Source organism: Pistacia vera, unplaced genomic scaffold, assembly GCF_008641045.1.
Source record: "Pistacia vera cultivar Batoury unplaced genomic scaffold, PisVer_v2 Contig720, whole genome shotgun sequence".
NCBI classification, from domain to species: Eukaryota; Viridiplantae; Streptophyta; class Magnoliopsida; order Sapindales; family Anacardiaceae; genus Pistacia; species Pistacia vera.
In genome coordinates, this window is record NW_022196580.1 from 124,221 (window position 1) to 196,309 (window position 72,089).

The following is a 72,089-nucleotide window of genomic DNA, read 5'->3' on the forward strand; positions in this document are numbered from 1 at the left end:
AAAAAAAGGTATATTTATAACCTTACCACTAGTTGAGTGGGATCAAAAGCTTGCACTTCAACATAGCTACTACAGGGCAGTCACTAAAAAGCAACTAAATTAAGATGTAATTTTAGAAAAGAAAAAGCAGCCATAGTTAAGATAAATATCAGAGTGCTAATACTTCGAGACTCATCTTTTAAGCCGCAAGTTCAATAACAAAAACCTATTTAGTGGAGTCTTTGGTAAAACCTAATCTAGAAACATTGTACAGAATCATCTGGCTCCAAATTACCTTCTATCCAGAATTTTAACAACATGTAAACCCTATCAGGTCATGATTTGGAAATTGAATGCTGATGACTTGTTTCCTCTCCTAGGTGTTTTAATTCCTCATAGACACCTAGTCCACTGAAAAATCATGAACCAGTTTGACAAAATAACCCAGTCTTATGCAAGCATAAGTTACAAGGACTGGACTCACCTTTAATCCTTCTAAAGGAACAATACAGCTATTTACGATTGAACCCTCAGAAAACTGGAAGGAAATACTTTATATTGCACAATTACCATATCAATCTAAGCATCTGTTCACAATTTGGTGAAATAAAACTCCAACATTACTATGCATGCAATGTTGAGCCAAAGCAGAGAAATAATGTATGTATTCATCAAAGTCACAACGCACAAGCCTGGATGCAAAAATACATTAGGGAAAAAAGCTTTCAATGAAAAAAAAAAAGCTTTTCCATAACATTAATTAGGTCTGCTGAAAAGTAAATGTGACCATTGACACTTTCTGTACTAGCATCAGGGGCTCCAAAAAATGGTTTCTTCAACCTTGCAAACCATGTAATTTTACAGTCAAGAAGTCCATATTGACAGTTAAACATTGAATAAAAGCGGTAAAATAACATTACTACACTCAATTTCAATACTAGTTTCAGCATTCCTTGTGACATCACAAAAATCCTACGCTTTCAACAAGTGAAAAGCCACAAGTTACACTGCCAAAAATTGCCTTAAAAAATAACGAATTCAATACTAATTAATATACTAATTAAACCACACATGAGATCTAACAATAGATATTATATTGGAAGGTGGCACAAATTTTAGGCAAAGAGAACAGGTCCTTCTTTGTATGGTTGCTCAGTAATGGTCCGATATTAGTGGTTGGCGAGGAGGCATTTTGGAACGTAAGGACATACAACTATACATAGAGACTTTTATCAGGATAGGTTGAATATATCATTGCGGAATGCTGGTGTAGAACATAGCTTGAGGAAAAGGTAGAAAGAAAATTATCACCCAAGAAAAGATAATTCTCGTAGCAAAAGCTAACATATAATTTTTTACAGAAACTGCTGCAATGGGAGACAAGTTTACTTCAGCTAAGAAAGTTTCAGGTGAAAAAAAATAAATAAAATAAAGAATAATGCATGGCAAGAAATACTTTACAGCTGTTTCCAAGATCATCAAAGGCTTCCGAAAACAGGAGGATCATCAAACCTGAAACATTCGCAGCTTCCTTTTTGCCAAGACTCTCAAAAACAAATTGAAAGCAATATCATACAAATGGCATCACCTATTGCTTTTAGCAATGACGAGTTGAAGGAAATTGTCATAAGGCTCAAGACAATATAAAAATCAAATGACAACAAGTTCAAACAGAGGCAATAACAACAGCTGTGCAACAAGTGTTGAAGGTGTACCGAAAGTCTGCACTTCCCCATGGCTCAACCACAGTTAAGTTACCAGGTTCTCCCAGTTGTACTCCACAAACATATCTCATGCTTACCACATCCACATATAGTCAAGCATCAATCAGCAAACCAAATTAACACAATAAAAAAGAGTAGAAGAATTTAAACGATTAAGAGATAAAAATCCAGTATGCAATATCAATATTGCTAGTATAGCACGTACAAAAAAACTACCAATTCCCCGTATTCCAAAATCCAATAAAAATCACATTAATAAGGAAACATGGAAAAAAAGAAAAGAAACAACAACCAAAAAAAAGAAAACAAAAACTGTTTCAAGAAGTCTTATTAATATCACGGTGGCTTTAATGGTGTTGAAAGCGACAAGATAAGAGGAATTGCGTGAACAACAAAACATCAGTTAATACATAAACAAGGCAGATGCATCAAGGAATAGGAACAGTACATGGTAATGTTAAGAATATCACATGACATAAATAAGGAAAACTAAATTGTTATACTGCACACATGATGGATTATTTTACCTGCCAGGTCCTTAGATTTTTCACACATGCCTCAGCAGAAGATCATGGACTGAATTTGACTCCTGAATCCAGATTTATGCATGCCTATAGACTAGGCTCACCTCAATCCTTCTAAAGAACAATGGAACAGCATACATGTAGTTGTACCCTCACAAAGATTAGGCTCACCTTCAATCCTCTAAGAAAGATGGAACAGCCTGCATGAGTTGTACCCCACAAACTGGCAGGACAAAAAAATATTTGAGTACCTGTTACAGTAAAAAAATCACCACATTCGTAATCAAATCAGTAACCAATGGAAGTGCAATAATTAATTTAAATCACAATGTTAATACTTGGAACATTTAGGTGATAAATTGAAATGGGGAAATCACGACTTAGTCATGTCATACACACATGAATAAACACAACCATTATGACCATTTAGGATTTGAACCAGTGGTTACCCACGACACAGGCAATTCCAATGTAACATGCTGAAAGTTGGTATAATCAAGCAATCAGAAAACAAAACCACAAACGGGTCACAAACTTTGATGAGCTAGTCAAATTGTGCAAAATAACTGTAGAAAAAGCAAAATATCAGTAAAATAGTAATAATAATAAAACACCAACCACCCAAATAAAACAACAAAAGACAAAATGAGAACCGAACCTGATAAGCGAAGATCATGAGGTGAAGAGCAGAACAAGCAGAGAATCTATTTAAAGATGATTAAAAACGATATTTAACTTCAATCACAAAGTAATTAAATTATCAAGTGCATAAATTGCCTGTTCCTAAATCAAATTAAAGGCACAGAGACAACAACAAACACAGCAGACTTACCCTAAACGATCAGTGTTTAATCAATGAGTCCGGATAATTTTTCTTTGTAGCCACTGAACAGAGTGGCAGAGTCCCTTAGAGTAAAATTTCACAATATCTAGTTCATCCAACAACAAAGATAATAAAAAACAACAAAAAAAATCAAAGATATAGTCTAACAAAATGAAAGAATAAAAAGTAGAAATACAGTGATAACAAATAAAAAGTAAACAGTAAAGAAAAGAAGGAACAGTAACACCATCATGGTACAAACTGATTGATAAAAGGAACTTCTCTCTAAGGCATCTCCACCTGTTAAGTGTTAACTCATTCCGCTATTTATGAACTTCGCCACTTTAGTATCCCATAAATGTTGAAGGTGGCTGAGATCATCAAGAACTTCAACTTATACACAGACGGTAAGAAAACATTGATTAGTGAAATCAATTTCGATTTCGAATTCCCAAGAAATTAAAAAAAATTACAAGAGAGACGACAGCAATGCAGTTGAAAGAGACGAGAGAGACTACAGCAATGCAGTTGAAAGAGATGAGAGAGACTACAGCCTGCGAACCGATGGAGGCTCCATCAATTATTTGTTAAGATGATTTCGTGGAAATGATTGTTACCGTTTTGATTTTGAACAAAAATACAGTAATCCTTTGAATTTGATTTTACAAAGACCCATAAAATGTATAAATCACGTGTTTAGGTTAAAATACAATTAAGAACACTACTAACGGTTACTTTTTTAAATTGAAATTGAAAAATAGCAATAGCTGGTATACGAATACAAATGGAATTTGGTATAAAAATAAGAACTAAGAATAGCAATAGAAACAGGAATAAGTATAGGAAGGAACTGGAATAAGAGTAAAAATGGAAACTAGAACAGAAATAACAAAGGGAAGAGAAATAGATATCGGAATAAAAATAAGTATTGGAAAACGGATAGAGACTAAAATAGAATAAAAATAGGAATAGGAATAGGAATAAAATAAGAACAATAATAAAAATAGAAACTGATATACAATTACAAATCAGAATAGAAATAGAAATAACAATAAAAAATAGAATATGAATAAAATCTGGAAGGAAAGTAGAATAGGAAAAAAAGGGGGTATAGGAATAGGACTAGTGATGTCAATAAAAATGAGAATATAAATCAGGATAAGAGTAGGAATTGGAATAAAAATGAGAATCGAAAAAAGAATTAAAATAGGAATATAAAATAAAATTGGAATTGGAATTAGAATTAGAATCTGAATAATAAATAGAACAAGAACAATAATAGAAATAGAAATTTAAGTTAAATTAAATTTAAGAATTCAAAATTAAAATTGAGATTTCAATAATGAATTTGAAATCCGCATTATCAGTCTTCCTAAAAATTATTAAAACCAACATTATAAATTCTAAATACACCTTTATTATATTTAACATTTTGTTTTAATTTTTTGAAATATTCTCAAATATAGTTATCTTTACTAATCTTAATTCTAAAAATGTTTAAATGATACAGTAAAACCTCTCTATAGTTATAATGATAAAACTAACTAATTTTATTACTATAATGATGTTATAATTTAATAGAGGTACAGTTACAAAAATTTCTTATTTTATAATTCATATTTTAGTAATACAATATTAGGATTTTAATTCATGTTTTCATAGTATTAGGATTTCAATTCAATGATTCAATTGTTTACTTTTGAAACATATAGAACATCGTGTTTTGGAATCAGTAAAGACAAGTGTACTTGATGTAATTGTAATGCAGTTCATGTATGGGCAATTGATGTGAAACCACAAATAATTTCTAACTCTTTTAAGAATTCTAAAATTAGGACTCTGATATCGATGAATTGTAAGTTACAAATGAAATAGATGAAGAGAATCAAAGAGTCATTGTAGAATTGAGTGATCAAATTTGATAACTTCACTACACTAATTGAATAGATATTAATGTTTTCCTCAATTATCTAAATGAGCAACAAGTTATGCATGCTTTAACTGAAAAATAAATCATTGCTACGATTAGATAAGAAAATAATGAAAATAATCATGAGAATGATTGTATGAAAATACAAAAAATTTCATGTCAAGAAACACTAAACATATTTGAGAAGCTAGAAATATTTTGACTTTAACAAGAAGATGTTATGCTAGTGAACAATGTACCCGCAAGTTAAAAGGTGTGATAATAACTATAAAGTATAAATAATTATTCCAAAAAAACTTTAGATAAATATTTAAGTTTATCTTAAATCTTGAATGTAACATAGTATATATATTTTTGCAGTATACAAATAATTATTACTATGTGGAGACAACTTTTCGTAAGACACGATTTATAAAAATTATAACTTAGCACAATATGGAGTTTATTTTTATTTATAACTATCCCAAATTGGAAATAAAATTTTTTATGACTATATAAAATTTACTCCTATATAGAGTATCACTATATAGAGGTTTTACTGAATATTTAACTATAAAATCATTTAACTTAACTTAATTGTTATAATGAAAATAACAAGGACAAAAATAGCCGGAATTCGCTAGACTATCAAGTCAAGCACTATCTAGCATGGTCTAGCATGTTTTAATTAAACTATTAAACTGTGTAGTTAAATGATAGACTCAAGTTAAACTAGTGAGTCTAGCATATTTTAGCATTATATATAATAAAACATTATATGATTCAAACATTCCCAAAAGGGTATATAATGACAAAATTCTCCTAAGGTTTCAGAATTAATAGGAATAATTTTTTCGTTAAATTTTAGGTGTTAAAATAAATAGTAGGAGGATAATTTGGCAATATTTAATAACTCATAACAGTATAAATTTTAACATTCATTAACAGTTTATTAGCGGTATGAAATTTTTGTTATTTATTAAATTCAAGAGATTTTTCTCATTGTATCATATGATTAGAACTTTTAAATTGTTGAATAAAAAAAATCGAGAAAAATACCCTTTACTTGTAGATATGTTTCTCATATCTAATTTTGTTCAAATTAAATATAAAAATCGAACAAACAAAAAAAAAAAAAAGATCGTTAACAATTGTTCTCTTTTTTTTTTTCAAATTTAAAAATATATACAATAAATTGTTTACGTATTTTAATTTTTTTAATTAAAAAGATAAAAAATACGAGTTCAAAGAGTAATGATTTATCCTTGAGGTATATAATGACAGAATTCTCCAAAGTTTCAAAATAACAGGAATGTTTTTTTGTTTTAAATTTAGGTGTAAAATCAATAGTGAGGATATTTGGTAATATTTACTTATTCACAATAGTATAAATTTTTAACGTTCATTATAAGTTTATTGTGGTTAGGATTTCGTTATTTATAAATTCAAGAGATTTTTGTTATTGTATTATATCTTAGGGTTAATGTTGTGTTAAAAAAAAGACTTAAAACTATTAATTGTTTAAATAAAAAATAAAAATTGAGGAAAAAAAGACCATTAACTTTTAATAAATTGTTTCTTGTATCTTAATTTTGTTCAATTAAATATAAAAACCCGAACAAAAACAAAAGACCGTTAACTTGTAATTTTTCTCTTATTTTTTTCGAATTTAAAAATAATACAATAAATTTTTATAGTATTTTAATTTTTAAAAAATTAAAAGATAAAATGAAAAACTGAGTTCAAAGAGTAATGAATTTATCTTTGGGTATATATAATGACAAAATTCTCCAAAGGTTTCAAAAATAACAGAAATAATTTTTTTATTAAATTTTAGGGTTAAAATAAATAGTAAAAAAATAATTTGTGTAATATTTATTAACTCACAACAGATAAATTTAATGTTCATTAACAATTTATTAATGGTGAATTTCTTTTTTTTTAAATTCAAAAATTATGTTATTATATTATCCTTAGGTATTAATGTCGTTTAAAATAAAAGACTTGAACTTGTAAGTTGTTTAAATTAAAAAAAAAAAAAAAAAAAAGAAGACTGTTAACTTATAAATTGTTATTATTATTTTTTTTTTTTTTTTCATATATACAATAAATGACCCTGACTTATGATACATGCAACTGGAGTATGGCTACAGTCACCCTCCCTTCCTTCCACCAAATTTGAATCGACATTCACATTTCAATTTCAAAACCTAACGGTCTCTCTTGTTAATATCTCCGAATCTACATTTATAGCGAAGATCGAGACGATGGAGGATACTTATAGTACATGAAAACTTTACGGCTGTCAATGAACGTTACATCTCTTAATCTCTCTCTCTCTCTCTCTCTCTCTCTCTCTCTCTCTCTCTCTCTTCATTCACGCTTTTTTTTTTTTAATTGAACTTAATGAAACAGAGGTGAGGATCAGACCGCAAGGTCACGGTTGAATAGCAATGTTGATCACCACATTAACTCCATAGAAAACGACCTCGTTTCTAGTCATTTGTGTTTTTTTTTTTTTTTTTTTTTTGGTGCTTTATGATATAATTGGAACTGATTTTATCTTTAGTTCGAATTGAATGAATGGAAGGATTTAGGTGTGTTAGTGATGGAAACAACCTTGTTTTTTCGGCCAGTGCTGTTTTTAGATGTGTTCTTTTGTTCGAAATTAATGATTGTTTGAAATGAATGTGAATTTGTTTGTAGTTATTTTATTGAGACTGAACTGCATCAGATTAATTGAAATTAGCATCATAAAGGATTTTTTTAAAGACGATTTCATTTTTGGCCAATTCTAGCTTACAGAAATGATTATTGCAGATAAGGAATGTAGTTTGTTTGTATTTTTCTAAATATTTCTTGAAAATTGAATTTATTAGGTTAATTAAAATTTTGGTGCTTATACCTTGTATTAATTAATAGAAAATGACCTTGTTTCTGGTCATTCTTCTATCTAAGTTTTGTGTTTTTGTTGAATAAATTGATTATTACAGAAATGAATTTTAATTTGTTTAGTTGTTTTTTCTAAATTGAAGAATCCTCTTAGATTTTAAAAGTTCATGGAAACTGAGATTAGGAGAGGATCCTAATTTTAATCGGAAACTGAAATTGTTTTGCTTAATTGAATTTTGTGCTTACATGTATATTAGTATTGAAATCGGTTTAACTGATCAAGATGGTATTGATTGTCTGAGAAGTACTAAAATGTGTTTCTTATAATGAATGTTTCTACAAAAGCACTTACTAATGCTTCTTGGAAAGTACTCCAAGTATTTATTTTGCTTTATAATTCAAGAGTGGTTTATTCATTGCATCAAATACTGTGAGATTCATATGAAAGTTCTTCTTATATTTGAATTTGTATATAGGTGTGTCTAGATGGCCCTTTGTAGAAAAAAATTGTTTGAGTAAAAGCACATGAAACTGCTCTCATATAAAGTTTTATTTTTCATCCAAAATTGTTTTTTTTTTCAGAAACACTTAAAAAGTTCTTCAATTAGTACACTTTGTGTGTGGTGGAGTGTGAGTGTGTTGTGTATTTTTTTTAATTAAATAATTTGATTTTAAAAAGACTTTATCCTTTCAATCAAATCCTGTAAATTTCTCTAGCTGCACCATGTTACTTCGAATGCATCCTTAGGTTGTTTAGTTCCGTTGCCTTAACGAAATTAAAGAGTCTAGTACAGGTATTTTTGGGGCTCTAGTTGTTATCTACCTTGACATCAATCTTGTTCAATGGTCATTACCTGAAAATTAGTGATTTGAAAACCTTTTACCTATTTTTTGCTTTGGAAAACAGTGGATGAATTTCAGAGTGCTATTGTAGATTAACAAAGTTCTTTTGCTAATTAGGTGCGCTATTGAAAGCACTCTAAAACTTATCTGGATAATAATCATTTTCTTTGTGCATGTTCATGTGGATTACCTTGAGTTTGATATCTCCATTAATTAGTCCTTTAAAGTTTTTGTGTATACTGCAAATTTAGGACAATTTTTTCAATGTTATTAGAAAATTGATTTGCTTTCAGAGGCCTTTTACCTCTAAAATCACAAGTACAATTTTTCGGATGATTTTGATACATTTGTAGTTTCAATTCATTTATTGAGTTGTGGAAGCAATTGTATTTATGATTTAGTCTTTATAGTAGCTGTTTTTATGGCTGAACTGTTTCCCACTATTTTTGCAGCAAAGTCTGACACAAGTTACTGAGAGAAGAAGCTGAGAAATGAACAAGGGAAAAGGTCAGATATGTGCACAATATTGGCAAAACAGAGAAAATTTGCTTCTCTGGAGTCTGATTCGTCCCACCCTTAACCAGGTGAGATCTATTTTTGTGTCTTTGTGCGGGAGCTGGAATGACCCTCTAGTTGGAAGCCTACAATATCCCTGTTATGGGCCATTTTCTTTTTCCTTTTTTTCACCCTTGAGTAGCTTACTTGCATGGACGAGAACACCTGCACAGTAAACCTGATTGATGGAACTACTGTGATCGGATGGTGCACTTTCTTTTGTTTATTGCCATACTTGCTTGGTAAACGTTTGGGCTAGAAGTTTTACACAATTGAAGAGCTAGACTACTGATAGAAACTCCCGCACAACTATCTTTCATGTTGTAACTATAAAATAATTTATGGACCTGGAATAGATCTTATGTTCTGATAATATTTTTGTTGCTACCCTAACTTGCCATAATCCTATAATATCTATTGTGGGGAATTCCTGTTTCGTATGTATTCTTCGTTACTATGGGAAATGGTGTTTGAGAATATGTTTCTTCAATCTCAGGGTGTATATTCTTATTCATCATTGTTTCTTTAAATGCGCAGACAATGGAGCTTATACAACAAGAAGAGTTACTCATCTAAAAAAATTAGCAGAGAAGAGGTAATATTTAAGAATATATTGCATTGATTAAGTTCACTGAATGCTATGGACAGTTTTGCCATAATTTCTTAAACCACACAGAGCTACTATCCTCAAGTTGCGAGGATATCAAATTAAATTAAGCAACAACGGGTTATATTTCATGAGCCTCTTCATCTGAATCCACTGTTCTGTTTTCAAAATTTTAAGTTGCAGATGATGTTCTTTTCATTTTTATGTAGGACTGGTTCGAATTCACAGGACTAGAGAAATGACTGAGCTAAATCATTATTCATTTCTAAATCTTGTTAACTTCATTGATTTACCTCTTTTTTAATTTCTCTTCAAGATAATGTATGTTCTCCAATAAAAAATAGAAGAATGAAGGTATTGCTATGTATTATATTACTTATTATTAATGTCGTTTAAAAATAAAAAAGACTGAACTTGTAAGTTGTTTAATTTAAAAAAAAAAAAAAGAAGACTGTTAACTTATAAATTGTTATTATTTGTTTTTTTTTTTTTTCATATATACAATAAATGACCACTGACTTATATACATCAACTGGAGTATGGCTACAGTCACCCTCCCTTCCTTCCAACAATTTGAATCGACATTCACATTTCAATTTCAAAAACCTAACGGTCTCTCTTTTTAATATCTCCGAATCTACAATTAATAGCGGAAGATCGAGACGAGGGAGGATACTTATAGTACATGAAAACTTTACGCTGTCAAATGAACGGTTCACATCTCTTAATCTCTCTCTCTCTCTCTCTCTCATCTCCTCCCTCTCTCTCATTCACGCTTTTTTTTTTTTAATTGAACAATGAAACAGAGGTGGGATCAGACCGCGAAGGTCACGGTTGATACAAGTGTTGATCACCACAATTAACTCATAGAACGACCTCGTTTCTAGTCAATTTGTGTTTTTTTTTTTTTTTTTTTTTTTTGGTGCTTTTATGATATAATTGGAACTGAATTTATCTGTTAGTTCGAAATTGAATGAAATGGAAGGAATTTAGGTGTGTTGTGATGGAACAACCTTGTTTCTGGCCAGTGCTGTTTTTAGATGTGGTTCTTTGTTCGAAAATTAATGATTGTTTGAAATGAATGTGAATTTGTTTGGTAGTTATTTTATGAAGACTGAACTGCATCAGATTATTGAAATTAGCATCATAAGGATTTTTAAAGACGAATTCATTTTTTGGCCAATTCTATCTTACATGAAATGATTATTGCGATAAGGAATGGAGTTTGTTTGTATTTTTCTAAATATTTACTGAAAATTGAATTTATTAGGTTAATTAAAATTTTGGTGCGTATACCAGTGTATTAATTATAGAAAATGACCTTGTTTCTGGTCAATTCTTCTATACTAGGTTTTGTGTTTTTTGTTGAAAATAATTGATTATTACAGAAATGAATTTAATTTGTTTAGTTGTTTTTCTAAAATGAAGAATCCTCTCAGATTTTAAAAGTTCATGGAAACTGAGATTGGAGAGGATCCTAATTTGTAATCGGAAACTGAAATTTGTTTTGCTTATTGAAAATTTTGGTGCTTACATGTATATGTATTGAAATCGGTTTAACTGATCAAGAATGGTAGATTGATTGTCTGAAAGTACTAAAATGTGTTTCTTAAATGAATGTTTCTACTAAAGCACTTATCTAATGCTTCTTTGGAAAGTACTCCTATTTATTTGCTTTATAAATTCAAAAGAGTGGTTTATTCATTGCATCAAATACTGTGAGATTCTATGAAAAGTTCTTCTGATTATTGAAATTGTATATAGGTGTGTCTAGGATGGCCTTTGTAGAAAAAAAATATTGTTTGAGTAAAAGCACATGAAACTGCTCTCAATATAAGTTTTATTTTTTCATCCAAATGTGTTTTTTTTTCAGAAACACTTAAAAAGTTCTTCAATTAGTACACTTTGTGTGAGTGTGAGTGTGAGTGTGTGTGTTTTTTTTAATTAAATAAATTTGATTTTAAAAAGACTTTTATCCTTTCAATCAAATCCTGTAAATTTCTCTAGCTGCACCTAGTTACTTCGGAATGCATCCTTAGGTTGTTTGTTACGTTGCCTTAACAGAAAAAAAAGAGTCTAGTACAGGTATTTTTGGGGCTCTAGTTGTTATCTACCTTGACATCAATCTTGTTCAATGGTCATTAACTGAAAATTAAGTGATTTGAAAACCTTTTACCTTATGTTTGCTTTGGAAAACAGTGGATGAATTTCAGAGTGCTATTGTAGATAACAAAAGTTCTTTTGCTAATAGGTGCAGCTTTGAAAGCACTCTAAAACTTATCTGGAATAATAATCATTTCTTTGTGCATGTTCATGGGATTACCTTGAGTTTGATATCTCCATTAATTAGTCCTTTAAAGTTTTTGTGTATACTGCAAATTTAGGAACTTTTTCAATGTTATTAGAAAATTGAATTTGCTTTCAGAGGCCTTTTACCTCTAAAATCCACATGATACAATTTTTCGGATGATTTTGATACATTATGTAGGTTCAATTCATTTATTGAGTTGTGGAAGCATTGTATTATGATTTGTTCTTTAGTACTGTTTTTATTGGCTGAACTGTTCCCACTATTTTTGCAGCAAAGTCTGACACAAAGTTACTGAGAGAAAGCTGAGAAGATGAACAAGGGAAAAGGGTCAGATATGTGCACACATATGGCAAAACAGAGAAAATTTGCTTCTCTGGAGTCTGATTCGTCCACCCTTAACCAGGTGAGATCTATTTTGTGTCTTTGTGCGGGAGCTGGAATGACCCTCTAGTTGGAAGCCTACATATCCCTGTTATGGACATTTTCTTTTTCCTTTTTTTCACCCTTGAGTAGCTTACTTGCATGGACGAGAACACCTGCACAGTAAACCTGAATTGATAGGAACTACTGTGATCGGATGGTGCACTTTCTTTTGTTTTATTGCCATACTTGCTTGGAAAACGTTTGGGCTAGAAGTTTTACACAATTGAAGAGCTAGACATACTGATAAAAACTACCGCACAACTATCTTTCATGTTGTATACTATAAATAATTTATGGACTGGAATAGATCTTATTTTCTGATAATATTTTTGTTGCTACCCTAACTTGCCATAATCCTATAATATCTGATTGTGGGGAATTCCTGTTTCTGTATGTATTCTTCGTTACTATGGAAATGGTTTGTGAAGAATATGTTCTTCAATCTCAGGGTGATATTTCTGATTCTCATTGTTCTTTAAATGCGCAGACAATGGAGCTTATACAACAAAAGAGTTAGCTCATCTAAAAAATTAGCAGAGAAGAGTAATATTTAGAATTATTGCATTGATTAAGTTCACTGAATGCTATGGACAGTTATTGCCATAATTCTTAAACCACAACAGAGCTTACTATACTCAAGTTGCAGGATATCAAATTGAAATTAAAGCAACAACGGTTATATTTCATGAGCCTCTTCATCTGAATCCACTGTTCTGTTTTCAAAATTTTAAGTTGCAGATGATGTCTCTTTCATATTTTATGTAGGACTGTTCGAATTCGACAGACTAGAGAAATGACTGAGCATAAACAGTATTTCATTTGCTAAATCTTTTGTTAACTTCATTGATTTACCTCTTTTTAATTTCTCTTCAAGATAATGTATGTGCTCCAAATAGAGAAATAGAAGGAATGAAGATAGTACTCTCCATGTTTATGATAAATTGATTGTGCATCTAGTCTTTAGGATCCAATGTGTTCTCACTGACTAGCTGAAGGTAACAAAGGTCTTCAGTTTTCCTTCTTGGATATCTTTCTGTATTGCTCTAAGAGCTTCTTGTTCAGATTATACCACTTCCTTGATAATTGGAATTGCTTGAGTGGTGATGATGGGTGTGGGAATAATGTCTCACAGTTGAAGATGTGGTAGTAGACACATCCTTAAAGATACATCTCTCTTAATGCATGCCTCTTTCCTGGCCAAGAAGGAAGGGGAAAAAAAAAAAAAAAAAAAAACAGAGAAGTGAGCCTATATTATAATATGCATGATCAATTTGTTGTAATTTAGAAATGCCTTCTGTTTATGTAGTCTCTTGTATGGTTAAAGGTTGGCACAACATCCACCTAATTTGTATTTCTAGTGTACTAAAGATATTTAGATCTTGCTATTGTCTTCAACCTTGATGTATTTTTGTTGCAATACAATTTTAATTTAACTGCAAATTCATAATCATGTAATTGTAATAGGGTTTTATGGTTTCTTCTGTATTGCTATCATCTATTCTTTTCACTATAGCATATAGATAACACTTTTAAGATTATCAAGTTTGTGCAATTCTAATGATTAGAAATCACAGGTCAAAGGTAAAAGTGACGAGCAAATGGCTGAAACTGAAGGTCCTTGATTTTAAGGAACAAGCTGGCTTTAGCCATGAACTGGTGATTTGGGATTTGATACAATTTTCCCAAGCAAATGTTAAGTTGTTGTTGACTTTTAGTTTTTATTCACTACATAGGCACACGCTTTATGCAGATGCATTTTCCCCTTTCCTAATTGTTGTCTACCTTGAAACTTACTATGTTAAAACAAGTCCAATGATAAACACTTTGACTAGAATATTTGTATATCAATATACCAAAATTTCCCTAATCCAGATGGTGAATGTTAATATTACAATTGTTTGCTGGTTGCTTTACAGTGAGCAAATATTTTGGAAAGACCTTTGCATTACTTATGTGTCAATTTCAATCAGCAGGCTTAAATCTCGTCAGAAACTTGGGTAGTTATCTTGCTTTTCGTTATTTTTGCAGTTCATCAAACATCCCTTAATGAAAGATCTGAATTACCAGTGGTAGGGACAGCTAGGAGGTTTGTTCATATTTAGGGGCAAGACTTTTCTCCTCCATGAGCCGTAGGGGAATCTGTTGAGGACCATTTACTGAAAATGTAGGCTTTTAAGAACATGTTTATTTAACACTTCCAAGTTTGGGCCTCGCCTAAGAACTTTGTAACTGTTCAACAAAATGCAGGTGTGCATTATAGAGAGGGAAGGCTCATATGATTTCTAAGCTCAAAATCTTATATATATACTGAGTTGTGACATACATGAGAAGGAAAATAGGGAAGATCCTGTCTGTTTCGAATTTTATCACAAGCTAACTCAACATTGCAAGATGTCTCATGATGAGTGGTGGTCTATTAAAACTGATAACTCTGACCTGAACTGTAGTCATTGGTGCATAAATTTTATTATCAGAAACAATATTATTCTTTTCATCTTATTTACTTGTCCTGGAGGGAAATGCGGCATTGATAACAATAACTTCATGGACAATAAGGTAAATACTTCTATTGATATCATTTGATATACGGTGTTGCAATTTTAATTAATTTTGGGATAACAGAGCAGTGAAGCTAGGGAGACCTTGAGGCCAATTTGGTTTCTGCTAAAGACAAGCTTGACGAAATTGCACAGAAGACATTAAAACTTGTTCAGGAGAACAAAAAGGTTATTTGCAAGGTTTTAACCGAATGTATGTCTTTTCCTATTTGTAGATGGAAGATGCCTCAATTTCAGTAATTTTTTTTTTTTTTTTTGTGAAAGCCTCGAGATGTCCTCACACCCAAAGGTATGAGACTAATTCCCAATCGGGGCTCAGGGAACTTAATCTTTTAGTTATATGTGTAGAAAGAGTTTATTGCTTCGATTTAATTCAATTTGCTAAATTTTTGTCTCCAGTCTTGGCTAATGCCAAAAGTTACATTTTTTACTTCTGTTATCATTGTAAAGTCTATCATCAAGTGAAAAGCTGTTTTCTTGTTTGTCTGACTGTAGATCAGAGTATGAATTCCAAGTGTAGCATGTAAAACATTGATGTCATTGAGTAATTCAATTTAAAATTTGTGACGCTAATGTAGTCACTTGATTATCTTGGATTGAATCTATTTATAAGTTTAGGTACCTAAAACTAATTGTCTTGAGAGTGGATGAAGATGTTTCTTGAATTAATGTTTTGACTGATTTGCATTTCAGTTTACCTTCCTTATTGGGAAAATTTCTTTTGAAGCTTAAAGGTTTTTTGCTTTTCCCAGTGGTGTAAGACTTACATGTGACTGTGTCAATACATCTGGTTCCTAGTCAAATGGATCTAATTCTTCACAGGAAACTACTTGTATGCTGTTGTTTTTAATTTATCAATCCCTTATATTCTTCGCTATTTTTGGATGTTTTTTAGATGAACGATTCCTTTGAGCAAGTGAAGTGCAGGGCAAACAAATTGAAGATTAGTTCTACAACCAGTATCATGTAAATGTTTTCATGTGATTGGCCTTAGGCTTGTGCACAGATTATTACTATGGAATGAAATCAACTATTGGCCAAATATAATGTTTTTTTTGCGGAGAGATCAGGTTGCCAATAGAAATATTGTTCAACATCCATATCTTTTGGATAGTAGTTGAGTGGTGAGTGTGTGCTTTTAGTTTTCTATTTCATATACTCGTATGTAGAAACTAATTATTGGTTTCTTATTTAAATATCGGTAACTATAGCCAGAGATGTTGGCAATGGATATAAAGACCTTGGAAGAGGAACACGCAGATCTTCTTCACATAGGCTGGAGAATCTGAGTTTTGGGAATGCCTAAAGGACCAAATTGAGCAAGTCAAGGTAAATACAGTTGTAGTTTTTCTTTATCATACTGAAACTAAAGTATTTTAGGATTTACTTGATCAAAACCTGAAATGGCCTTTGGTTTTTGACCAAAGCAAGGTTTAAAAAGAAAAGGTCCTCAGTTGGTGGCTAAAATGAAACTCTTAATACAGTGGGGTTTTGTTGCTCATGGTTGTCAAACTCAATTACGTTGGAAAGTTTTTACCTTCCATTTGTTAAAAGTAATTCCGAATTCTAGTAAACGTGTGATCACTTTTTCTATATCAACATCTATCAAACTATCATATTCTAATTGATGCTTCTGCTTGCTATAGGGACTTTCCTATGTGCTGAAATGTATTGTGGAGAGGAATATAAGTGGAAGTGAATCTTTAATTTGAAAAATATATACTGAAACTTAGACAACTCAAAAGGCTGAAGAAAACATTCGGAGTTGGAGGAAATCAAATGCGAAAAAAAACTAGAATTGATCCTTAGAACTTACAATGCGAAGGGATATTGTAAATGACTTTAGTTGTTAGCTCGATCTAGTTCATTGTTTGAGTAGTATATTTGCAGAAACAGTACTGCTTCATCAATTGTTGTTAATATTGAAGAATACTTCATGATGATGCTTTTAATATGATGAAATGGTAAGTTTTGCCAACCATCTGCAAATAAAACTATACCTTTTGTATCATATGGTTAGTCTAGCATTTTACAATTATGACATCTTGCTTATAGAGTATTTCCGAAATGTTTATTTCAGATTGTTTTTAAGATATAAGGAAATTATGCCATGTACCAAATTTACATTCAACATTATTCTATATTTGTATTTTGTTGTACTTGTACAATTGAATATCTCACAAGTTGAGATGTATATTCTTGTATGTATAGTACTTATATCCGTGCTTTTGCATTAGCGATGAGAATATAAACACTTGAAGGAAAATATAGTAAAGATCATAATCACTTGATCTCAAGAACCTTCAGAGCTGCAAAGATATCGTGGGCTTCATAACTCCCCTCCACTGGCAATGTTTGGGCTGTCTTGTGGAATTGAATCTTCTGTTTTAGAACTCTCTTCACCATGAAGAAGTTTCTCACTGCTACAGTCCATGGTGCCTCTGTCTACTTAGAGCCTTTTGGAGGCCAGGCAGTGTTTCATAGTCCGTGTCTCCTCTATCTCACACAAACACTACTGTTTTTGAAAGATCAATTTCCCCCCTGATTGATAACCTGCACGGAACATGGTAGCAACACAAACGTACTGGAGATTTCAATTTTCACTTTACTACACTGATTGATCTTGGTCTTATTTGATGATTCTGTACAATATTATGATATGCGTGAAGAAGTCGAACCTTAGAGTTTGTTTCTTGATGCAAATAGTGGTACCACGTTTACCCTTGATGCTGCATGTGTGTAGACAAGGTTGCATCGGATCCTCTCATCTGCAGCCTTTGGCGAAGGTCATCTACTCTTCGAGTTCTGCATTGTATGTTAAATTCGTCCTTAGTTTTGTTACCAAAAAATGCATCTGTCAAGGTATTACCTGCAATTTATATCAGTATTTTTGACCATTGTCATAAAAATCTTACATTGGCTCCTAGTTTTTTGCTGCAAGACTAGGATGTGGAATCGCACGCCCACGTTCTCTACAATGCCATCAACCTGAGCTCCATTTTCTGTCCTTGCAACCTATCACCATTGATCTCTCATTCTCACCAGGCCATTGTATTCTACATGGGCTTCGTAGTCCAAATCAGCCACCGTATCTCTCCCCAGGTAATATAGTTCACTTCCACTGTTGCTATTATTGCATCAAAATCTTCTATATTTACTAGGCAGCTTTTGATTGCTTCCTGTCTCCCGTAAACTTGAACCGGTTACCAATATTAAGAATCGTACAATAATACAACCAAGTGCTCTGATACCATGTTAAGAATCTGAATCTGCTTTGATATTATGCTGAAAATCGAAGGAGTAAAACATAAAATAAGGAATAACAATAACAACATAAAATAGGCACACGAATTTTACGTGGTTCGGTAACTCGCCTACATCCACGAATGAGAGGGTTTTTACTATAATAATATGAATACGATACAAGTGTTTCATCACACTATCAACCTAGTACTTTTACTTAGGCAACATCCCATTCCTATGTGTTAATAACCCTTTGATATTTACTCGAAGCACGTAGTACCCTTAGTCAAAATCCATTGTATCTTCACATTCTCTCTTTCTTTACTTACCTCTCTCTAACCTGAATTGGTTCTAACTCACTATTTATAGGTAAAATAACATTTTTATTCTATTATGATTCATATTTCTATTCCTAATAGAACTCTTCTAATTTAATTATTCTCCTATTTTAACTTAAATAAAGTCCTAAACTAATTTTTCTTTTCTAGTAAAACTCAAAGTAAAAGGAAAACAAATATTCTTCTACAATCCTAAACTAGAAATTTGCCTAAAACTTAATTCCTTTTCTTCTTGCTTGCCTTTCTTCTTACTTGCCTTTCCTTCTGTTGCCTTTTCTTCATCAATTACCAAAAGTGTTCATATTCAACACTCCTCCTTGAACCTTTTTGGTAATTCATCTTCTCAGCTTGTTCTTTATTCTCTTCTATTTCTTCTACAACTTTAGCCTTCCACCTTAGTTGGGTTTCTTCTTCTTCTTCAGCCTACCATCCTTTGCTGGCTTCTTCTCTCCAACCCGTGTTAGAGTCTCTCATTTTCTCCTCAGGTTCATCTTCTCAAGAACCTCCTTCCTGCCCGATTGAGAATTTTGGAGTTGACCACCCTGCCTACCTTCTTCTTTCGGGCGCTCGGCTGACACTCTCTCCCACCAAAGTCATGACACCTTTTCGTCATGGTCATCCAGCCGACCTCTCCCTGAGGCACTTGGCATGAGTCGGGTCGAGGATAGTTTGGCTCTGATAGGCCCTAATTTCATCTCCACCTTTGGTTGGAGTCTCGATGGCTTTCTCTCGTCAATCCTGTCATCGACATTCTCGCACCATCATCTGCAATTTTTGCTTCATCTTCCTTAGGCCCCTTCTCCCGTAGTCCCTTAAGAAAATAAGCTCGATACCATGTTAAATTGGAGGAGTAAACATAAAAATAAGGAACAACATAACAACATAAAATAGGCATCGATATTTTACGTGGTTCGGCATACTCGCACATCCACGGATGAGAGGGTTTTCACTATAATAATATGAATACGATACAATGTTTCATCACACCATCAATCTCGTACCTTTACTTAGGCGGATATCCTGTTCCTATGTGTGTTAATACCCTGATATTTACTCGATCAACGTAGTACATTACATCAAATCCCTTATATCCTCACATTTTCTCTTCTTTACTTTCCTCTCTCATAACCTTGAATTGGTTCTAACTCACTTATTTATAGGTAAAATAGACATTCTTATTCACTAGGATTCATATTCCTTTCCTAATAGAACTCTTCTAATTTAAATTATCTCCTATTTTAACTTAAATAAAGTCTTAAACCAATTCTTCTTTTCAGTAAAACTCAAAGTAAAAGGAAAACAATATTCTTCAATTACAAATTCCTAAACTAAAAATTTCTAAAACTTAAATTCCTTTTCTTCTTGTTTGCCTTTTCTTCTACTTGTCTTTCCTTCTTGATTGCCTTTTCTTCATCAATTACCAAAAAGTGTTCATATTCCAACAACCAATATGAGCCTATTTTGGCCAAGCCTATTCTTAATCCTCTGCTTTCATCACATTCTGGATTGTTTTTTGTAACTTCTTTGTGATTTTACCGTTGCTGTCATAGCAATCGATAGCTGTTACAAATACATTTGCCTTCTACAGGAGTGTGAGTGCATTGGCTGCCATTTAAGGAAGCCTCCTGGGTGCGGGCTTCAATGAGTTTTTTCTGTCATGTTGCTACTCAAGCTCCCCTTAAGCTTGAAGTCTCCTTCTATGGAGAACTTTACAGAAAGCTCTTTCCACTTCTATGGAGAACTTTAAAGAAAGATCTTCCACATCCTTTAGAGTCACTCATTGGTTCTTCAGGAACTTTCATGATCTCAAGACGTGTGGTGGGGTGACGGTTCCTGCACTGTTCTACGTGTGAGAGGTAGTTACGACAATGCTCTGTCCATGAAAAGTGGTGGATATTCTTGAGTCCATTTTTTAGACAATTAGACCACATGTTTTTTGTCAGCACTAGCTTTAGGAGGACATCTGCTATGGCTTTCTGATCATGCGGGTCAATTAGGAGACCATTGTTAAGCACCAGGTAAAACAGAGTCCTCTGTTACTATCAGTCTGAGTCATAAGGTGATACTATCATTAATTCATTAGGTGGCCAAAATTTCCTATCAAAGCTATTTCTGTCCTAACTTCATAGTTTGGAGTGTTATACAATGAGGTATTTTTTTAATTCTGCATAATTTTCGTCCAGGCATGCATTTCTTCTACCACAACTTTTTATGAAGGTTGAGAAATTTGGAACCTTCACAATGTCCATAGGTCCCCCGTTCTCTGTGGCAACAATAGGAAGACCATAGGTAGCTACCTGCAAGATACAAGTGGAATATATCAAGATTTTTTTTTTGATATATTTAGGCTTAAATGTTTATAATGCTTCAGAATTTTTTCTCATCTATCAAGTGTTCATTTTATAAGATTCAGAGTGCTACTAAGAATTGAAGGATTCAGTCAATACAACATTTTAGAATGGAACACAGAAATCCTCAATGAGTGTGAGACCGAACAGTTCCACAAGAGTTGGATTGATGAAATCTTCCTTCAAGAGACAAAGTCGTCATAGAAGTACTGTTAGCAAATTTATCGTTGCAAGGAAGAGGAAAGAGTTAAAGTATGTCAACTTCTAGACATTAATCTAAGCTAATATGTTATGAAAATATGGAGTTGCATAGATTGATCCAGCAATACAAGCATAACAAGCCTAAAGTACGCCGTTGATGAGTGTTATATATTTGATCATCATTTCTTAAGTACCAAAGGTAGTCGTTGGTGTCCACTGCTATTAGACATCTCTTCAATGTCATCTCTGTTTCCTAGTATTAGTGTCGGCAATATTAATCCCTCAGTAAATTAGCTTGAAGTTTACCAATTCTGTCAAAGCCCTATTTATACGATAAGTCATTGAAGTGAAACACAATTTTTACCATGTTGGTTGGCCAAGGCTCTTGCAAGTTCAACGACATAGGAAAAATGTATCCAAGAATTACACTAGAAATGTAGTGTGACCTTGTACCAGCTTAGTCAGGTTACCGTGCTAGTACAATCTAAATGTTCAAAATTTTAAAAATATAAATACAAATTATGAAAATTAAAGAGATTAATGGTATTACGGTATTACCCAAAAATAATAAATAAAGAAAATATGAAATTGTGAATAAATACCTAACCACCAGTATTAGAATCTCTTCTAAGCTTCATATTTTCTTCTCATACCAACCCAAGCATACTACAAACAAAAAAATTAAACATAATATAAATTTCTTAATAGTAATTCTCACCATAAGAAACTCTTTATTAATTCTCTCTATTTTAGGTTGTTGTACAACATAGAGGTAATGTTACTCTCATATGAAACTTTAGATTATGATTGACAGGCATTCAATATGGCCCAGATGAAAAGTAATGTTACTCGAACATATCCCCTTCTCCCAAATTAATGTTATATAAATATTGCTCATTTCTCTTTTAAGTTCAGCACCTTAGAAACATTGAGCTTAGATGAGAAATGTGAACATATCTTATCAAGGCAATGTAGAGGTTCTTTTCCCAAAGTAATGTTATATAAATATTGCTCATTTCTCTTTCGCGCTCGAGACGTCTCTTTGGTAGCCTTTGTGTATCCTCCCAAGCAATCTACAAACATAAATATAATTTGTATGTATATATGATAATCCACTGTTCGATGTCGATAATAAAATGACAGATTTGCAACATTGAAAGATAAACTAATAATGTAGTGATATAATTTTGCAATGTGATTTATTGCCATATGCAAATTATGAATCGACATAGTTAGCATAGTATGTAACTTATTTATTTTGGGTTCAATTTATCAATCTGAATATCAATATTGGCTGATTGTGATCAAGATTCAAGAGTGAACCTTGTATCTATGGGCTGGTAAGTGGGTAAAGAAGTACTTGTTTATTTGAGCCCATTATTGAATGTGTACTCAGGAATCTTATGTATGGACTTAGTGTACTGGGCTAAAAATTGGTCTAGGTTTTGAGAAAATTTGTTAAAATTGGGCATTCCTCATAATCTATAATATAATATAAAATAATTTCGCTGGAATTTTAATATATATATTTTTTATACCTAAAAGTAAGGGTTTAAAGAAGTTGTTACTCCAATATTGTTTAATAGAACAAATATCATAACTAAATGGGTTTATAACAAAAATCCCCCCAGGTATAATCAAATAGAAAAATCTCCTTTAGTTGTAATAATAACAAAAATCCATTTGGTTAAGTTTTTTGAGTTGAATGAATGGCAGAGTAGTAATTTCATAAATATTAATCAACTCCTCATGCTGTAAATCCCTCGCGAAATCCACTAACTAAAACCCATTTAATTATTAAAGTAATTTCATAATAACTCCTTTAAAAAAGGTTACTAGCTATTGTTATGATTTAAGGTACCCTTTTCAACCAAATTCAAAACGATATTGGATGTCAATTAATTAAAAAAAAAAAAAAAAAAAAAAGATCGATAAATGTTGATGCTTGATTTTGACACAAACTAAACGCACGTGTGAAATGCTAAGCTGGCTCAGAAGACACACGTGAATGGGGGTACAGAAATGAGTAAAAGATGGAGAAACGATGTTTTAAAGTGGTTCAGATGCTTAAACAAACGTTTCCTACATCTACTGATATTGTATTAATATGAGGGGTCAGGTTGCGTTCAACAAGCTGACTTACAAGTGATTACAAGAGAGAGAGAAAGAAGAGTATATGTGATATTTCAGAGAGAATTTAGCTAATTCGGAGTAAAAATAAGTCAATCCCACAAACGGGAGAGGAGCTCTCTATTTATAGTGGGATGAATTGGGGTAATGATTATTGAATTTGGGAATGGGTCAGGTTGCCGTGCAGATCCTTCCTTGTGTCCCGTTGTGCACCTGCTCGAGTGATTCATGTTACGTGTTTAGGGATTAGAGACGTGGAGCACCTCTAGCCTCTCGTTGTCTTGGCATGCACCCATTGAACTAGCAGGAGCATGCTGCTCACATCAGCACACGACGTGGTTGCATCTGAATGATTGCAGGACCTACCTAAACTCTTACCACTTGCGCTAACAAGGCGTTGCATTAGCCCTACTTTTCCAGGCATAATAGAAGTCCTCTAGTTTTTAAGATTTGAGAAAACTACATAATTATGCCTCGATTTGATGCGTTTGAAGAGATGCTGGTTGATTCGACCTGGTTGCGAAAGGGGGCGAGAGAACGTTTCTTTGTGGGCGCCTGGGATGATTTTTACCTTTTGGGTCAGTGACCTATCTTTAGGTACCCAGTGCCATAATAATGTTCCCGGCTTGGACTGAATTTCATGACCTGATCACACTTAAACTTTTGTTGAGGGTGAAGAGTCACGTCACTCCGTGACTGATGCTTATCAAGGTCGAAACGTCATGTCGCCTCACGATTGTCATGAGATGAACTTGACTGACCACGCCGCTTCGCGATTGATGGGATGAGCTTGAAACATCACGTCACTTCGCGACTGACATAAGGTGAAGAGTGTTTTATGTAACGACTTCCTCAAATGTTATCCATTGCATTTTTTTTCAGCTGGTGCAATGATGGAACACCTTTTGTTCTGACAGACGTGTCTTTTGCGCAGTAAGTGCCAACCATGCACATTAAATGCGAGCTATGTTGAAACGACATTCCCTATCAAAGCATTAAATGCGAACGTGGATGCATTAAATGTGGTGGAGGGAAACAAGTCGTTGCTTGAGTGCTTCAATGGAAGGGAATGACGATCTGGTTTCTCGAGGCGTGACGGTTACTCTTCCTCGTTGATTCTCGACACATGGTCGCGATCAACGATCAGATGTGTTTTTCCTCCCAAACATCGTTTGACTTCGTGAAACCAAAGCGCCACTTCCCTCACTATAAAACCCCAAGCTCTCTTCAGGCAAAGTCCCAATATTTTCATTTTCAGAAAGAGTGAGAAGCTTTTGTGAGCCTTGGTACTTTGCCTTCCAGATTGGTGTTCGCTTGACATTTAGAGCAGAAGGATTAGTCTTCATATCTCAAGAGGTAAAGATGGTTCCTTCCTACCACTTTTGTTATTTTTTGTTCTCAGTGGTTGTATGCGATAACAGTCTACCAAGAAATGATCGGAGACGAAATACTCTCCTTTGGGTCAGAGCCATAGTGGCTCTTAAATATTCTTTTAGGGTTTTACTAGGGTTCAAGGGAGGAAATATTTAGTTTTTCCTCCACGTCATCGTACAAAACAGTGTACGAAGACTGAGTGATTCTCTGCATGTTGCTTTTCTTTTTAGACCGTAGAAGAATGGATTCCCCTACGACCAGAGCTGAGGAAGGGGCCAGCTCGCCCCCACAGGATGCCCCTATGGGTCCCCCTCAAGAGATTCTATCAGTAATTACTACCGAGGAGCTTCAAAGGGTGGTCGACCAATACGCTCTCAACGTGGAGGTCTTCCGAGATAGGACACATACAGCTTGGAGTCCGCCACAAGGGATGGTTGCGATCTCTGAGAACATCTTCAAGAGTGGCGGGTTGATCCCTTTCCACCCTTTTGTCAGGTCGTTCCTTGATCATTTCGAGATCGTACCATTATAGCTCACGCGAATGCGTACATGATGGCCGCGGCCATGTACATCGCGTGTGGCAAAAAATGGATTGGGCAAGCTAACCGCGCTAGAGCTCGGTTGCTCGTACATTCTAAAAAAAGAGCAAGGACAAGGATTCCTACTACCTTTCCAGGCAAACTACCATTGAAGCGGGAATACATAGTTACCCAAGCAACATAGGGGCATATGAGACGAAGTTCTTTTTCTTTCGTCATGATGGCATTTGTCATTTTTAGGAGCCGAGTAGGTTCTGTCTTTCCTTTGAGTTTGTGAGATTAATTTATGTTCTTTGCTAACGAGCTCTTTGTTTCTTTGCAGTTAACAAAACGACCAGGTTAAAGCTCCTCAAGGATCTAGACAGGATCACTACCCTCGGCTTTCTGTCGGAAGAGTGTCACGATGCGAGATTGCTCGTGACAATCGCAAATTTACGGAAGTACGGTTTCTTCAACTCTAAAGCGACCTTAGAGACCACATCGAGTGAACTTTGTAACCTTAGCTTATTTTTAGATTCTGCATGCAGCGAACTGTTTGACTAATGATGTTCGCATACAACGACCATGCCTCCAAAGGTACCCAGATCACCGCGACCGAGGCAATTTTGCTTCCCCTAGTTAGGTGCCACTAGACCAGCAGGAGTGGCTCCCAGTGGTCCCCTTGCCAAAGGGGTGCTGGCAGGTGCTCCTATCTGGCCTGCAGGCGCTCCTAACCTACGGTTGCTTGCCTGACCCAGAGGCCCAAGAGGAGGAGGCAACATCGCACCGAGGAGTCGGAGTCTGAAATGGAAGGCTTGGGTGTTCAGCCCGAGAGGGTGCAGCCCTACCACTCGTTCTGCTCTGGAGGGCCAACTAGGGGAGTGATCGGTGTCTCCATTGCTCTGGGGGTCCACATATAAGATAAGAGACAGCTGCAGTCCCCAAGAGGAGGTTGGGTAAAGAGCCTGTGGGGGAGACTCTACCTGCTGAGGGTACTGGCATACTCGTGCTAGACTTGATGGGCTAACTCCTAGACCATTTGCAGCCGGTAGTTCTAACTCTGTTGGAATGCGGCTTACGGAGGTGTTCGAGCAGTTCATGGCCTCTAACCCCATGGACCTGATGTCCACGTCTTTCCAACACCTGAGCCAGGTAAACGAGATGTCTTATGAAATATAAATATAAATGTATTCACATTATTTTTCCTACAAGGGTTTTTATTAACTCTCTACTCTTTAATTTTTTTTTTTTTTTTATATTAGTCTTGGTTCTTGGTTCCAGTTCCTAATTATAGGAATTGGAATCGGAACTGTATAGTAACGGTTCCAAAAATTTGGAATCGAACGTGCCCGTTGACAGTTGGTTCTGGGTAGGAACCATAACCAAACCTCGAGTACGCGCTGATTCTAGTTCCAATCGGTTCTTTTGAACACCCCTACTCTTTGTTGTGGATCTGTTGGTAACATTTCAGGGGTTCTTAAATATTGTTGAAGCTCGTTACTCTGTGACTGCATGGAGGACAATATATTCGTGTTGGTGCTTCTGAAGAGGAGGTTGTGCTTCGGGTTCAGGTCCTCTTCGGCTTATTAAATGCACTCCAGGAGTAGAAGTCTTCATTTGTTTCTTCTGATGCAACTTCCTTGGGTATTTCGCATCTTTGCGGGTTCCCACCTATTTTCATATTAGAAATATACCTCTGCAAGACAATCTCTTACCTCTCCTAGTTGATTGGCATATGCTTCGTTTTGTAAATTTTCAGTTAATGTGTCTAAACTATTTTCTAAACTTGCTACTTTAATTCTAGGATCAAATATAACACTTAAACAATAAAGAAAAGTAATGGGTTTCCAATATTTAAAAAAAAAAAAATTTCCATTACCTTTATTGGTTCCCTTAAAATTTCATTGTTTTTGTTTTTCTAGATAATTCTGAAATTTTTATAATTGTATGTATTACTAATGGACTAGTAGGATAATACACACTAGAAAGTTGTAAAGTGGATTGGTAAAAAATTTTAAGAAAAGAGTGAAATATTTTAGCTATATGCCAATAATTTTCTACCAAATAATGATGACCTCTATTATTTGCTACAAAATAACTAATTAAATTTGCATAAGGTAAACATGAACAAGCATTAAATAAGTACTATTCTATCCAATAGGCACATCTAATGCAAAAGTTCTAGGAGACATATTTGATTTTGTACAAACATCTAGAAATTCAGCATTTCTTTTATTACTATTAGTAATCCAAGCTAAAGAATCCCTAATTCTATCAATATTATCTCTAATTGTTTTCATACCACTTTTCACAATTAAATTAATAATGTGTCATGCATAACATTGGTGAAAAAACTTCAAATTGTTATGAAAAGGATAATTAATTTTAAAAAAAAAATCTATAGCTGTACTATTAGCACTTGCATTATCTAAAGTTAAACTTATCACTTTATTAATAACATCATAATCTTCTAAAACTTCAACAATTTTATTATAAATTTGTTGACCACTATGACCCACATCTATTAATCTAAATCTTAATAAATATTTATTTAATTTACATTCGTTATCAAAATAATGACTAGTCACACAAATATAATCTTGTTTAGCTCTACCACTCCAAATATCGGCAGTTAGAGCCACACTAACATGACAACTATGTATTTTATTTTTTAATTCTAATTTCATTTTCCCAAATAATTTTATTAAATCATTTCTAGTTGCAGGTTTATAATAACTTTTAAATCCTAGAAAAAATGAATTTTTAATAAATTTTTTAAAATATTTATCTTTAGCCATATTAATAGGTTGATCAGTTGCAGCAATATATGAAGCTAATTGTTCCATATATACATAAAAATTATAACACCAACTAATACCCATATTAGTTATTTGAGTTTGATTGGTTTCTCTATTTCCATGTTGAGCAATATGTTTATTAGCATGCATTTTTAAGGTACTAGTACCATTACTTGAATCAGCTTTATAAATATTTCCGCAATACTTACATTTTACTTTCTTTACTTGAACTCCATTTTCTGTCTTGTAAAACTTATCGAAATACACCCAAATGTTTGATGTGTGTCTGTTGTTGGTTTCGACAGTAGTTGATGAACCTGCTTCTGCTTGAGATGAAGTTAGACGATTACGACGATTATGAGGACGACGATTATGAGGACGACTTCTAGAACCATCGGGAGCTGTAGCAGCATGGGGAGGAATCGGGGGCATATTTTGAGGTGTATCGGATTCTGAGACTGAGAAAGCGAGACTATTTGAATCTGCTGCATTTATGTTAGTAAATTCAGGGGGACTAGGGTAGTAGTTTCCTTCATCATCAAAATTGATGGGAGAGAAATATCTATCCATTGTAGTTAAAAAAAAAAAAAATTGATATAGAAGAAATGAAAAATTAAAGAAGGAGAATTGGAATATGGAAATATGAATTGAAAATTGCAAAAGCTAATAAAATTAAAATGAGAGCAAATTGACAACAAAGAGAATAATTGAGAGATTTCAATAGAGATTAGAGATTAGAGAAAATGAGAGAATGAGAGAATTTGGGATGTGAGAAAATATGAGAGTTTATGACCAATTTATAGAAAAAAATGGGAAAAGAAAATGATGAAAAAGACCCCTCCAATTGTTATAAAGCGACTATATTTCAAGGGTAAAAGGGGCATTTGGAAAAAAAAAAAAAAATTTGTTTTTTTTTTTTTAGCCAACCCACGGGTCAACCCGGCGGTTTCTGTCCAAAAAAACAAAACAGCAACCTGCCAGGTCGCCGGGTTGCCATATATCAACCCAACCCATCCGGGGGTTGCATGTGGGTTGGGACGGCCTGGGTTAGGGTTGACCCGCCTAACCCGGCCCATTGGTTCCACCTCTACTCCTTTCAGTCCATGTGGCTAGCAATAAGAATGGAACTAGAGGAAGGCAGCATTCATCTGAGTTAAAAGCCTTGAACTGTGTTAAGCAGAAGTGCTGTGAGAAATCAGTGAAGTGCTGTGAGAAGAAACTGGATGTTTAGCTTAAGGGGAAATGTTAAGCAGAAGTGCTGTGAGAAATCAGTGAAGTGCTGTGAGAAGAAACTGGATGTTTAGCTTAAGGGGAAATGTTAAGCAGAAGTGCTGTGAGAAATCAGTGAAAAACAGAGGAGTTTAAAGAAGCCGGGGTCTTGTTTGTAATGATTGCCCTATCTCAGAATTCTGTTTCATCAGTAGTGCTCAACATATACCAGTTGCTTTTCCTCACACTGTGCAAGACCAAACGTGGTATGTGGACTGGTGCCACAAACCACATGACAACTGATGTAACAATCTGATCATTAAAGACAACTATCAAGGTGGCTCAAATGTGCAGGTTGGAAATGGCCAGACAGTACCTGTCTCACACACAGGTGAGTCTTTTCTAACTTTTGGTTTGCTTCTAGATTGTTGCATTTAGAAATATGCTGTGGTACCTCATATAGCAAAGAATTTACTAAGTATTTCACAGATTACAAAGGATAATGGTGTAATAGTTGAATTTCATGTTGATCGTTGTCTTATTAAGGATAAGACACCAGAGATGTACTCCTTCAAGGTGTCTAAAGGATGGCTTATATCAACTGGAACTCTCTTCCTGCTGTGTTTCATCTTCTGGTGTATCTGCTTCAACTGTTCCTGTAATTGGCTGCCTCTACTACTCTCAATAATAGGTGTAGTCATAATAATAATACTACTGATGTACTATATAGAGTGCAATCTGATGTAATTGTAATTCTGATGTAGCTGATAAGTCAATAATGGTGTGGCATGCAGATTGGGACATCCCCAAGAAAGAACTTAGATGTATTAATAAATTGCATGTACCTGGATTGTCTACCTATAATAAAAGTTTTTGTGAAGCTGCCAATTTGGCAAATTGGCTCAGACTTCTTTTCCTTTGTCAAATTCTAAGACTTCAGGCCACTTGAATGTGTTATTCATATTTATGGGGCCCTCACCAGTATGCTCTACAGAAGGTTTCAAATATTATATGTTGTTTGTGGATTATATACCCTGTGAAACCTTAAGTCTGAAGCTCTTAAGGTGTTTACTAGTTTCTGTTTGTTGAAAAACAATTAGAGAGTAACTGAAGAATCTTCAAACTGATGGTGGGGAGGTTGGTCTTTTACTTTTATCTGGAAACTCATGGCATAGGTTTTAGACACCCCCCCTATTTACATCAACAAAATGGGAAGGTGGAAAGAAGGCACAGAACAATTCTAACTTTGTTAGACACTGCAGGAATGCTTTATGTTTTTGGTGGCAATCCTTTAGCACAGAGTGTTCATTGTTAACAAACTGCCCCTTGTTGCTCTTGAAAATGTCTCACCATATCAGAAACTATTTGGTAAAGACAACCAATATACTGTCTTAGGGTCTTCGGCTGTTGTTGCTACCCATACATACGACCCTATCAAAACATAAGTTTTCTTATCAACTGAGCAATGTGTGTTATGGGTATAGTCCAACTCATAAGGGGTTTAAATGCTTGTCTTCCAAGGAAAGATATATTGTTAAGCAAGCCAAGTTCAATGAAAAATGTTTCTTTTAAACATGATTAAGTGTATGCAACTGAAAATTGGATCTTACAGGGGTATTACAAACACCAGTTCTGAAGGGTTTTGTTCATCTCCTGGAACCTTGCTCTTGTTTAAATTCAAATTATGTTTTTGTCCATAATAACAAAGTGCTTCTACTGCAGAAGTAAATACAACTTCACTGATTGATGCTACTAATTCTAGTTGCTACTGAAAAACCAGGTGGAGATTCATTATGTGGAAAGGGTCTCGGACATGACTTAACAAAAGTTATAAACTTACCTGCTACAACAGCATCAAAGGTTCAGTAGACTGTTACTGATACATCCAGTTTCAGAACTGATTTTCTAATTTTTTTGGTGATCTTCTTTAAATACAGCAGGTTTACACTGCTTGATCAACCTTCAGCTCCCGGAATACACTTGGAGGTTGTCTTACCCATCTCTCAGAAAATGCAGCACAATGTTCTCTCCAGCACACACCAATGCTACTACAAACTGTCATCCAATGCTCACAGTCAAAAACCAGGAATAACCAGATTATAAGTCAAGTTTTTTGGCACAACCTCCATCCTGTCTGAACCAAAAAGTGTGTCTGAAGCCTTAAGCATTTCAGAATGGAAACAAGCTATGAATGAAGAATTTGAAGCATTAAAAAGGAAAAAACACATGGGAGTTAGTTCCTCCCACCTCCGATATGAATAGTAGGTTGCAAGTGGGTTTCAAGACCAAATTAAAAGAGATGGCCCCTTCAGAAATACAAAGCTCGTTGGTGCGAAAAGATTTCAAAAAACACCAGGAGTTGATTACTTTGACACATTTTTCTCGTGATCAACCTACCATCAGGATTATGTTCTCCTTGGCAGTCCACCACAGTTGGCAGATACAGCAAATCGATTAAAATGCGTTCTGAATGAGACTGTCGAGAATGTTTCATGATGCAACCTGAGGGTTTTGGTGATAGACTCATCCAAAAAATGTGTCAAACTCAACAAAGCTTGTTGGATTAAAACAAGCACCTCGGGCTAGTGATAAGTTAAATCTCCCTTTTAACTGGGGTTTTCAGTGTTCCACTTCAGATACAAGTCTATTCTTTTCAAGAAGATACTCTAGGTAATTACTTACTTGTGTATGTTGACAATATTTAATTACTGAAATGATTCAGAGTGATTTGATCAGATTGTTACTGATTTGAATGGCTGTTTTGCATAAAAACTTTAGGAGAGATAAGCTATTTTTTGGGTTTGAAGTGTGTAGAATGAGACAGGTACTCTTACCAAACCAAATCACAAGAATTACTGAGCAAAGCTGTTTAGTGAGTGTAAGCCATGTAATACCCCAATGGCTACAGGTACGAAATTGGGAAAAGAGGATAGTCCCCTCTTTGATCAACCTACCTGTATAGAAGTTTAGTGGGGGCCTTCATACTTAACACTCTCAGACACCTAACTTGGCTTTTGCAGTCAACAGGTTAAGTCAGTTTCTTTAGTACCCCACAACAATCAATGGACTGCATGCAAGAGAGTGCTCCGGTATATTAAAGGGACTGTTCAGCATGGACTATTTTTCCAGAAAAATGAAAAATTTTGCTAGAAGGGTATGTGATGCAGATTGGGCCAGCGATGTAAGTGAAGAAGATCCACCTGGCTACAATATTTTTCTTGGAGGGAATCTAGTTAATGGGGTTCTAGGAGCAAAAGTGGTTTCTCTTTCTTCAACAGAGGCTGAATATAGAGCTTAAGTCAAGCTTCCACAGAATTAGTCTGACAACATCTGTTTCAAGAGCTTGGAATCAGATAAATGTGCCCTATACTGTGGTGTGATAATATAGGTGCGGGTGCATTGTCATCAAATCCAGTTTTTCACGCCAGGATAAACACATCGAGATCGATGTTCACTATGTAAGAGAGTTGGCCATGGATAAGAAGTTAGCTGTACAATATGTTGCATCAGAATATCAACTTGCTGATATTCTTTAAAGCTCTCCCTCACAAAGATTCTCATGCTAAAAGATAAAGAATGTTGTGCTTTACTGCCAAATCCAGAACATCAATATACAACAACTGATAATAATTTTTGTTAATACAGATTCTTTTTGTTGCTAAACTGACTGATAATTCATTTGAAGATTCTTGCTTTGATGATAAAGAAGTGTAGCTAGACAGATGTGATGATGTAGTTTGATAGACAATGTTTTTGGTTTGATATGGGTTATGAATGGTGTTATGATATGGTTGAGCTTTGAGTTTTTCGTGATGGCTTGAAGCAGCAGTGGTAGAAAGAGTGGTTCTGTCTAGACTAGTGTTATGATATGGTTTGATAGGAAATGTTTTAGTTTAAGGGGAATGTCTGGGATCTTCTTTTGTCTACTAACTGACTGATAATTCAGTTTGAGATTTCTTGCTTTTGTCTGCTAACATGACTGATAATTCAGTTTGAAGATTTCTGCTTTGATGAATAAGAAGTGGTCTGCCTAGACTAGGTTATGATGTAGTTGTAGACAAATGTTTTTGGTTTGATATGGGGTTATGATTGGTGTTATGATATGGTGAGCTTGAGTTTCTGGTGGTGATGGCTTGAAGCAGCAGTGGTTAAGAAGTGGTCTGTCTAGACTGGTGTAGATATGGTTTGATAGGAAAATGTTTTTAGTTTAGGGGAATGTCTAGCCAAGCACTGAGAATAGAATGAATTTTTAGTTTAAGGGGAAATATTAAGCAGAAGCACTGAGGGAATTAGTGGGAACAAGCGCTGAGAAGATTAGTGGGAACAAGCGCTGAGAAGAATTAGTGGGAACTAGAGCAGTTCTTTAAGAAACAAAACCCTAGCTACCTCACTTGGAAGAAGATTGACCAATTCTTGGTAAGCTGGCTTTACTCCTCAATCTCTGAATCCATGTTTAGGCATGTAGCAAAATGCACTACTTCATATGAAATATGGAATGTTTTAGAGCTGCATTTCCAGTCGGTATCCAAAGCTAGGACCTTACATCTGAGAAACCTACTACAGATTACTAAGAAAGAAGGTTGTAATGTGAGTGAATATGTGTTGAAAATGAAAGAATTAGGAGATGAATTGATAGCAAGTGGAGTGAATATCACAGATGAAGAACTTTTGCTGTATATATTAGATGGCTTATGGCCAGAGTATGATACTGTTGTGGCAAATCTGACAGCTTGTAGTAGTCAAACGACATTACAAGAAGCCCAATTCTTACTTCACAAACATGAGATTAGGTTGGAGAGATAGCAAAGTTCTTTGTCAAATTTTCATGAACACATGGCTTCAGCTCTTTTGGCTTCCAAACAGTCTCAGATAGAGTCCTCTTTAGGTTCTTAGAATGTTTCTGGTACTAGTAATGGGAATTTTCGTGCTCATAATTTCATTACTCCTCAGTTTCAATCAATGCCCAATTTTCAACCTTCAGATCAGAATTTCATTCACCAACAGATGCCTAGTAACAACCATTCTAGAGGAAACAGTTTAAACAGTGCAGTTCACTGGGATTTTAATCCCTCACATTTCTTTCAATACTCATAGACTGGATATGGTTTTAACCCTGGGAACTAGTCTCACATGTTTCATGCTGGAATGATGAGAAGTAGAGGCCGAGGAAGAGGATATTTTAGGCCTAAACTAATCTATCAAGTATGTGGTAAGGGAGGACACACAGCACTGTAGTGCTATCATAGATTTGATCATGAATATCTAGGTTTCTCAGTCCCTGGATCAGTATCTGGATCAGTATCTGGATCTACTAGTTTCAATGGTTTCTCAGTACTTGGATCTACTGGTTTTAATGGTTTCTCAGTACCTGGATCTACTGGTTTTAATGGAACTACTGGTTTTAATGGTTCACAAAGTTCTACTCCAGTTCACTCTACTGAGTCAGCACAAGCTCTTCTTACTACAGTCATGCCAGGGTAATTCATTCCCAGGACTGCTGCTGGAAATCCTAATCCTGGAAATTTTATTTCATCCATAACCAATGCTCCTACTGCACAGACTAATACACCACAGAACTACCTTGGTTATCCTTTACAACATTCTGTTCCTCAAATTTAGAGAAGATGATGTCGCATAGTTAAGATTATTAACACGTAAAATGGGTTAAAATGAAAAGATTAAAACATATGTGGGTCGAATATAAATAATGAAAGTTTTTAAAATTTGAAATTTAAAACACACCCCACCTATTCACCTTGCTTAATCGAAATTCATTAGGGCAAAAGCGATTTCTTGAACCAAAGGGAGACACTGCGATTTTTTCCGATCGAATCTGCAAATTTGCACCCTAAAATCAATTTCTTGAACCCTAAACGAATACAGTCGCGATTTTCGGCGATATAGTCGCGATTTTCGATCGATTTCTTGAACCCTAAAATCGATTTCTTGAACCCTGTTAAGCAGAGGTGCTTTGAGAAATAGTGAAAACAGAGGAGTTTAAAGAAGCCAGGGTCTTGTTTGTAATGATTGTATAAGCTGCATGTACTAAGTGAATTTCGATCTAAAAGCACTGCTTTCATTGGCTATATAATGCTAATGTACTGTAACAAATTAGTTATAAAAATTCTAATCATTCTTCTTCGTTCTCCAATAGCTTCCCTGCACTTTTCTTCTGCATTTTTGTTTCTAGTTTTTTTTTACCTCTTCAAATCTTCATGGTTTCAGAGCCCTAGACCAACGTCCAAGGGAAAAAATTCATCCTGATCTTGAATATTCTTGACATTTTAAACATGGAGGCTCATAGCTCTAGTTCAAATCTCACTCCTTCAGGAGTTCCACCCACCCTACCTGTCGTCTCTGTAAAACTGCTAGAGAAGAACTATTCGTTCTGGAGATCACAGATCTCCGGCCCTGACATCTCATGGTCTCGAAGGCTTTGTTACTGTTGAAAAGAGTGTCCAGATGATCTTTTTAGAGAAATCTACTGACTCAGGAACCATACGTTCGCTTGAACCCTCAATTTGAGAGTGTCCGACAGTGAGGGAAGGAGTAAAGCCGGCAAAGCCAAGAAACTTATGCGTCCAAGAGGGGGTGCTAGCGGAGCAATCATCGGTGGTCAGCATAGCAAAGGGGTTGACTTTGAGGAGAGAAAAAAAGGTCCATAAATAATGAAAGAGGTTGTGGGTAGTGGTGGCACTGGTGGTGGTTGCGGTGGTGGAGGAAGGAAATGGTGGATAAGGCAATGGAGTTGGTGTCAAGAAGTTCGTTACGGTAAAATTCGTCTAGTGAAACAAGGTCTGGTTTGTTCAGAGATTCTACACAAGATTGGTAATTTAAATTTAATTTCCCAATTGAGTGATAAGAGTTGAAAGACTGTCGCAGAAGCAAGGTTCTGAAAACCGGATCGGACCATCCGGTCGGACTGGTTCGACCGGTGACCGACGGCATTTCTGGTCCGGAATACTTCAAAAATCGTTAATTGCATTTAAACCGGATTGGACCGCGGTTGGACCGTTGGAATAGTGCCGAATCGCGGTCCAATCGCAATTGAATCCCACCGGATTCCGGCACCGATCGAGGGAGAAATCACCGCCATTAGAGTTGATGGCATCTCCACTACAAAACCCTGCCATTTCAGTGGCTGTCGTCTGGCCATCGTTGCTTGCCGTCCAACTGAACTTCACGCGACCATCAGATTTCTTTTGTTGATTCCGACGATTTCCAGCGCCGATGGAACTCCCTGGCACCACCATCAGAGTAGCCGGCACCTACACATCAAAAGCCCCAAGATTCCAGCTTTGATTGGCCGTCGATAGTTGCGGCCGCCACCACTCACCAGAATCTTCGCGTGACAGGGGTGTTTTAGATAGATTTCAAACCTTAAGGGATTATTATAGGGGTATCTTTGATGAATTTCAAACCTTTAGGGACTAACAGTAATTTTACAAATTACGGTCCAACCGACCAATCCAACCGGTCAAACCGGAAACTGAACCCTTGAACAGGTCATTGTCCGGTCCGGTTTTCAGAACATTGCACAGAAGTATTGAAGTCTAAAAACAAAATAAAATGTAAATCAAGCAATGAATGAAGCACTGAGAACAAATCTAAAACAGAAAATGTGCAACTTACATGTACAATTGCTAAAAGCACGAGAAAATTTAGCTGCCTAGCCATCCCAAGTTTCGATTTAAGAAAATGGTCTTGAAAATGTTTTTTTTTTTTTTTTTTTAATTTAGAGGAGATGATGGCGCATAGTTAAGATTAATTAAACACGTAAATGGGTGTAAATGAAAAGATTAAAACATATGTGGGTCGAAATAAATAATGAAAGTTTTTAAAATTTGAAATTTATCAAAACAAGCCCCACATTCACCTTGCTTAATCGAAATTCATAGGGCAAAAGCGATTTCTTGAACCAAAGGGAGACACTGCGATTTTTTCGATCGATCTGCAAATTTGCACCCTAAAATCAATTTTTGAACCCTAACAGAATACAGTCGCGATTTTCGGCGTATAGTCGCGATTTTCGATCGATTCTTGAACCTAAAATCGATTTCTTGAACCCTGTTAAGCAGAGGTGCTGTGAGAAATAGTGAAAAACAGAGGAGTTTAAAGAAGCCAGGGTCTTGTTTGTAATGAGTGATAAGAGGCATACTAATGTGCAATTTCAGATCTAAAAGCACTGTCGTTTCAGTGGCTATATAATGCTAATGTACTGTAACAGAAATTAGTTAATAAAAATCTAATCAGTCTTTCTCGTTCTCCAATAGCTTCCTCTGCATTTTCGCATTTTTGTTCTTAGTTCTTTTTACCTCTTCAAATCTTTCATGGTATCAGAGCCCTAGACCAACGTCCAAGGGAAAAAATTCATCCTTGATCTTGAATAATCTTGACAATTTTAACGGAGGCTCATAGCTCTAGTTCAAATCTCATCCTTCAGGAGTTCCACCACCTACTCGTCTCTGTAAAACTGCTAGAGAAGAACTATTCGTTTGAGATCACAGATTATGCCGGCCCTGACATCTCATGTCTCGAAGGCTTTGTTACTGGTGAAAAAGAGTGTCACTGATGATCTTGTTAGAGAAATCTACTGTCAGGACAGAGAGAAGAAACAAAACCCTAGCTACCTCACTTGGAAGAAGATTGACCAATTCTTGGTAAGCTGGCTTTACTCCTCAATCTCTGAATCCATGCTTAGGCATGTAGCAAAATGCACTACTCATATGAAATATGGAATGTTTTAGAGCTTCATTTCCAGTCGGTATCCAAAGCTAGGACCTTACATCTGAGAAACTATAGATTACTAAGAAAGAAGGTTGTAATGTGAGTGAATATGTGTTGAAAATGAAAGAATTAGGAGATGAATTGATAGAAGTTGGTGAATATCACAGATGAAGAAATTTTGCTGTATATATTAGACGACTTAGGGCCAGAGATGATGCTGTTGTGGCAAACTCAACTTGTAGTAGTCAAACGACATTACAAGAAGCCCAATTCTTACTTCACAAACATGAGATTAGGTTGGAGAGACAAGCAAAGTTCTTTGTCAAATTTTCATGAACACATGGCTTCAGCTCTTTTGGCTTCCAAACAGTCTCAGATAGAGTCCTCTTTAGGTTCTCAGAATGTTTCTGTGCTAGTATGGGAATTTTCTGCTCATAATTTCATACTCCTCAGTTCAATCAATGCCCAATTTTCAACCTTCAGATTAGAATTTCATTCACCAACAAATGCCTAGTAACAACCATTCTAGAGGAACAGTTTTAATGCAATTCACTCGATTTTAATCCTCACATTCCTCCCAATACTCACAACTGGATATGGTTTTAACCCTGAAACCAGTCTCACATGTTTCTGCTGGAATGATGAGAAGTAGAGGCCGAGGAAGAGGATATTTAGGCCTAAAACTAATCTGTCAAGTTGTGGTAAGGGAGGACACACAGCATGCAGTGCTATCATAGATTTGATCATGAATATCTGGGTTTCTCAGTACTGGATCTACTGGTTTTAATGGAACTACTGGTTTTAATGGTTCACAAAGTTCTACTCCATTCACTCTACTGAGGCAGCACAAGCTTCTTCTACAGTCATGCCAGGACATTCATTCCAGGACTGCTGCTGGAAATCCTAATCCTGGAAATTTTTTCACCATAACCAATGCTCTACGCACAGACTAATACACCACAGAACTACCTTGGTTATCCTTTACAACATTTGTTCCTCAGCTATCTCAGATTCTGTTTCATCAGTAGTGCTCAACATATACCAGTTGCTTCTCCTCACACTGTGCAAGACCAAACGTGGTATGTGGATCTGGTGCCACAAACCACATGCAACTGATGTCACACATCTGATCATTAAAGACAACTATCAAGGTGGCTCAAATGTGCAGGTTGGAAATGGCCACAACTCTCACACACAGGTGAGTCTTTTCTAATTTGGCTCTGCTTCTAGATTGTTGCATCTTAGAAATATGTGTGGTTACCTCATATAGCAAAGAATTTACAAGTATTTCACAGTACAAAAGGATAATGGTGTAATAGTTGAATTCATGTTGATCGTTGTCTTATTAAGGTAAGACCACAGAGATGTACTCCTTCAAGGTGTCCTAAAGGATGGCTTATATCAACTGGAAACCTCTCTTCTGCTGTGTTTTCATCTGGTGTATCTGCTCAACTGTTTCCTGTATATGGCTGCCTCTACTACTCTCAAAATAGGTGTAGTCATAATAATATACTACTGATGTATTACATAGAGTGCATGATGTATTGTAATTCTGATGTAGCGATAAGTCAATAATGGTGTGGCATGCTAGATTGGGACATCCCCAAGAAAGAACTCTTAAGCATGTATAAATAAATTGCATGTACCTGGATTGTCTACCTATATAAAAGTTTTTGTGAAGCCTGCCAATTTGGCAAATTGGCTCAGACTTCTTTTCCTTTGTCAAATTCTAAGACTTCCAGGCCACTTGAAGGTTTATTCATATTTATGGGGCCCCACACAGTATGCTCTAAAGAAGGTTTCAAATATTATATGTGTGGTTGTGTGGATATACCCTTGAAACTCAAGTCTGAAGCCTTAAGGTGTTACTAGTTTTCATGTGTTGTTGAAAAACAATTAGATGCTACACTGAAGAATCTTCAAACTGATTGGGGAGGGGAGTTCAGGTCTTTTACTTCTTATTGGAAACTATGGCATAGGTTTTAGACACCCTCCCCTATTTCATCAACAAATGGGAAGGTGGAAAGAAGGCACAGAACAATTTTAACTTGTTAGCACATGCAGGAATGCCTTTATGTTTTTGGTGGCAATCCTTTAGCACAGTAGGTTCCTTGTTAACAAACTGCCCTCTGTGCTCTTGAAATGTCTCACCATATCAGAACTTTTGGTAAAGAACCCAATATACTGATCTTAGGGTCTTCGGCTGTTGTTGCTACCCATACATACGACCCTATCAAAAACATAAGTTTTCTTATCACACTGAGCAATGTGTGTTTATTGGGTATAGTCCAACTCATAAGGGGTTTAAATGCTTGTCTTCCACAGGAAAGATATATATTGTTAAGCAAGCCAAGTTCAATGAAATAATGTTTCCTTTTAAACATGATTTTAAGTGTATGCAACTGAAAAATTTGGATCTTACAGGGGTATCTACAAACACCAGTTCTGAAGGGTTTTGTTCATCCTGGAACCTTGCTCATTGTTTAGATTCAAATTATGTTTTTGTCACTAATAACAATGTGCCTTCTACTGCAGAAGTAAATACAACTTCACTGGCTATTGATGCTACTAATTCATAGTTGCCTACTGAAAAACCAGGTGGAGATTCATTATGTGGAAAGGGTATCTCGGCACAAGACTTAACAAAAGTTATAAACTTACCTGCTACAACAGGATCAAGGGGTTCAGTTAGACCTGTTACTGATACTATCCCAGTTTCAGAATCTGATGTTTCTAATTTTTTTGGTGACTCTTTCTTAAATACAGCAGGTACTTACACTGCATCTGATCAACCTTCAGCTCCCGGAATACACTTGGAGGTTGTCTTACCCATCTCTCAGAACAATGCAACAATGTTAGTACCTCCAGCACACACCAATGCTACTACAAACTGTCATCCAATGCTCACCAGATCAAAAACCAGGAATAACCAGATTATAAGTCAAGTTTTTCTGGCTACAACCTCCATCCTATCTGAACCAAAAAGTGTGTCTGAAGCCTTAAGCATTTCAGAATGGAAACAAGCTATGAATGAAGAATTTGAAGCATTAAAAAGGAACAACACATGGGAGTTAGTTCCTCCCACCTCTGATATGAATATAGTAGGTTGCAAGTGGGTTTTCAAGACCAAATTAAAAGCAGATGGCCCACTTCAGAAATACAAAGCTCGGTTGGTGGCGAAAGGATTTCAACAAACACCAGGAGTTGATTACTTTGACACATTTTTTCTTGTGATCAAACCAGCTACCATCAGGATTATGTTCTCCTTGGCAGTCCACCACAGTTGGCAGATACAGCAAATCGACATTAACAATGCGTTCTTGAATGGAGACCTGTCGAAGAATGTTTTCATGATGCAACCTGAGGGTTTTGGTGATAAGACTCATCCCAAACATGTGTGCAAACTCAACAAAGCTTTGTATGGATTAAAACAAGCACCTCGGGCATGGTATGATAAGTTGAAATCTGCCCTTTTAACCTGGGGTTTTCAGTGTTCCACTTCAGATACAAGTCTATTCTTTTTCAAGAAAGATACTCAGGTAATATACTTACTTGTGTATGTTGACAATATTTTAATTACTAGAAATGATTCAGAGTTGATTGATCAGATTGTTACTGATTTGAATGGCTGTTTTGCACTAAAAACTTTAGGAGAGATAAGCTATTTTATTGGGTTTGAAGTGTGTAGAAATGAGACAGGTTTACTCCTTATCCAAACCAAATATGCACAAGAATTACTGAGCAAAGCTGGTTTAGCTGAGTGTAAGCTATGTAATACCCCAATGGCTACAGGTACGAAATTGGGAAAAGAGGATAGTCCCCTCTTTGATCAACCTACGCTGTATAGAAGTTTAGTGAGGGGCCTTCAATACTTAACACTCTCACGACCTGACTTGGCTTTTGCAGTCAACAGGTTAAGTCAGTTTCTTTAGTACCCCACAATCAATCAATGGACTGCATGCAAGAGAGTGCTCCGGTATATTAAAGGGACTGTTCAGCATGGACTATTTTTCCAGAAAAATGAAAAATTTCTGCTAGAAGGGTATGTTGATGCAGATTGGGCCAGCGATGTAAGTGATAGAAGATCCACCTCTGGCTACAGTATTTTTCTTGGAGGGAATCTAGTTCAATGGGGTTCTAGGAAGCAAAAAGTGGTTTCTCTTTCTTCAACAGAGGCTGAATATAGAGCCTTAAGTCAAGCTTCCACAGAATTAGTCTGGATTCAACATCTGTTTCAAGAGCTTGGAATCCAGATAAATGCTGTCCCTATACTGTGGTGTGATAATATGAGTGCGGGTGCATTGTCATCAAATCCAGTTTTTCACGCCAGGACTAAACACATCGAAATAGATGTTCACTATGTAAGAGAGTTGGCCATGGATAAGAAGTTAGCTGTACAATATGTTGCATCAGAATATCAACTTGCTGATATTCTTACTAAAGCTCTCCCTACACAAAGATTCTCAATGCTAAAAGATAAACTGAATGTTGCTGCTTTACTGCCAAATCCAGAACATCAATATACAACAACTTGATAATCATTTTTCTGTTAATACAGATCTTTTTTTGTCTGCTAAACTGACTGATAATTCAATTTGAAGATTTCTTGCTTTGATGATATAAGAAGTGGTATGCCTAGACTGATGTTATGATGTAGTTTGATAGACAAATGTTTTTGGTTTGATATGGGGTTATGACTGGTGTTATGATATGGTTGAGCTTTTGAGTTTTTCGTGATGGCTTGAAGCAGCAGTGGTATAAGAAGTGGTCTGTCTAGACTAGTGTTATGATATGGTTTGATAGGAAAATGTTTTTAGTTTAAGGGGAATTGTCTGGGATCTTCTTTTGTCTACTAAACTGACTGATAATTCAGTTTGAAGATTTCTTGCTTTTGTCTGCTAAACTGACTGATAATTCAGTTTGAAGATTTCTTGCTTTGATGATATAAGAAGTGGTCTGCCTAGACTAGTGTTATGATGTAGTTTGATAGACAAATGTTTTTGGTTTGATATGGGGTTATGATTGGTGTTATGATATGGTTGAGCTTTTGAGTTTCTGGTGATGGCTTGAAGCAGCAGTGGTATAAGAAGTGGTCTGTCTAGACTGGTGTTATGATATGGTTTGATAGGAAAATGTTTTTAGTTTAAGGGGAATTGTCTAGCCAAAGCACTGAGAATAGAATGAATTTTTAGTTTAAGGGGAAATATTAAGCAGAAGCACTGAGAGGAATTAGTGGGAACAAGCGCTGAGAAGAATTAGTGGGAACAAGCGCTGAGAAGAATTAGTGGGAACTAGAGCAGTTATTTAGAAGAAACTGGATGTTTAGTTTAAGGGGAAATGTTAAGCAGAGGTTCTGTGAGAAATTAGTGAAAAACAGAGGAGTTTAAAGAAGCCGGGGTCTTGTTTGTAATGATTGTATAAGCTGCATGTACTAAGTGTAATTTCAGAATCTAAAAGCACTGCCGTTTCAATTGGCTATATAAGTGCTAATGTACTGTAACAGAAATTAGTTAATAAAAATTCTGAATCAGTCTTTCTTCGTTCTCCAGTAGCTTCCTCTGCACGTTTTTCTGCATTTTTGTTTCTTAGTTCTTTTTTTACCTCATCAAATCTTTCAAACCCTAAACGAAATCTATGCGATTTTCGGCGATACAGTCCACATTTCCGATTGAAACTGCAAACTTTGACACCAAATTCAATCCAAAACCATGGCTAACACTCACAATGAGGAGGAAAACCTAGCGCCACTTCGAATCCTAGATTTTGGTGGCGCAAGCAGTTCAATGGCTGCTCTGGTGGATCATCTGATCAGTGAAGGTGGTCCACAGGCAGAGGAGACGATGGCGGCACAAGAACAGGGGGAAAAATCGACAAACGGTTTTGAAGACAAGGAGTCAGGCGAGAATTCAAGTCAGGAAGAGTCGTCCGAGGATTCAGGCGACGAGGAGCATGCCGGAGAAGAAAGGGTACGTATTTGTTTTGGGAATATTGCTTGTACTATCGCTTAAGTGATCATTTGTATCGCTTAAGCGATTAATCTCTTTTACTCATGATCGCACTTATGATCGCTTAAGCGATCCTTTGTATTGCTTAAACGATCGATTCAGTTTACTCTTGGTCGCTTAAGCAATCTTGTCGAGGCAGAATCATAGATATAAGATCGCTTAAGCTATCTTTTGTATCGCTTAAATGATCTTTTGTATCGCTTAAGAGATTCTTTCAGTTTACTCTTAGTCGCTTAAGCGATTTCAGATCGCTTAAGCGATTTTGCAAGAGGCAGAGTCAAGATCTCTTAAGCGATCCGAAATTGCTTAAGCAACTATAGTGGTAATTTTTTGTTGCTGATATTTTGTTTATTAGTTGTTTTGGTTTATTTTTGTTGCTGACATTTTGTTTATATCGATTGTGCAGATTGTGCGGACCATAAACTGTAGAGACTACGAGTTAGAGCTTACAAGTGAGAAGGTACCCTACTTCCCTACAAGGGTGACGGTGAGGTCGAGTTGGGATATTTTTGACAGAATAAGGGACATTTTAGCTGGAATAATGCATGGTGCAAGAGATTTCCATCACACTTGTTTCGGTCAGATTTTAAGAATCGGAACAAATTGGAAAAAGGCATTTTGGGGGCAGGGAGTGCATTACATGTTGTTGCACTTAGTAAAATGCAATAAAAAAAAAAAGAAATATGGTTCGTGGTGGACGGTAAGCCACTATGGTTTGGGATGATGGAGTATGCCTTGGTGATAGGCTTAGGATGCGAGGAAGTGCCAGATAAGGCAGAGGCAGACACAATAAGAGTCCGGGAGCCAAAAGGTTTCGTAAGAAGGTTTTGCAGGGGACAAAGTCTATTACATGACACTTTTTAGAGGAGAGGCTAGAAACAGTTTGGCTTAATGATGGAGAGAAGATAAAAGTGTGCTTGCTATTGTTTTTACATTCGATCTTATTGGCTGGTGACTCAACAAAAGCTGTTAAGAATGATTGGTTGTTGTTTGCAAGCGACTTGGAGTTCTTTAATTCTTATCTGTGGGGACGGATATCATTTGAACGAACCATCAATAGCCTGAAAAAACCAGACATGGCGTTAAAGCATGCCCAATGGGTTGGGAAGGATAAACCAAGCACCTACAATTTGTTTAGCTTCCCAAGGGCAATGCAGGTAAATATTAATAGCTTTTTGTTATATTTTTTATAATATATGTGATTGAATTATGATATGGACTATTTTTTTACAATGTAGGCTTGGATGTATGAGGTCATCCCTGTCTTCGCTCAGGTTAGGGGGAGGAGCAACAGTTTGGATGTGCAATAGCAATTTCCTAGGATGTTGCGGTGGCATGTCGAGAGGTGTACCCATTGGGACTATGACCAAATAGACATTAAGATTGAAGCGGCTAGGGTAAGATTAAAGGATTAAGCTTTTGAATATGCAGTTGCTTTAAAATGTCGCTTCAATCTGATTGATTTTGTTTCTTATTGTAGGGAGTCGTCTGTCCCTTTCTTACCGCTACTGGGGATGAAGCAGAAGAGGACTATGTCACATCTTTCAAAGCATTGGAGGATGAAAGGGATGAACGGATAGAGCGCCTGATGCAGAACCTAAAAGGGGTCACGCATGTGACGGCAGTTGCAGGGCCACTGCTTGACAACGTGGTTTATGTCGAGGATGATGAAGCTCTAATCGACGGGAGGCCCGAGATGAGAAGGAGAAGAAGGAGGAAGAGGTTCGTATGCCTCAGTAAATCGGTACAACAAGTACCGCTTTGTCGACACATCGGCGCCAGGAGAATGAGGGGGTTGACCTCATAAATGGCCTGTTTGAGAGTTTTACAACAGCCATTTATGACAGGTTTGACAAGATAGAAGAGCGCATGAAAAGGGTGGAGGAGAAAGTGGATAAGCTAGCAGAGAAAGTTGGTACAGTAGAGAAGGAAGTTGGTACAATGAAGGAGAAAGTTGGTGGAGAATTAAAGGTGGTTGAAGTGCAAACTGGGCTGAAAAGAGAGAGCCGAAAGAGCAAGTTTGTGAAATCGCCTTACATGGTAGTGACACAGGTAAAGAAGAAGAAAATTAAGAAACAAATGGAGGAAGAACCAGAATTGGAGGAGGTTGAGGAGGTTGATGGAGGGAGTGGGGCGGTGATAATGGAGGAGGGCGAGGTAGGAGGCGAAGGAAGCGGGGATGTAAAAATGGAGGAAGGGGGAGGAAGTGGGCAAGCGAAAATGGACTCAAATGTCGATTTGTATAGGCCAATAAAGGAAAAGAAAAAACTCTTCTATGCCTATTACAATGGATCAGGAAGTAATGCCCATATAAAGTGTAAGACAGGGATTATCCCCGGGAATGGTTTGAGAAGTTGTTGATGATGGGCACGTGGCTCGAGGACTCTGTGAATTATTTTCGCTTAATTTTCCTTATTTTTGCCTATGTTTTCCATACTTATCTTGTTGTTTTTATTTGATGCAGCACATCGATGAGATATTGGCACTGATGAGGATAAGAAAGACTACTGATGATGATCTATTGTATCACAAATATGCCATCACAGATGTGGCATTTGGCCAAACGCTTGTTTCGGCATATCGCACTTTAATTAAAAATGTCGTTGCTAGTGGTGCAGCAAAAGGACCGAAGCGAAAAAGATTGGCCCCACAACAGTTGGACTGCATCCCTGATGATTTTCATTTTGATGACAAGATTAAGTAGTATATACGGGGGGATCGGCCCAAATATGGCCACGGTTGGGCATTTGTTAAAAGAGTGTACTGCATCATCCTCGTCAAACAGATGCACTGAATATCAGTCGTCGCACATCTAGAGGAGACATTGTTGAAGATCCTTGACTGCAACCCAACTATTTGTCGAGACAAGCAGTTGGAGGTCGGGTTGGAGCCACTGTCCAGGTTGTTCCCACCACTGTTGCATGACAGCGGGATGTTTGGGTGCATGGGTGATCAAGTACTAACCAGAAAATGGCCAATTAAGCGCTCTACAGGCCCAATAAATGAGTCAAAGTAAATTTTGTATAAAACTAACTTACATAATACAATTGTTCTATAAGTTTATTCTAATGCTAATGTCTTCTTCCTATTGTAATGCTGAATGTGGGGGCATATGCCTTGAAATTTATTGAGTTCGACATGACCAACACCCCGATGGACGGCTTGAATAACGAAACAATGAGAGACTGTTGGGATGGCTAGGCTGTCGACTGCTTCCATGGGCAGATGGATCCGTTTTGAGTGAGCAGAACCCAATCAAAAGGTATGAAAGTTGGACTTTGAATTTTGTAGTTTATGTGATGTTGATGTTGATACTTGGGTTGTGGTGCTGATGTTGCAGGTGTTATGCTTATATGGAGCTTTACCGAAAGAGACGGGCTAAGTGAACTTCTCACCTACCTACTCTGTAACTTTTTTACGTTTTTTTTTTATTTAAAAAAGTTGACTTGTTTGCAGGTGTGTGCCGGATAATTTTGCAGGTTCCTGGCAAACAATGAGAGGAAACTTCTCAAAGGCTAGTTGGCAAGAGGAGGCATCTGCAATAAAGGCTACTCGAAAGGCATGGTACCAAACAATGATCTCAGACAGGCTACTGGCAAACAGAATTCGAAACTTCTCAAAGGCTGGTTGGTAGGAGGAGGCATCTGCAATAAAGGGATTGTGCAAAGGTGTTAGTGACATTAAACTCTTTAGCATCAAAAAGTAAATTAAAGGCAATGTATAGGAAATTCTCAAGTCCAGATCGCGTTGTGTTGTGGCTCTTCTTGTGGGAGCCAAAAGCCTTGTGCCTGCAGAATCATTGTAAAGAATTGGATCTGACATTTGGGAGATATATTTTTTTTTGTCCATTTAAGATATCTCATTAGTAGTTTGAATTTACTATGTTTGGTGTGATCATTTACTTCACCCAAGTTGGATAATGGTTTTTTACCGTTTTGTTTCATTTTGTGTATCACTACAACGTGTGATGTACTGGTGTGATTATTTGATTCACCACAGTTGGGGCTAATGGTTAGCTTGTCCAAATATTTCGATATTTGCCGCATCCCATGCCTATTTTTTATTTTGTGTTTCGATAAACTGGTTACATTGATGTCTCTTATATTTTGATTTGTGATGAATTAGGTTGATATAAATTACTTAATTTTGCGATACAAATTCTTTTCGGATTTGGGAGGGAAAAGAGTGATGTACAAATGTTTTTCCCAATCACAGTCATTTTGAAAAATTAATAACTTAAAGAATGGCATGGTACCAAACAATACGTATATGACCGACTACATATATCTCTTAAACGACCAAGACTTTTCCAAATTGATCGCTTAAGTGATCTCAATCGCTTAAACGACCAAGAGTCTATTACGAAGCATCGCTTAAGCGATACATAAGATCGCTTAAGCGATTACCCATCTGGGCAGATGTCTATTTTCCCCGGAAAATATCGCATAAGTGACAAAGACTCTTTTAGGAAGAATCGCTTAAGCGATACATAAGATCGCTTAAGCGATCATAGATCTAGGCAGATATCATTCTGCCTCAGACAAGATCGCTTAAGCGACCAAGAGTCTTTTACAAAAATCGCTAAGCGATACAAATGGATCGCTTAAGCGATCATAGATCTGGGCAGATATTCATTTGCCTTGGCCAAGATCGCTTAAGCGATCAAGAGTCTTTTACGAAAATCGTTAAGTGATTTCGATCTAGGCATCTGCACAAACTAGATCGCTTAAGCAACCAGGAGTAAAAGCAAAGAACAGCTTAAGCGATACAGATGGATCTCTTAATCGACTGTGTAAATACAGAGGATTGTTAAGTGATCCTATGTATTGAGATTATTTATTGTATTTAGAGCATCGATTAAGCGATTAATGCTATGCTAAAAATATAGGGTTTACGATCGTTCAGTGGACTATGACCGTTATATATTTATATTAAACATATAGTTCTTTTACGTCAGTATGAAACATATAAGATATAGAATGTTTAGTCTATGCTAAACATATAGGGTTTACGATCGTTCAACGGACTAGACCGTTATTATATTTAATTAAACATATAGTTCTTTTACGTCAGTATGAAACATATAAGGTGCAGAATGTTTACGTCTATGCTAAAAATATGGGTTTACGATTCGTTCAGTGGACTATGACCGTTATTATATTTATATTAAACATAGAGTCTTTTATGTCAGTATGAAACAATAAGGTGTAGAATGTTTACGTCTATGCTAAACATATGGGGTTTACGATTCATTCAGTGGACCATGACTGTTATTATGTTTCAAAGGTAACCATGGAATCTTAGTGAACATATGTTCTTCTTCTTTGTTCAGAATATAAAGGGCGCGTTTGGTTGAATATTCCTATAAATATTACAAATCTTATTCCCAAATATTTCTTGTTTAATTATTTAGAAATATTAGTATTTTTTTAATAATTTAGACCCATTAAGTGAATTAATTTCATAATATAGCCTAAAAAAGGTTAATCGGCACACCACCAACTTCCCAGATTTCGGCTATCACCGACGGCTACAAACGATTGAAAATGGCCGATAATTCACAAATGTGACATTTTTCGGCCAGATCCACTGTGGATCTGGCTGGAAAAGGCACATCTGGCCGTCATCGACTTTCAAAGAAATGGCCGACGTTAACGGTCAACGATGACCAATATTAGGCATCGTTGACCGAAAACGACGACCATATATTTGGCTACGCAGACGGCCAAATGTGGACTTTTTGTCCATCGACGGCCAGATTTGGCCATGATCTGGCCTTTTCGGTCACATTCGTGGTCGATCTGGCCGGAAAAGGCCATATCGACCCTATCTACTTGATCCGACGCTGTACCTCTAACGCCATTTCATGGTAGGATTCTAGTGGTGGTAGCCAGAATCTGGCACCATGGGTAGGTGAGGGGTGTATTTGTTAAATTTTAAAATTTTTCGTTGGTCGATTAAGCAATCGTACTAAAAGAACTTTGTTTACACAGGGTCGCTTAAGCGATCGTAGATATCACTTAAGCGATTCTTTCTTTTTCACTTGGTCGATTAAGCGACGTGGACGCTTAAGCAATCATGTGATTGGCAGAATCAAATGCCCAGGTGCATGATCGCTTAAGTGATCCGTGATATCGCTTAAGCGATTCTTGTCTTTTGTCTTGGTCGATTAAGCGATCATGTGATTGGTAGAATCAATATCTGCCAGGTGCACGATCGCTTAAGCGATCCGTGATATTGCTTAAGCGATCCTGTTTGAAAAATCCTTTGTCGCTTAGCGATATACTTAGTTGCTTAAGCGATCATGGGCAATACATACTTTTCCAACTTTTCTCCTGAATTTTGACAAACTAAAATTACAAACACGTATTAATTCCATACTTTCTCCTCAATTTGACAACTAATTCCAAACTAAAATCATCAACAAAATTTAGGCCATGTAACAAGAAATATAAAGAATGGGTTATTAAAGGTAACAATAAAATTTAAAACATCAATAATTGAAACAATAACTCATCAACGGTTTGCCTTCGCAACTCCCTGAATTTCATCTTCTTCGAACCTAATTTTCTTGGATCTGCATGTAATTACTTCTGGCAACTACTTCTCTTGTGGCCAGGTTGCTCGCAAATTAAGCACCTATTCATATTCCGGGGAACCAGAGGTGATAGAATTTGCTTAATTCTTTTTCCTCTTTACTGTCTTCTGAATGAGATGGATGATAATGTCAGCCAACTCGGCGGCACTACCCACTGCTCTTCTGGAGGCACTGGATATATTGTTTCTGAATAAGCTAGCATGTAGTGATCTGCCATATAGAGAGGGGAGCAAAGGTCCATGTAAATTTTGAACCAAAATCTGGCTTCTGTTGGTGTTTCAGTGCTGCTAGTGCATGAGGACAAGATAAACGTTGAATGTCAAGAACTTTACAGCTGCAAGTTTTACTAACAAGGTAACTAGGGCATCTGACCATAACTGCGCACAGTAAACTCTTGAGCATTAAGAGGATAGGCAAACAGTGCATTTGACAGTTCCATACGTTCTCGCAATAATTTTTCAGCGACGGAACAAGGGTTGTAGTAAAATTATTGAATCCGTACGATGCTTATGGAACCACTGTGACAATGTCCTCTGGATTGCATCAAAAAGTGCAACTATTGGAAACTCTCTTTCTATTAACAACTTCAAATTTATGGATTTCGCTTATTCATGGTCATGACAATCAAACCTTTCTAGGAAAGTAATCTACTCCATCGCTCGAAACCAACATTATGCTCAAGATATAGCAACTCTATCATCCTTGATTCGGATTTGCTGGAAGTGCTTCTCGAACTCATCAACCGATAAGCTTTTGTTGCCCTGTAGTATGTCTGAAGTAGGCCAGTACACTTAAAATTGTTTTTATGTTCTCACCAAGGTGCCTCATACAGAATCCGTGAGTGCTTGACGGTAAATAGTGGCAATCCCCTTTTTATAGAGTTATGCCTATCGGATATTATGCACCCACTTGTCACTGTTAGGCACATCGTACGTAATTGCTGAAAAAACCAAGTCCACGACCATCATTCTCAGAGTCAACCCAACACCATCAACAAGATATGTGTGATTCTCGCTGTCCTGTGTAGTGGCCACCAACAATGTACCTCCATACTTTCCCGTCAGAAAGCAAACATCAACAGCCAACACCTTTCTCATTTTTACAAAACCCCTTATAGAAGAACCGTAAGCAACAAAAAAATATTTAAACATCATATTCCTGTCCCACTTCAAAGCCGTCTTGCTACCTTGGGTTGTCAACTCAAGCATATAATGGTACGCTCCTATACTGCGTACCGTGCTCCGGCATGTCCCTCACAAAATCTTGTGTATGTTGTCTCCCTTTCCAGCATTTCCAGTAACTAACAGCACATCCCAACTCTGTGTGCACAAGTCTCTGAATGTCTTTAGGAGATGGACTTTTCCCTTCAACGAACCAACTTTTGACAAATGTCCAATAACATCAGCGAACGCTTGTCGATGCTCACCTGAAATATGTCCCAAACCACATGTGGGCTCACGGGTAATGTGCTAGAATAAATTTTTCGACTCTGCCAACCTTCTACAATAACCCGCCACTTGCACTTTCGGTCGTGACATGAACCGTCCAGCCAATGAATTTGACTTTTAGTGATGAACTCAAAATTACCTATCAATGGCAACAAGTTTTAGCTTCCTCACGACTTCCTCTTTGTTGTCAAATAAATACCCTATGCGCAACTCCGATCCATCCGTAAAAACATGAGCTGATTCACTACTACCTCCTATTGCCCCCTCTGAACCTGCATAAATGACCATAGTGTTCTCTTCCTCACAATCTACGCCTTCTGCATAATCTGTATTTAAAGGAATCTCTACATTTGTGTCAACATCTACGGGGTCCTCCTCCTCAACATTTTCATTCTGCCCCCCATCACCAACCTCTTCTACAGTGTCCTCCTTACCACCCAATTCTACTCTTGATTTTTCAACTAACAAATCAACGGCCTCGTAGTTCAAATTAAAACCAGGCAAATCTCTGCCTACTTCCTCGTTATCCCCTTCCTTTGAACCAACTTCCAACGGTTTTTCTACAAAAGAAACCCTTAAAATCGGTCTCGAACCATTATCGGCCACATCAATCATATATTACTTCACACTTTCATCTGACTTTAATATAGCAGAAGGTACCTTATAATGTTCAGGAACTCTACTTAAAACAAACTTCACAACTATATCACTACGCGAGCAACTCAAATTACCTCTTCTAATTATTTCATCAATAAACTCATCAAAACTAACCTATGTGCTCAAAACAAATGATATAACTTCTTTGCTCTTCCCAATCCACTACAAACTACATACTTCCTCCACCCACTCACCAAAATATTCAACACCCAAAACAACTTGTTCCATGTGTAATAATAGCCAACTAGCTGTAATGCAAGGAAAAAAAAAAGTTCTTAAATGTTGTACTAAGGGTTCAAATATTTTAAAAAGAATCTGCACAGTCGCTTATATGGTCTGTTGTATCGCTTAAGCGATCTTATGCCACATACCTGATCGCTTAAGCGATCTATCTGCTACATTACCAAACGTACCAAATCACTTAAGCGACACACCAGATCGCTTAAGCGATCCATTATACCCATAACACATTTTCAGTCATCTCCACCTACAATCTATCCATCATACCCAGAACACATACCCAGAGCAAATTTTCAACATATTTCACTCCTTTCAACTTCCATTACATCAAACATAGCCCAACAACCTAAACAACTAAATCAAAATCATAACCCAGATCTTTGTAAATCAAAATATGAAATCGAAAGGGAGATACACATGCCTGGACGAAATGTCAAGAGGAGGAGGAGGAGGAGGAGGAGGAGGAGGAGAAGGATCTGTGTTGGAGAAGATGTTAATGGCAGAGGAATGCGTTAATGTGGCAGGAGGAAGAAAAAGAAGGTGTCTGGGTTTATTTGTAAGAATTTCGACTCTTTGGGGACATATTATAATTTTTAAAAGATTACACAATTATTCATTAATCCTAATTAACCCCTAATCATATTTAATTAAGCTTAATAAAAAATAAGGCTATTTAGTTAACATTTACAAACTACATAACCTTTTAATTAAATTTTAACTCCAAATGTCTTTTTAATAAACTGCCCCTAAAAGCACAAAGATTTTGGTAAAAGAAGATCCAGTCATATTGCTGATGAATCTGAAGAGAAGAGAATAAAAGAAGAAAAAATTAGATGAAATGGTGAAAGAATTGGGGAATTAATTGCGAGAGACAAGGTGCGTACTGTTCTTTGAGTTGCTTGTTGAGATTGTGAGACACCATGAATGCAAATCAAATGACAAGATTATATTAAGTAGCCGAGAATCAACACATTCGAAACAAATTAAAGAAACAAATGGGTAGAAACAAATTGAAGAAGACTGAAATACCTTTTACAGAGGGCTAAGAAAGAGTGGTTGCCAGTTGTTGTAAGAGTGTTTGGCGTAGAAGTCGGCTATGAAAAGATGGAGAACAGAGGAGGTTCGATGGATGATTTTCAAACTGACAAGGACAATTGGAGAAGAACAAATTTTAGGGAAACAATGAAGAAGAAGATGCAAACAGAGTGGAGAAGTGGACAGTGTTTTGCGTCTTAGGGTAAAATTTGTTTGGGAATTTTGTATAATTGGGTTTACTCTTTTTATTTTTAAGGATTCAAACAATTCTCGAGCAAAATTGTTTACTTTTTTTTTTTATTTACCCTGAAGCCGGATTTGGGGTTTTATTTTTCTTTAATTATAAGGATTTAGGGATTTTTTTATTTGTTTACTTCTTAAATTTTAAGGAAAAATTGTTTACTTTTTTTTTTTTTAAAAATAAAATCATAAATTTGTTTTTTTTTTTTTTTTGTATTTCTGTGGACCAAAACCGAATCGGTTTTTTGGATAAAAGGAAAACTAGCTTGGTTTAGTTTCTACATTTTTCTAAACATCCCTACATTTGAGTGTTCAGGATATGCCTCACCAAGAACTCAGCGAAGTTAACAATCTTTATTGGAATAGGCACGGACTAAGCACCAAAGTCAGTGAGCAAGTTGTCGTCTACTGAACAAGAGTAGTAGAAATGAGAACTTTTTTTCCAGTGCCGGAAGGAAGTCAACTATGAGGGTTTGTACAAATGAGTGAAATAGCGAGTAAGCATAAGTTTTAAGGAAACAATTGTGGGAATAATTAATGAAAAATGGGCGGTAAAAAATGGGTGGGAAAAGCTTTAGGCAATTTTTTTTTTTGTTTTATTTTTTATATACTTAATCCTTGATAGCTAAAAACTGTCAAGGATTGAGACTACAACAGTCAAGAACAAGATTCACAAAATTTATTTTTAACCAATTCCTTGATAGTTAATAACTGTCAAGGATCATCTAAAATAGTCAAGGATTATTTCAAATTCTTGACAGTTCATAAATTGTCAAGAATCTGTCAAGAATTACAATTCTTGACATTTTTTTAGAACGGTCAAGAAAATATATCAATCATTCTATCAAGGAAAGGGGTTTTTCGATCTAGTAGTGTATTAGGTTACTTTCATACAACTTTACGAAAAGTGTGTGTGTGTGTGTGTGTGTGTGTGTATAACCCTTGATTTGTTTGAATTTAATGGTTGCATAATATATATAAAAATATATGGAAATTTATTAATAATTAATTTTTCGTACATATATGGAACTAATATATATCTTAAAACACATATTAATTAAGAATTGTAAATACATTTTGATGTCTATATTTTGCAATATATCCCTTTTTAGAGAACTTATATATGAACTCTTAAACAACGCCACCCCCCCAAATCCCCCCCCCCCCCCCACCCCCCCCCCCCCCCCCCCCACCCCAAAAAAAAAAAATCCCAAATCAATTCAATTGGAATGCTTCTTTGTAAAATTGTCTAAATTCAATATGATTTATCTATCATATTGAATTAAAACTCTATATATATATTTCAAGTAATCCAAAAAAAAAAATTGTCATATGTAAATTCATAACCTATTGTAACTATTCAATATGATTTATGTTGTAGAGATGTAATTCATATCATTATTTTATTTAGATCATCTCATTTTGCAGTTCATTATTTGCTTTCATAAAATTAATGTCTATCAATAAGATTTTATAAATTTTTACCAAAATCTTATGCTAAATGTTGCTAATTTGATAACCAAAGATTTTGTAGAATATTTATTTTTGTCAAACTTGTGACTTGTGTGTGCACAACAGTTATGTGCGCACACAGGTTGCCAAACTTATGTTTTGGCTTATTTCATATCGAGTGTGTGTGCACAATAGTTTGTGTTTGCACACTCGCTTCAGATATTTGCAATCTTGTATGATTTGCATTTATGATAAAATAGCAAAGATATTTGTTTATCTTTTTGCTTCCTTTTTAGGACCTCTTTACAAGTGTCAAAATATCCATATGTGGTCCTAGGGAATAAAGTTGCTTTTTCCTGATTTGTTTGTGGTCCAAACCAAAAGAATGAATTCTTTCCTTATTTGGACAAACATTGGTCAGCCCTTTATTGGTTGATGTTCCACAAATTGTTGAGCAAGAAACTCTCTTTATATAATATCCTTTCTTGTGTTTATGAATCTAACCTTTTGACATTTTATTCTTCTTTGTACTCTGAAATTTCTTCAGAGCATTTTTCTCTTCAAAGGTTCAAAGGTTCATTTCTCTTGTGCAAAATCCTTACCTACATTTCTTGTTTGAATGGTTGTTGGAATGTGGTTCCTTGCTGATGCTGGTGCTTGTCGTCGGTGATTGAAGCTTGTGTGGTTCTCAAACTGTGTTCGGGTGTGTTCCCGGTGTGAAGAAGATCCAAGGAGCAATTACGCATTAAAGATTCTGAGTATGGTGGTAAGTGTAAAGTTGAATAGGGAGTTCTTTACTGTATTTTAGATCAACTTTGAACACTATCTTGTAATGTGTTTTTGACTTAGTGGGTTGCTTCGATCTGGACAAAGTCTTATGGATGTAGGCTAAAAGTGGATTTTAGCCAAACCATGTATATGGCTATGTTCTTTATTTTATGCATTTGTGTTTGATGTGTACTAATAAAAAATCTCCTAATCAACTTGATAAAAGTATTCCGCTGCACTTAAAAGTGGGTACCTAGCACCAAAGTGAGTTAACCAACTCTAGCAAGTGGTATTAGAGCATGTTCTGATAAGTTGCTTCAATTGATCCTTACTCATTTTGCTTGTTTCATGTGCATTTGTTTGGTCTTATGTTTGGACGAAATCTATCTATTGTTATGCTTTGTTTTAGATCTGCTGCGTGTTTGTGTGTGCACTTCCATTTGCTATGTTAACATTGTCTGATTGTTTTTTTCGTCATGAGTTTCTTTACTGATCAAGGAGGGTCGACTCATAGACCACCTCTATTAAAAGGTCCTAACTACTATACATGGAAACCTAGGACGCGTGCCTTTCTCAATCAATCGATGAAAGAGTATGGTCCATGGTTGTGGATGGTTGGACAACTCTAGTTATTATTAAAAATGAGGTGTCAAGACCAAAAGTGGTTGCTAGCTGGACTGCTGATGAGTTAGCTCTTTCAAACTATAACTCTAAAGCCATACATGCTTTGTTTAATGTTGTTAATGTTAAGCAAATGAAAGTCATAGCCAACTGTGAACGTTCCAAGGATGCTTGGGATAGGCTACAAGTAAAAAATTAGGCACTAGTGCTGTTAAATGAAATAAACTAAGAAGACTTGTGACTGATTTTGAAAATTTGAACATACATGATGATGAGACTATCACTAACTTTTATGGTAAAGTTTCTGATATTTCTAATGAATGTTTTGCTTTGGGAAAAACGTATTCTAATGTTGAACTTGTCATGAAAGTTCAATGTTCTCTACCCGGGAAGTTTATGTCAAAAGTGACCACCATTGAAGAATATCGTGAAGTGGATGCCATCGACATTGATGAACTCATTGGCTCTCTCCAAACTTCTGAACTGAACATGAAACGATGTGATAAACAAAAACTGAGCAAAGGTTTGGCTCTCAAATATGATGTTGATTCTGATTCCTTTGATAATTGTGATTTTTGTAGCTTGGATGATGAAAATTGTGCTTTACTTACAAAAAAAAACTTTGCTATGTTTCTTAAGAAAAACATGAAAAAGCCTTTTGAGAGTGGAAATGGCTGAAAACCTCTTGTGAAAAAGTCTTATGACCATTAAACCCCGATACCTTTTCAAAAAGATTTCCCAAAGATAGAGAAAAGAAAAATAAGGGTATCAAGTGTTTAAAGTGTGAGGGCTTTGGGCATATAAAATCTGAGTGTGCTAACACACTTAAAAAGAAGAAAGGTAAGGCCATGGCTACCACTTTGAGCGAGAGTGAGCAAGATGAGAGTGGTGAATATGATTCGGGTGATGATGAAAATGTCCTTGCCTTCACCATGAATTAAGAAGATGGTAAGAATGAGTCTTCGGATAACACTGTTGAAATCTATGCTCAGTAACAAGAAGCATATGAGAAGATGTATTAACAATGTCTAAAATCAGTTAAGAAGTTGCAATCTCTTGGAATTGAGAATGCAACCTTGTTGAAGCAAAAGAAAGCTTTGTCCGAAAAAATTTTAGTTCTAACCACTGAACTAACTGAGGCTAAGGCCATTATTGACAAGTTGAATGCAGGTTCTCTCAAGCTTGATGAAGTCCTTCGTCAAGGAAAATCTTTCGAAGATCAGAATGGCTTTGGTTTTAGTCCTAGTCCTAGCACATCAAATTCTGGTGCATGCATGTTTGTTAAAGCCACCAAAACTCTTGTTGAAGGTGCTGGTATGAGACAAGTTATAAAGGTATCAAAATTCATTTTAGTTTGTCATTTTTGTAACAGAAAGGTCACATCAAACCCAAATGCTTTAGGTTTAATTCTTATTTGAAGAAAGTTCTTGAAAATCATAGTTTGTTTTCTAATGTGAATCATAATGCTAACAATGGTTTTTCTTCCAAAATAACTTGGAAACCCAAGACTGATGCGAACTATTTTGTGTCTTATACCTGTTTGCTTGCATTTCAAAAATGATCTTTGGTATCTAGCAAGTGGTTGTTTGAGGCATATGACAGGTAATAAATCTCTCTTGACCGAACTTGGATCAGTTGATAATGGGCATGTCACATATGGTGATGGCAAGAAAGGTAAAATTCTTGGTAAAGGGTCAATTGTTCTTCCTGATTTTCCTGTTTTGAAAGATGTCTTACTTGTTGATGGTTTGAAAGCTAATTTGATTAGTATTCATTAGATTTATGATAAAAAATTTGTGGCTCAATTGTCCAAGGACAAATTTCAAATTTTGAATGGTAAAGGTGTCTCTTTACTTGAGGGAAAAAGATCTAATGACAATTGTTACTTGCTTTCTAATCGTGTGTCATGTTTCAGCTCTAAAACCGATTCCACTAACTTTTGGCATGAGAAACTTGGTCACATGAACTTCAAGGACTTGGTAAGACTTTTAAAAAGGGAAGTGGTTAAAGCGCTACCGAAACTTGAACCTTCAAAAGGTAATGTGTGTGGTCCATGTCAACAAGGTAAACAAACCAAGATATCTCATAAAGCTTTGTCCAATCTCAATACCTCATGTGTTTTAGAATTGCTCTATATGGATCTAATGGGTCCTATGCAAACCGAGAGTTTGGGAGATAAGAGGTATGTGTTTATTTATGTTAACGATTTTTCAAGGTTTACTTGGGTTGACTTTTTATGTGAGATATCTGACTCCTTTAATGCATTTCAACAAATTGGCTAAGAGATTGCTTGTCGAGAAAAGTTCCAAGGCAACAAAGATCGTGAGAATTAGGAGAGACCATGCTAAAGAATTTGAGAATGCTGATTTTGCTAATTTTTTTGATTTGCAGCGCATCTTCCATGAATTCTCCCCAAAAACACCTCAAAAAAATGGTGTGGTGGAGAAGAAAAACCGAGTGCTAAAAGAAATGGCTAGGGTAATGCTTAATGCTAAAAAGCTTTTTACAAGACATTGGGCTGAAGTTATTAACACGGCTTGTCACACTTCCAATAGAGTGTATCTAAAAAAAGTTACTCTTCAAACTCCTTATGAGTTATGGAAAGGTAAGAAACCTGATCTCTCTTACTTTCATGTTTTTGGATGCAAATGTTACATCTTGAATGATAGAGAAAACTTAGGTAAGTTTGATTCTAGAAGTGATGAAGGAGTTTTCATTGGATATTCTTCCAATAGCCATGCATTTAGGATATATAACATGTGTTCTAAAAAATTTTTAGAATCCATTAATGTTGTGTTTAGTGATGCAAAAGACTTTTCAGAATATTCTCAAGAATGTGAAATTGAAGACATGTCTGCTCCTCATGTACCCACACAAGACGGTGTGAACACAACTGAATCGCCTGAACCTAAGTTCTCTTCAAACATGCTTCCACCCACTTATGTTGCTACAACAACTAGATCTTCTCCTTGTAAAGATTCAACCTTTGATTTGTCTTTCCAAAATGAAGGGATCGAGCTGGTTGTTGATCTTTTTGATTAGATTGCTCAAAGAAGGAACCCAAGAAGAAAAGATCCACCAACGTGGATACAGAAAGCTCATCCTCCATCAACTGTAATTGGAGATCCAAATGAGGTAATGGTTACAAGAAGGAGAAGATCAAAATGAAATTAACCATTTTTGTTATATGGCCCTTGCAAAGTCGAAGAATGCCAAGCAAGCTTTGGAAGATGAGAATTGGATTGAAGCTATGCATGAAGAATTAGAACAATTTGAAATGAATGATGTGTGGACTCTTGTATTGAGGCCTGAAGGAATCAACATAATAGGTACCAAGTAGATTTTTGAAAATAAAACTGATGAGTTTGGTAATGTTGTCAGGAACAAAGCTATGCTGGTAGCCCAAGGGTATACTCAAGTATAGGGAATTGATTTTGATGAAACCTTCGCCTCTGTTGCCCAACTTGAGTCAATCTGCTTGCTGCTTGTATTGCTTGCTTGTAACGCCCCACTTGAGGTACGCAGTTACTGTTCTTTCGTTTGCTCTTACTTGAGACGGTATCATGGTAATATTGTTGTGTTGACTAATTGCCTTGAAATTGGTTAAAAATAGAAGAAGTGTAGTGTGTCAAGCTTCGCCGGGGCGAAGAAGAATCTTCGCCGCGGCGAAGATATGTTGAAACCAAGGGAAACTTTCTGGACAGTTCACGGCGACAGTCCGACCAAAATGTTTACTAAGTTTTAAGATATTCTCTTCACTAAGGGCAATTTGACCATCCTACCCCTAATTAGCAGGAAAAGTGGGGAGTAAATTGTAAGAAAATTTCAAGGAGAATATGTTGGTATGGGGGTGTGTTAGTAAGAAATCAAAGGATATGGATGGAATTTCCATAAAAGAGCAAGGGCAAAATGGGAAGAATGAGTATTAAGAGATATTAAAAAGGGTTTAGCCTTTGAAAGTTCTTCATTTCCCATTTCCACCGCCTCCTTCATTCTTCTAAACTCTCTCAAATTTCCTTCAATCTTTCAAGGATTTCCAAGAGCCTTTTTGAGAAACTTTTAGTAGGGTTTTAACCTAAAGCTTCCTAAGGTAAGGATTTGTGCTTTAGATGAGAGTTTTCTTATGTTTTGATTAGAATCTCATGTTGTGATTGTTGGTTAAGTTGTAGAGGAAAAGCAAGCTTCCAAAGGAAAGGAGAAGTGTTAAAGAAGCTAATTTCTCATAAGGTAAGTAAACTCAACCTAAGTTGAGATTTAAGAACTCTTTTGAGTAGATTGATATACATATGTGTATTCTTTTAATTGTTGAGATTAGTAGTTATGATTGAGTTATGAGAAGTGTTTTATTTGCTTGATGTTGGGTTGAGTTTGATAGAAGTTGGAGGAAGTTTTGAGCAAGTTTATGGAAGTGTTTCTCTTTTGACAGGGAATTTAGAGTTTATGAGAGAGCTTTCTCCCATTTGGTTGATTAAAGAAAAGAGAAAAGCTAGAGTTAGAGTAGAATTGTTTATGCACTTGAGTTGTATGATGAAATGCTCAAAAGAATCATAAGTAAGGGTAGAAAGCCTTAATTGTTGCTACATGTCATAGTTACTTTTCATAAATGCATTAATGAGTATGAGTCATTGATGTGCATTAATTATGCTTTACTTATGCATTAGAAAAGAGAGTAGAGAAAGAGTAGAGACTTTTGAGTTTAGACTACTCTAAGAGTAGAAAGAAAGAGAGAATGAGCACTATAGAGTAAAGCTAGAGTAGTGCTTAATAAGAGAATAGAGTAGGTTGTGCGATGGGGAACCTGTGAGTACGGGTAGAGTATTCCCGCATGTACGCCGCATCAATAAAGCGGCCAGAGTATCAGAAAGAGAAGTGGTGTAGCCCGTAGTATACATGCGGATGAGGGCTATACCCGAGTTTACCCGAGAGATTCTATGCACTCACATGGCCAAAAGTTCCGAATCCATGCATAACCAAGTCCGATCGGCTAGAATGAGTAGAAGTCACCGGGAGTGGGAGCGAGTCCCAGTCGTGCCTCCGGTTAGATGGGGCCGTGACTCACTAGAAAGAAAGTTAGTATAGAGGAGCTATGAGAAAGAGTAATTAGCTAGTGATTAAAGAAAGAGTTACAGAGATATTTGAGTATAGGGGTTTACTTACTGAGCCTTGTTTGTGCTCATCCAGTTGTTCCCTATGTTTTTGCAGGTTCTAGATGAGGACACAGTCGGATGGACATCGGCACACGAAGAGAAATGGCTACACTGTCCACCCTCTTTTGAGAGTTTTGCATATGACACAAACCTTGTATATATTTGTATAAAGAATGCATATGTTTAATGAAAGAAAAATTTTGGGCCCAACTTTTTATATTATGGTTACATGTATTTTTACTGTGCATGTTTTTATAAGAATCGAGTCGTTACATTGCTACCTCAAGATCAAATTATTCCAAATGGATGTCAAAAGCACCTTCTTGACTTGGATGCTCTCGGAAGAAGTGTATGTGGAACAATCGATTGGCTTTCGAGACCCCCACAAACTCAATCATGTGTTTGGATTGAAAAAAACCCTTTGCAGATTGAAGCAAGCCGCACAAGCTTGGTATGAAAGGTTAACAACTTTCCTCCTTGAGCATAGCTATGAGCGAGGTAATGCTTTTTCAAGCGTGTTAACAGTGAAACTTGTGTGCACAAATTTATGTTGATGATATTGTATTTGCCTCTACATCTCACTCATATGCACTTGAATTCATTAGCTTGATGAAAAATGAGTTTGAGATGAGTATGGTAGGAGATTTAAATATGTTTCTTGGTCTTCAAATTAAACAATTGGAAAATGACATGTTTGTTTCCCAATCTAAGTATGCTAGAAACATGTTGAAAAATTATGTTTAGAGAGTGCAAAGCATGCTAGAATCCCCATCTGTGCTACCCTTAAGCTGTCCAGAGATGAACATGGTAAAAAGGTAGACACTAAGATATATCGAAGCATGATAGGAAGCCTTCTCCACTTGACTGATAGTTGACCTGATCTTTGTTTTAGGGTTGGCATTTGTGCTAGGTTTCAAGCTAACCAATCTGAATTACACCTGAATGCATTGAAAAGAATTATGAAATATGTTTCAGGTATGTGTGATTTTGGTCTTTGTTACTCATTTGATTCTAACAATTTCTTGATTGGATATAGTGATGTCGATTAGGCAGGAAGTTTGGATGATCGAAAAAGTACTTCGAGAGGATGTTTCTACCTTGGAAACAATCTTGTCACATGGTACAACAAGAAGCAAAATACAATTTCTTTATCCACTATCGAGGCTGAGTACATTGCCACAGGAAGTTGTTGCACTCAAATTTTATGGTTAAAGCAAATGTTGAATGATTATGATGTTGATCAAGATTGTGTGACATTTTTTATGACAACACGAGTGCCATTAACATCTCTAAAAATCCAGTCCAACATTCTAGGACTAAGCACATTGATATAAGACATGGACTAAGCACATTGATATAAGACATTATTTCATTAGAGAGTTAGTTGAGGAGAACATCATTGCACTTGCTCATGTGAACATAAAATCCCAATTGGTTGATTTATTTACAAAAAGCACTTGACAATGACACTTCTGTTTTCTTGAGGAAGTCCATTGAACTACTTCAACTTGAATAGTTTTTCATTTTTGTCGGTGAATAAAGCATGAACATGCTACTTTTATTTTTGTTTGTCAAGACTCCTTGATCTATGCTAGCACTCTATATGTCATTAATTTTCTCTTATATATGTACTAACTCTGGTATGTTGTGTCCATTGAGACTCTCACTATAACATGACCTTTTCTCACATGAGTTGATTGCCCATTCTTGTCACCATTATGAAAAAGCTACCCTGCATGAAGTGTGAAAGTTATTTTGAGTAATTTTCTGATTTGTAGAGACCCCTATACGTTGGAAAATCTGCCATTAATAGGATTACCTTCTTCCAAGTGTGAAAGCTACATTTTGGTTATGTTTTGAGAGTTAATTGCCCATTGTTTCAAAGTGAAATGGAAAGCATCAAATCATTATCTTCTATGCTGAAAAAGAAAAGCGAAAAATGTTGTAGGGCATGAGGGAAGGGGGAATTTCTCTTGCAAAATATTATTTGACCAATGTGTCATTTAATCCCCCTTGAGGACACTATCACACACTTAGACAAGCTCTTGTGACTTTATCTCTCTTGTGTGCGGTTAGGAAAGTGTTGTTTTGATTGTATTAAGTTGACAACTTCCTAATGAGTTTTTGTGTCATTCAAGATTGAAAATTGATCTCTTCGGTTGTTTTGCATAGACTAATTGTCTTGACCTTCAAAAATTCATGTGAAGCATTTCATTTTTTTTTTTTTAAATTTTTTTGTTGTGTTTAATTTTGTTTAATAACGTCAATTCTTTTGAAAATTTTGATGTCTCTTTGGGATACTATAACACCCCCTTTAGCTGGGTACCCCCTAAGTATTCCATTAGGATGGAAAGTTAGAAAATTCATGTCTAGAAACGTAAATCTTGGTTACAAACATGTACTATATGAAAATAAATAAATAAAAACTTTTCCTCTCATTTATATTACTTTCTTAATCAACATGTTGAAATATGACTATATATGAAAAAGTATGGTTTAGGGAAAACAACTACATCAATTGTTTAATAGTGGAAGCAAAATTAAAATATCTCCAATCATTTATAAGCAAAACATATTTATTATTTCATAAAACTTAGATTATAAACATTAAACTATGTACATTAAATTCAAAAGCAACATCCTTTATATAACATCATAAGTTTAATTATAACAAAATTTAACATGCATGCCCCCAAGCCTCCTTGACTGCCGCTCGCCATTACAGCTTTAACCATTACCTGCAAAACATGGAAACTAGGGAAATGAGTACTAATCACTCAGTAAGGGTATCGATCATTTAACCCTATATAACATTCTTAAACTTGGAAAGCATTTTATTTACTTATACAAGAACCAAACATTAATAATATAAATGTAATATAACATACCATATTCAGTTCATATCATTATGTATAGTATAATTCATGTAATGCTTTCCTTTAATGTTCATGAATAATGCACTTCAATGCCATGCATGTATAAATACATTTTTCTTTGGAAACCTTTTTACTATCTACCAATCGGACTAAGCTGAGGCATGGATTATGGAACCTTTGGCCAATGAACTAACCTTAACTTATAACACAGTCCCCATGGTCATGCACACTATGGACTGTTCATTTCTTTTGGTCTAGACATGTGCATGAGTGAGCCCAGGCTCCCCATAACATGCCAACAGCTTCCATAAAATTTACAAATCATTTTCTTCACAAAAATGCGTGTCTATGTACCTTGAAAGCATTTTGCTCAAACTTGGGATCAAGTCCCCCTTTTTTCGTCATTAATATGCTTGACATGCTTCATTCTTTAAAAACATACACTTTCCATATATGAACATATCATTTCATCATGACCATTTCGTGGATGCATAACAAATTCATAGAAACATACAATAGGCTTGTTTATACATAAACATGTTCATACTTAGGTAATACATAACATATTACACATAACCTCCATGGTCATTCATTACATGAATATATTTGTTCATACAATCATTAAATAATCCCAAAGATCACTCATTCAAACATGCTTCAAAACCCTTCAAGCATTATTTCCATACTTGGAATCAATCATAGATTATAAGGCTAAAAAATAAATTAAGAAATTGGAAGCGCTTTTGAGGTAGTTATGCTGCACAGGTCATATTCAAGAAGGCATATCTCGAGTCATACACATCAGATTGATATGATCTTGGTCTTGTTTTAAAGTTTAGAGAATGGTCTACAAATTTTGTATTTAGGTCTTGACCCATTCAATAGGTAAGATGTCCAAACATCACCCAGAAGGCCATGGATTTGACAATGGCAACCATGGTAACATGCCTATTTTTAAGGCTTTTCCATACCTATTTACCTCCACTTACTCCCTAACCTTTCCTAACCATTCTTCCCTATGAAAACATGTTAAATGATCAATAATAACCTCCCTTGTAGTACGTTAAATGCTCATAACACAACCATTTCCATTAATTGCCATCAGACTTCAATTTTCTACAATTCACATATAAATCCATCAATTGCAAATTATAGCATCAAACCAAGCTCAATTTCTTTTGTGTGACAAGAATTAAGGTTCCCTAATACTAACTTAGAAAACCTAATCCTTATTTCATATCAAAGGGAGGTTACCTTTACCTTGTGTGAAGAAACCACCCTCATTTGCAAATTTCCTCCTCCTTATCTTGAATTGACTCTTTATCCTAACATAAATCATAAGAAAACTTTAATAACTTGAAATACATAATATTTATATAAGATAAGGAGTTGAAATTTACCTCCTAATATCCTTAATAAAGGAAGAAATATAAGACACTTGAAAGATTGCAACTAAGAAGCTTGAAATTTTAATGGAGGAAATAGAATTAATGGAGAAGTATTGAAGAAGAAGATGGAATATTGTAGAAATATTGAAGAAGATGATGGAAAATGGAAGAATACATGTGTTGGTCGACTCATACAAACTAAAGTCAAGATATTTTTTTTTTTTTTTTTTTGTTGCAAAAATTACTCATTTGTCTTTTGCATTTAATGACTTATAACATTATTTCCCTTTTTGCCCTTAACAATTTTCTTTTAATTACTCCTTAATCCTTCATCATCTTTATCTTGTCAAGCCAACAAAATATCATTATTCTTTTACCACTTTACCCCTAAGGCATGTCCATGGTAGTTAACTTAGCACATAAAAATGAAAAGAATATTTTACCCTTGGACATACCGATGGGTTTATAGATGCTATGCTCACACATCACCGCATGAAATTTTATTTTATTTTATTTTATTTTTTTTGTGCTCACATGCTTGCACCATGCTCACATCTGCCTTGATAGAGTCCTATTTTTGGTAAACTTCTTTTTACGGATTTTACTTAAGTGCATTATATTTGTGTCTGCCCTAAAAATCCCTTTGCATGAGAATCCTCTTAAACCCTATTCACATCGCCCCTTATTTTTTCCTTCTCTCACGATTTTTCTCTTTATTTTTTTTGTTTGTCTCATGGATTCAAGAAAGAAAGAAATTGTAGACCCAAAGAGAAGAGCCATGGAAGAGTCAATCAAGAAAGGCTTTCAAGACTTGAAGAAGTCCAATTGGCACAATAGAACTCCGGCAAAAGAATCCACACCACTGGAGTCTGAATCTGACTCTCAAGAGGGAGAGTCTAGTCACTCAACCTCCCTTGGTTCAACCCCTGCTTCTAGTGACCACTAGGACCCAATGCGCACACCAACTAAGTTAGATCCTTTGTCACCAAAAAAATCCTCCTTTTCAGCTTTCGACAGCGCCTCAGACAACACTCTTATTGCTTCTCTCAAAACCTGCAAAGTTGCTCCTACAAAGGCTAGTCTATCAAAGTCTTTGAAATTGGAAGAGATAGCAAAGAAGAAAGGGAAAGTTGTCATGACAAACTCACCCACTAGTAAAATCTCACCTTTTGTTTTGCCTGCGGCTGGGGCTAGATTTAGGAACCACATTTTCAAAAGGAAAATTGTGAGTGAGGCCATTGTTAAGCTTGAGGATTTGATGAGTTTCTAAAATGATGAAGAAGCAAAAATGGGGCAATACTATTACAAGGTTGATTGCACCCATTCAAACTCTTGTTCAAGAAAAAGGCTTTGATAATGTTGACCCCGATTCTGGAGAACACAATGACAAAGTTTATGTCAAAGGTCATGGATTCTCTTCAATGAGAAAGATGTTAGAGATGCTTTAGGAATAAAGGCTATTAAGAAATCTTTTAATTTGTCCAGTTTGGAGTTGGATAATGTTGTTAGGACCATGATTGGAGGGTCAATTGCAAAGTGGCTAAGAAGTAGTTCTCTCTAACCTAGCACCCTCACACCCTTCTACCCATTGCTGTTCAAAATTTTTCTAACCAATTGGTTCCCTTCAATGCACAACTCTATAGTGAGACCAGATAGGGCTCAACTTCTCTATGGGATTAGGGTAGGAGAGAAAATCGATTTAGGGACTCTTATCTACACTAGCATAAGAGTGGCTGCACAATTTTCCCATGCTCTTCAAATTTTTCCTTTTCCATCCCTTATGCCACATAATCATTGCCCCTTATAAACCTAAATTTCTTGAGATGGAGCCTATGTTAAAAGTTAATATTGTGAACAAGAAGTCCTTGAGGCAGCCCTTCAAGAATATCCCATCATCTTCCACAACTGAGCATATTCGTGCTAACACTTGGTAGTCCAAGTTGTTTGATGCAATGCAAGACCTGAAGATGTCAATAGAGAATGTTTATCAATATTTGAATGAGATGCATTTCTCCTTCAATGATTGGCTGGACAAAATGCAGAAAGCAATGAAAAAAGTGCAAAAGAATAATGCTTCCCCTGTTTAGACTGAACCTTCTACCTCCTTTGTTCTTACTGCTACTATTCAAGAAGACGAAGCTGCTCATAAAGGTGATGAGCAATCTGAAGAAGAACATGTTTCCCCTGTGCAATCCAAAGAAAATGCAACCCCTCATGTCCAAGAAAAACCTCTATTGTTAGAGAAGAATCCTCTCATGATGCTATGAGACTTCATCTGCCACTGCTTTTGATGTCCAACTTTAGTGCTAGCATGTCCCTGTCACTGCTCCTTCCAAGAAGAGAGTCAAGAGGAAAGCTCAGTGTCCTTTAGTTCCCTCTTGGAAATAATCCAGACTTTGCTCACATGTATGAACAAATAGGGGGAGTCATTTGCCCTGATGTAGTAGTGGTTATTTTCTTTATGAACTTTTTTACTTAGTTTGTTTATTTAGTTTGTTTTTAAATTGTTGAACTGCTAAAACTTGATCTGCTGTTATCTCTTCATGGGGGAGTTATTTTGTTACTGGTTGATTTGCTTAGATTATGTTGCTTTGATGATTTTATTAGCTAACATTCTGTTTGTGTTTATGTTGTTTTGTTTTGTTCTTTTCTGTTTTTGTTTCTTGCTTGTTTGCAGGTTAGTTTGTTTGATTGGGATAGGTTTGCTTTTGATCTCTTTAGTTCTTTGTTCATAAGTTTGACAAAAGGGAAGAATGTAGAATATTTATTTTTGTCAAACTTATGACTTGTGTGTGCACACAGGCTGCCAAACTTATGTTCTGGCTTGTTTCATATCGAGTGCGTGTGCACAGCAGTTTATGCTTGCACACTTGAATCAGATATTTGCAACCTTGCAAAAGTTGCATTTCTGATAAAATAGCAAAGATATTTGTTTAACTTTTTGCTACTTATTTAGAACCTCTTTACAAGTGTCAAAATATCCATATGTGGTCATAGGGCCAACTTTTTTTTTAAATATTTTTTGAAAAATTACATTTTAACCCATACATTATTGTCAATTGTATATGAAATACGGGGTTTTCAATATTTTATAGGGGTTAAAAGGAAATTGGGGTGCGGGGTTTGGGCCCATGCCTAGGATCGATGCCAAGCCTGGGCCTTAGAGGAGGGATTGGCCCAAGGCTCGGGCCTTCCTCCCTTGGGCTTGGTCTAGTCCTAGGACCGGTCCTCCCAAGGATCGGATTTTTGGGTCAGGCCTTTTGGGCCCGGGCTTAATTCCCACCTCTATTCTTAATACATATTATCATTCCAAGAACCAAACATGGCCTGTGTACCTTTCACACTAAATAAGGCCTCAATATATAGTCTCATAATCAAACGCATACAATTAATATAATAAAGGAAAAGGTAAATTAACATTTAACACCCATTCTAATAAGTAATTCGATTGATGTAAATGGTTAACTATTAATGAATAAAAATCATGCGCACATTTATAGTAACTGATTAATTGACATCTCAATTGTTTGTTAACTACCATATTTCTTATTTTTATTTTTAAGAATTTAGATAACACATTAAAGATAAGTACTATTCCTTGAATTCTTAATTTGTAGGAATTTCCTTAATAATTAGTACTTAAAATGTTACATGTGTAACATACAGCTAGTCATATACCTAAATCAAGAATCACAAGGCATGAATAACGACAACATTTCGTAAAGGGTTAATGACATAGATCCCTCTGAGGTTTGATTAAATAAAAAATCTCATTGAAGTTTTTGAAATAATAAAAATCTCCCTATTCTTAAGGAACCGTTAATGAGCCATTAGAAATTACACACTATTTGAGTTTATTAATATTTACCTTATTACTCCCCTACCATTTATTTTAACACCTATAACTTAATGGGATGGAGATTTATGTAATTTTTGGAATGTCAAGGGAATTTTTGTTATTTAATCAAAACTATGAGAGATTTTTTATTAACTCTTTGATCAATCTTATAAGAAATATGAGTTCTAAAAATAAATATACAAGATTCATTACATATATCCATTCACTTATTATCAATGTTGTATCATATTACCTAAAACAATATAATGCATGCTCATCCTTCTATTGATTACTTTTAACAAAACATTACTCTTACTATCATTGATTTATTTATGGGATGACAAATCACAATAGCTCTCCATAAATAACATTAATTTACTTTTGTTAAGGCATATGACCTATTGTTTGTATGCCTCTAGGGAACATATATGCTTTAGATGCTAATTAACGCATAAGCACACCTCTCAATGATATGAGGTCTAGATGAATTTGAGGCTAGATGAGAGGAAAGATGAATATATGCTTTAGATGCTAATTAACGCATTAGCATATCCTCGTATTCTGGTTGAGGAATGATGAACATATGCTTTAGATGCTAAATAACGCGTAAGCATGCCTCCCGATGATATGAGCTCTAGATGAATTTGAGGCTAGATGAGAGGAAAGATGAATATATGCTTTAGATGCTAATTAACGCATAAGCATATCCTTGTATTCTAGTTGAGAAAAGATGAACATATGCTTTAGATGCTAAATAACGCATAAGCATGCCTCCTAATGATATGAGCTCTAGATGAATTTGAGGCTGGATGATATGAAGTGCTTAAGACGCTAAGAAAATTTCAATCGGATAGACGTTTAATGATTCATATGCTTTTAGTTGCATTACATGAGTTATGATGTTATTTACATCATGAGATGATTTGTACTCGTGTTAGATGATATTTAGATGTTATGTCATGACATATGATGTGTGTACACTATGTTTACATACTTATTTGTGTGTACGCTTGATGTTTTATACGACCATGGGGAAGATGATGAAAAGTATACGAGTTAGTCAAGAAAAGGAACCATACTTAGATGCAAAAGAGGTGTGGTATGTGAATGAATGTCAAATAACATACTTGGTATTAAATGGATCATTCCTTACTGAGTGAATAGTGCTCAACCTTTCATGGTTGAATGTTTTACAGGTAATCCAGAAGTGAGGGATGCTAAAGACAGCAAGACTATGCATGAGGGGAGATAATTTATTGTCATCTTGACGTTTTATCTTGATGTAAATAATGTAAATGACAAATGTTTTTGAAACACCTTTTTGAAGCTTCCAACATTTGAATGAAAATAGCATAAATATGTTTTGATTGATGGATGCCCAAATGAATTTAAGTTTTTATTTTTATTTTTGAAGGTACGAATTTTGATCCTACGATACATCTTATAATAATTTTTCGAACAATATTATTATTCTTGCACAGGTTTTCTAAATACAACTTGTTTCCCAGACGTGAATTCTCTGGATTTTCATTGAGGGATATTCAGAGGGTACCTGACCAGGGAGGGGTTTTACAATAAGGATGCTCCCTAATGCCTTATTTGATGTTTCAAACTGAGCTTGAATAGCATCCATCAGATCCCTAATGTTCTCACATTTCGTATCGAGCCACGAATAGTAATATGAAATTTGATAAAGATCATGCTTAAATGGTTGGATCACTCCCATTGTTCATACAAAAAAA

General features: G+C 35.7%; 1 pseudogene; it reads right to left on the reverse strand.

Annotated features, from left to right (window-relative positions):
* Nucleotides 1-17,391: 17,391 nt before the first annotated feature.
* On the reverse strand, nucleotides 17,392-24,754 carry LOC116114704 (annotated as a pseudogene).
* Nucleotides 24,755-72,089: the final 47,335 nt, after the last annotated feature.